Consider the following 72089-nt stretch of genomic DNA (forward strand, 5'->3'; position numbering starts at 1 on the left):
TTATATAGTAAGACATCCAGTTAGGATAAATGTTTGTGTATTAGTTAGGGTTCTCTAGAGAAACAGAATCAACAGGGAACACTTGCAAATATAAAATTTATGAAAGTGTCTCACGTGACCGTAGGAACGCAGAGTCCAAAATCCACAGGGCAGGCTGCGAAGCCAATGATTCCGATGGATGGCCTGGATGAACTCCACAGGAGACGCTCACCAGCCAAAGCAGGAATGGAAACTGTCTCCTCTGAGTCCTCCTTGAAAGGCTTCCCATGATTGCATTTAGCATCACTAATTGCAGAAGACACTCCCCTTTGGCTGATTACAAATGGAATCAGCTGTGGATGTAGCTGACGTGAACATGACCTAATCCTATGAAATGTCCTCATTGCAACAGACAGGCCAGCGCTTGCCCAATCAGATGAACAGGTACCACAACTTGGCCAAGTTGACACCTGTCCCTAACCATGACAGTCCACCCCTTGTCAACTTGGCCTTACTTACCAAATTAAGTATGGTCTAACTTGTCACCTTAGACCATACTTAATTTCCAAATGAAAACAAATAAGCACACATTTTTTCTTTTACCTGACAATACTCAACTGTCCTGCATATAACTGGAAACACATTAAATCTCTCCAGAATAGGGTGCAAATCCTTGGGCAACATTCATTCTTAAACTTGATATCTTGCAACTTAAATAGTATAACATGAACAAAACAGCATTACAGTCCTCGTTTCTGTAACTGATCACGTGGTCGAAGTTCATATTTATCACTACCTTCTTCCACTACCCATTCCATGTTCCCTTTCCCCTCAGCAAGCACTTCAGCTGGCCGTGGTTCTTTGCCTGGTGGGGTGACCCAAACCTTCATTCCTGAAGTCTCAGAGTCATTAGTGGTCCTGCCTGGATTGCGTTGTTGCAGTTTTCCATTGATTTTAATCACAGGGCATGGTAGTACTAATAGACGACCCAGGGGATCTCCTATATTCCAAGAAAACTCTTCTTTACCTCCATTATGTAGTTGCAGTCCTACTTCCTTCTGATAGTCAGGGTCAATTACCCCAGACAATAACATAATCCCCTTCTTGGTGTGTTGATTCAGAGGCATAAGTAGCCCAAAGTGACCAGGTGGCAATCTTAACTTCCAATTCAGTGGTATCACTGTTGTTTCTACTGGAGAAAGCATACCCCATTCTGGAACTAAAACCTGTAGACCAGCAGAACTTAGGGTAGCAGGGACAGGAAGCAAAAATTTTCCTAGTGGATCACTAGGAGTAATAGTGAGTGGCACCACACCCATTTCCACCCCTTGGTTCCTGGACCCATGGATCCTGGCTATGGGAGAAACAGCACCATGCAGCGGACGCTTATTCAGAGCATACACAGCTTCCTGGAGAACATTACTGCAGCCTTTCAAGTTTTTGGCACCTAGTTGGCACCATAATTGAGTTTTCAAAAGGCCATTCCACCATTCTATCAATCCAGCTGCTTCTGGATGATGGGGAACATGGTAAGACCAGAGAATTCCATGAGCATGTGCCCATTCTCGCACTTCATTTGCTGTGAAGTGTGTTCCTCAATCTGAAGCAATGCTATGTGGAATACCATGATGATGGATAAGGCATTCTGTAAGCCCACGGATAGTAGTTTTGGCAGAAGCATTGTGTGCAGGGAAAGCAAACCCATATCCAGAGTATGTGTCTATTCCAGTTAGAACAAATCGTTGCCCCTTCCATGAAGGGAGTGGTCCAATGTAATCAACCTGCCACCATGTAGCTGGCTGGTCACCTCGGGGAATGGTGCCATATCGGGGGCTGAGTGTGGGTCTCTGCTGCTGGCAGATTGGGCACTCAGCAGTGGCTGTAGCCAGGTCAGCCTTGGTGAGTGGAAGTCCATGTTGCTGAGCCCATGCATAACCTCCATCCCTACCACCATGACCACTTTGTTCATGAGCCCATTGGGCAATAACAGGAGTTGCTGGGGAAACAGGCTGACTGTATCCATAGAACGGGTCATCTTATCCACTTGATTATTAAAATCTTCCTCTGCTGAAGTCACCCTCTGGTGTGCATTCACATGGAACATAAATATCTTCATGTTTTTAGCCCACTCAGAAAGGTCTATCCACATACTTCTTCCCCAAACTTCTTTGTCACCAATTTTCCAATTATGGTCTTTCCAAGTCCCTGACCATCCAGCCAAACCATTAGCAACAGCCCATGAGTCAGTATACAAACGCACCTCTGGCCAGTTTTCCTTCCAAGCAAAATGAACAACCAGGTGCACTGCTCGAAGTTCTGCCCACTGGGAGGATTTCCTCTCACCACTGTCCTTCAAGGACACCCCAGAAAGGGGTTGTAATGCTGCAGCTGTCCACTTTCGGGTGGTACCTGCATATCGTGCTGAACCATCTGTAAACCAGGCCCGAGTTTTCTCTTCCTCAGTCAATTCACTGTAAGGAACTCCCCAAGAGGTCATAGCTCTGGTCTGGGAAAGAGAAGGTAATGTGGCAGCAGAGTGGAAACCATGGGCATTTGTGCCACTTCTTCATGTAACTTACTTGTGCCTTCACGACCTGCTCTGGCTCTATCGCGTATATACCATTTCCACTTTACAATAGAGTGCTGCTGTGCACGTCCAACTTTATGGCTTGGTGGGTCAGACAACACCCAACTCATGATAGGCAACTCAGGTCTCATGGTAACTTGGTGGCCCATGGTTAAGCATTCAGTCTCTACTAAGGCCCAGTAGCAGGCCAAAAGCTGTTTCTCAAAAGGAGAGTAGTTATCTGCAGCAGATGGTAAGGCTTTGCTCCAAAATCCTAAAGGTCTGCGTGGTGATTTTCCTATAGGGGCCTGCCAAAGGCTCCAGACAGCATCTCTATTTGCCACTGACACTTCCAGCACCATTGGATCTGCTGGATCATATGGCCCAAGTGGCAGAGCAGCTTGCACAGCAGCCTGGACCTGTCGCAGAGCCTCCTCTTATTCAGGTCCCCACTCAAAATTAGCAGCTTTTCTGGTCACTCGATAAATGGGTCAGAGTAACACACCCAAATGAGGAATATGTTGTTGCCAAAATCCAAAAAGACCAACTAGGCGTTGTGCCTCTTTTTTGGTTGTGGGAGGGGCCAGATGCAGCAATTTATCCTTCACCTTAGAAGGGATATCTCGACATGCCCACTGGACACCTAGAAATTTTACTGAGGTGGAAGGCCCCTGTATTTTTGTTGGATTTATCTCCCATCCTCTGACACGCAAATGCCTTACCAGTAAATCTAGAGTAGTTGCTACTTCTTGATCACTAGGTCCAATCAACATGATATCATCAATATAATGGACCAGTGTGATGTCTTGTGGGAGGGAGAAACGATCAAGCTCTCTGCGAACAAGATTATGACATAGGGCTGGAGAGTTGATATACCCCTGAGGTAGGACAGTGAAAGTATATTGCTGACCTTGCCAGCTGAAAGCAAACTGTTTCTGGTGGTCCTTACTAATAGCTATTGAGAAAAAAGCATTTGCCAGATCAATAGCTGCATACCAGGTACCAGGGGATGTTTTGATTTGCTCAAGCAATGATACTACATCTGGAACAGCAGCTGCAATTGGAGTTACCACCTGGTTGAGTTTACGATAATCCACTGTCATTCTCCAAGACCCATCTGTTTTCTGCACAGGCCAAATAGGAGAGTTGAACGGGAATGTGGTGGGAATCACCACCCCTGCATCTTTCAAGTTCTTAAGAGGGGCAGTAATCTCTGCAATCCCTCCAGGAATACGGTATTGCTTTTGATTTACTATTTTGCTTGGTAGGGGCAGTTCTAGTGGCTTCCACTTGGCCTTTCCCACCATAATAGTCCTCACTGCACGAGTTAGAGAATGAACGTGGGGATTCTGCCAGTTGCTCAGTATGTCTATGCCAATTATACATTCCGAAACTGGGGAAATAACTACAGGATGGGTCCGGGGGCCCACTGGACCCACTGTGAGACGGACCTGAGCTAAAACTCCATTGATCACCTGGCCTCCATAAACCCCGACTCTGACTGGTGGCCCAGAGTGACATTTTGGGTCCCCTGGAATTAATGTCACTTCTGAACCAGTGTCTAACAATCCCCAAAATATCTGATCATTTCCTTTTCTCCAATGCACAGTTACCCTGGTAAAAGGCTGTCGGTCTCCTTGGGGAAGACTTAGAGGAACGTTAATAGTATAAATTTGTGGCAGTCTAACAGGTTTCTCCCCCATAGGGACCTGGCCTCCCCTTCATTCAAGGGGCTCAGGGTCTGTAAACTGTTTCAAGTCTGGAAATTGATTAAGGGGCCGTGACTCCGCGCTTTTGTAATTCAGGTTAGACTTCTGTTCCCTTGACCTAGAACTCTTTTGTTTATACAGCTCCAACAAGAATTTAGTAGACTGCCCTTCTATTGCATTTCTAGGCACCCCATGATTTCCTAGCCAATGCCACAAATCTCTGCATGTCATATAATTTTGATGCCTCCTTTGAGTTTGTTGTCTATTATAATAGCTGTGTCTACCCTGTCTTTGGTGATTAAGTGCTGCCACCTGGCTTCTGCCAACTCGGGATCCTGTTATCCCCATTGTGTTTAAGGATTCCAGCTCAGTGACAGCAGTTCCTACAGTAATATCTGACCTACAGAGAAGTGCAACCACAGAGCTCTTGAGGGATGATGGTGCTAGTCTCACAAACTTATTTCTCACTGTTCTGGTAAAAGGTGCATCCTCCGGACATTCCTGGGGTGTAAGAGCAGGCTTTGCATAATAAATCCACTCTAACATCCCAATCTCTCTAAGCCTCTGGATCCCCTCATCTACATTATACCAGGGCAGTTCTGGCATTTCAACCTCAGGTAATGTTGGCCACCTTTTGATCCATGTTTCAACCAACCACCCAAACAAGCTGTTAACACCTTTTCTAACTGCTCTAGCTATAACATTGAATGCAGAATCTCTGCTTAGTGGGCCCATATCAATAAATTCAGACTGATCCAACCTTATATTCCTCCCACCATTATCCCACACTCTTAAAATCCATTGCCACACATATTCCCCTGATTTCTGTCTATATAAATTGGAAAACTCACAGTTCTTTTGGAGTATAATGTACCTCCTCATGTGTTATACTTTGTACCTCACCTTTAGGGGCCTGTTGGGACTTTAGTCTAGTTATAGGTCTAGAAGAAATGAGGGGTGGTGGGGGTGGGTCATGAAAAGAATTAGAAATATCTTCCAAGGCATTTGCTTCAGGGCTTTCATTTGCAGTTTCATCTGGTGAAACAGGATTAATAACTCTAGGGCTAATCCCTTCAGGAAGAGGTTGGGTGGCCAATTCCTCAAGGCAGGCTGGAGGTGGGGTGGCTATGTCCTCAGAGCAGACTATTATAGGGTTATCAAAAGAAGGCTCAGCATGGTCTAGGGTTTCAACCTCACCCCCAACATCATTATCAATCCATATGTCACCATCCCATTTTTCAGGGTCCCACTCCTTTCCAATCAATGCCCTCACTTTAATGGCAGACACCATGCAAGACTGAGATTTCAGTTTACGTTGTAAAGTTGCTACTCTAACAATAAGATTCTGAGTCTGATTTTCAGAAATCTCAAGTCTACGGCTACAGGAAATAAGATTTTCCTTCAGGATACTCATAGAAACCTCTACATCTTTCAGACGGCGCTTAAAGCTTCTCGTTTGAAGCCTTAAGCCCATCCCTTTCACCCTTTAATGTAGACAGTGTATCTAACAACAACCAACCAACATCTCTATAACTCTTATTTCTACAAAATTCTGTAAAGGTGTCAAAAACGTTATCCCCCAGAGTCTGGCTTCGCACAAGCGAAGCATTAGGAGAATCGAATGATGATATTTTGACTATCTCCTTTGCCAACTCAGTCCATGGATTGGGAGTGTCATTCTGATTATGGGAATCAGAGTCCTTAGTGTCTCTGAGTCCAGTCAGAGTAGAAAACCATTCATAAAAACCCATTTTTAAGATTCTGTTTCTTAAGAGCCACTCCTGGTACCAAGATGTATTAGTTAGGGTTCTCTAGAGAAACAGAATCAACAGGGAACACTTGCAAATATAAAATTTATGAAAGTGTCTCATGTGACCGTAGGAATGCAGAGTCCAAAATCCACAGGGCAGGCTGCGAAGCCGATGACTCCGATGGATGGCCTGGATGAACTAAATCTGTTCTAGTTTGCTAGCTGCCAGAATGCAATATACCAGAAATGGAATGGCTTTTCAAAAGGGGAATTTAATAAGTTGCTCGTTTACAGTTCTAAGGCTGAGAAAATGTCCCAATTAAAACAAGTCTATAGAAATGTCTAGTCAAAGGCATCCAGAGAAAGATACCTTGGTTCAAGAAGGCCGATGAAGTTCAGGATTTCTCTCTCAAGTGAGAAGGCACATGGCGAACACAGTCAGGGCTTCTCTCTCGGCTGGACAGGCACATGGCGAATACGGTGTCATCTGCTAGCTTGGTCTCCTGGCTTCCTGTTTCATGAAACTCCCCGGGAGGCGTTTTCCTTCTTCATCTCCAAAGGTTGCTGGCTGGTGGACTCTCTGCTTCATGGTGCTGCAGCATTCTCTGCTCTCTCTGAGTCTCTCTGAATCTCCAAAATGTTTCCTCTTTTATAGGACTTCAGAAACTAATCAAGACCCACTCATGGGTGGAGACATGTCATCCCCTAATCCAGTTTAACAACCATTCTTAACTAAATCACATCAACCAGGGAGATGATCTCATTACAGTTTCAAATATACAGTATTGAATAGGGATTATTCTACCTTTTAGAAATGGGATTTATATTAAAACATGGCTTTTCTTAGGGGGCATACTTCCTTTCAAACCAGCACATTCCACCCTCTGGCCCCTAAAAAAGACATGTTTTCAACATATACAAAATACATTAATTTCATAACAACATTAGAAATACTTAAACCTATCAGTAGCAATACAATGAAGTACAAAATTAGAGACAGTATAAAATCTCATCAAGTCAGTTACAGACATGATCTGTCCTAAGGCAAAATTTTCTCTATTTGCTCTGGACTTTTGAAAACTCATAGCAAGTTATTTGCTGCCAACATATAAAGGAGGAACATTCACAGGATACATAGACACATTTCCATAAGGAGGAAGGAACACAGGGGTCACCGGACCCATACAGTTTCGAAAACCTGCAGGGCAAAGTCCATTAGATTTCAAAGTCTGAGACTCATTTATCCTCAAGGCTTTAGAAAGTGGCAGTCCCACCCTTTCCAAATGCCTATGCCTGCCTCTCTCTGAATGCAACCTTGGGGGATATTGGGGAGACCACTTTTCTCTCGGCTCCACCCTCTCCAAGCATTGGGGCTGCACCCAGGCTCTCTGCCATCTCCAGGGCACACGCTCAGCCCCTCCATGTGGTGGCAGCCAGGCTCTCCCCCAACCCCAAGAAACGTGCTTCACCCTCTCCAAGGCCTGAGGCGGCATGACTCTTCCACTGCAATGAGGTGGAAGGCCCATTCTCTGCCTTTGGGGCAAACTCACCCCCTCCACGGGCTTGGGTGGGTCCACTCTCCTGGCCCGAGGCTTCTTGACTTCAGACCTCAGCCTCCATGGTTTTGCCTCTGAAGTTATTTTTCCTCCAATGTGTCCCTTCTCTGAACCCCTCAGTCCAGACTGGCAGCGGCTCTGTTTATACAGGTCCCACAGCACTCTCATTGGCTTTCTATGCAGTAGCCTTGGATCATGCCCATCAGACATAAAGAGTTTCCACAAATCTTTCCTGGATAACTTCATGTCCGATCCTGATTTTCTCTGAAATGACTGGCTGGTTCCACATTTGGCTAAATCCACACACAGGGCACTATACTCTGGAGCCTCCCTTTCTGTAGGCCCAGAATTTTACGGGACCTCAATTTCTGGTTTCTTTTTACTCAAGAGTTCAGTTTTCAGCTTATCTCTTTCCTGTCGCATTTCACTGTAAGCTGCAAGGAGAAACCAGACTGCACTTTCGACATTTAATTTGGAGATCTCTTCTGCTGAATATTCAAGTTCATGGCTTTTAAAATCTACCTTCCAGCCAAAGCCACTAGTCAATTTTGCCAGATTATCTGCCATTTTAAAACAAGGATCACCTTCCTTCCAGTTTACAATAACACGTGCCTCATTTCTGTCTAAGGCCTCATCAGAGGTATCTTTAGAGTCCACATTTCTCCCAACAGTCTCTCCAAAGCATTCTAGGCCTTCTCTATCAAGCTTCTCACAACTCTTCCAGAATCTTTCCCATATCCATTTAAAAAGCCGTTCCAACATGTTTGGTATTTGCAAACTGCAGCAGCAGCACCCCACTCTCTGGTACCAAAATCTGTTCTAGTTTGCTAGCTGCTGGAATGCAATATACCAGAAACGGAATGGCATTTAGCAAGGGGAATTTAATGAGTTGCTAGTTTACAGTTCTAAGGCCAAGAAAATGTCCCAATTAAAACAAGTCTAAAGAAATGTCCAATCAAAGGCATCTAGGGAAAGATACCTTGGTTCAAGAAGGCCGATGAAGTTCAGGGTTTCTCTCTCAAGTGAGAAGGCACATGACGAACACAGTCAGGGCTTCTCTCTCTCAGCTGGAAGGGCACATGGTGAACATGGCATCATCTGCTAGCTTTCTCTCCTGGTTTCCTATTTCATGAAGCTCCCCGGGAGGTGTCTTCCTTCTTCATCTCCAAAGGTCGCTGGCTGGTGGACTCTCTGCTTTGTAGTGTTGCTCTCTCTGAATATCTCATTCTCCAAAATGTTTCCTCTTTTATAGGACTTCAGAAACTAATCAAGACCCACTCAAATGGGTGGAGACATGTCATCCTCTAATCCAGTTTAACAACCATTCTTAACTAAATCACATCAACCAGGGAGATGATCTCATCACAGTTTCAAATATACAGTATTGAATAGAGATTATTCTACCTTTAAGAAATGAGATTTATATTAAAACATGACTTTTCTTAGGGGGCATACTTCCTTTCAAACCAGCACAGTTTGCTTTTCTAATAAATCCCTGTATTTTTTTTTCAGACTCTGGACTGTTATGTTTTGTTATGTTCACCTCTCTGGGCATAATGAGCCCATTTAGTTGGAGAAGTGTTTCCTTAAAGAGCAGTCCAGGCCTGTGATGTCTCTAGTCTCCAAGAGAGTGCACAACTCACACTTATTTGAATCAAACCTAGTTCCCTATAGGATACAAAACACTTTACATCATATACAGTCCTTTCCTCAGAGGCCCATCCAAACACGTAATGAAGGATGAAGGAGGCATCGATAAACTGAAGGATTTTCGTAAAACTACTTACTGTAAGTGTGACAGAGTTGGATGGGAGTAGGTGAGGGTAAAGTACTCTGAAAAATCGCTATGGCATCTACTCTGTTTCATCTCACTCATGCCGAAGTTATTTCTGCAAATGAAATTATTTGGTGAAGCCAAGGATTTCCTTTCATAAGGTATGTGACTATTAAGGAATTGAAAAATGGGGGTGTCATTAGGCAGAGACTTCGGGAGGGGGAGTGGATCTGTCCAATCACTGTACATCCCCTTACCAGTATATATCAGTTTACTCTGATCCTTGGCACATCAATTAACTCTCAATCTGTCTTTTTTCTGTATTTTTTTTTCCATAAACGCAATACACACACTTGATGCCTAAGTTCTTAGACAGCAAAAAGCATGCCATAAAATAGAAAATGTTAGGGGGCTTCTTATGGAATAAAGGGGAAATGGAAATTAGTGTCAAAGTGATGTCATGACTTAAAAACTTTGTTGGTACAGGTGCCTGACAGGCATCCTTGACACACTCTACAATGACAGCAAGAAAGCAAAAATAATGTGACAATGGCTTTCTATAGGACTTATGAAGAATGACTGCATGGGGCTGCACTCCATATGCGGAGCTCAAGTAGAAGATGCATTTCCTCTCTAAGACATAAATATTTATGAGGTTTATTGATTATCATGTCATGCGTAATATATGTGCTTAGCAGTATATTTAAGGGTCAATTGGAGTCACTGGGACACATACGAGAGAGCAGCAGCATCAACAAGCAGGACAGGAGATACATTGTTACATTCTTTGTCAATTCTTACTGCTCCAAGCACACCCTGTCTTTTGAAGAAAAATAAATCAGTATAAATTCAGAATAAATTCTCACAGACTCTACCAGCTCAGGAGGGTTTTCCAGACAATGTTAATTAAAAATATTCAAAGAACAATAATATTCATTTTGTGTAAACCCTTTCAGTAGCCCTCTTCTTTAAGAATTTTGTAAATGTGTTATTTGGCAATGATCTGGTTTATTGACAGTTTATTCACTGTGTGCATGATGCCATGTAATTTTAGAGCTGGAAGAAACCGTAGCGATCAGTTAGTTCAACTCCTTCAAGGTTAAGGGATTACTCAATAGCCTAGAGCTAACTAGTTGTAGACCTGGTTCTGTAGGGCTAACAACTTTACGCCAAGTTAAATCAGGATTGCATTTGGCTGCAAGTATAGTATTGTGTGCCCAGAGGTCTAGGTGGTTGGTTCTGGACTGCTCTGTGGATAGATCATCCATGTCACTGAGGAGTTAGGCCCCTTCCCAGCACACGAGCACGTGGCTTTGGGCCTTGTGATGTAACCATGACTGCCGTATCTCTAGATATTGAATTGACAGTGAATCACTCCTTGGCAGAGTTCAGTCATGTGGCCCCCTCTAGCTGCAACTGACACTTAACTTTACAGTTTCATAGTAGACACAGTAAATTAGAAGGGGGTTGAAAATGAAGGTTGGAACAGCCAATCCATAGTGTTCGCCACACTGGCAAGTAGAGTCATATGAACTTTTATTCATTCACTGAACAAAAATTTAGTAAACCTTCAATGTCCCAATCACTGAGATACATGAAAGGTCTTGGATTCACATGATACAGCCTTGTCGAGTTGGCAGGTAGCGGGGAAATAGTCAACAATAACAACAGTGTGGTAATTGATCTCGGAAGTAGGGACAGATTGTTACTGATCTACAAAGAGGAGGCAAGAGAAGCGTTGCTAGAGGCCCGGCAGCAGGGCGGCAGGAGGTCCTGGAAGTGACTGGCCTCTGAACAGCAGCCTAGTTATTTTCATCTCTCTAAAACTCTCCTGTGGAAATGGAGATAATAATCAAATCCACCACATCCACGTGCGTCAAATGTAATGAGATAAAAACAACATGAATGATCTAATGGGGCACTCCACAGTGCCTGACATTTGGTAAGCATTCAAAAAAAAATTGTAACTGCACCAACTAAATGAAGGATCAACACACTTTTCCCGTAAAGGGCCTGATAGCAAATTACAGCCTTTGTGGACCATGCAGTCGCTGTTGCAACTACTCAACTCTGCTATTATAAAAAGTCAGCTACAGTCAATGCATGAATATATTTGCAAGGCTGTATTCCAATAAAACTTTATTTACCAAAAAAGAAGGTGGGCCTGATTTGGCACGTACTATGCCAGAAACATAACTCGAAGTAATTTAAAGTATTATATTTGGGAGATTACTTTTCTACTTGCAGTAGAAAATGTGCTTTGCTTTTAAAGTTAGGACAAGTGCGTATATTCATATGAGTGTGTTTTGGCATACACCTGGACCACACCTGTGAACACAGAATCTCTTAGATGTTTTCCCTTTTAGATTTGTGTCTCAGGACAAGCAAGGGCTTAGCAGCAAACCACTAGGTTAAGTGAGTCTGGCTTTTTTTTTTTTTTTTAATTAAAAAAAGAATTAACAAAGCAATTAGAAATCATTCCAATCTACATGTACAATCAGTAATTCTTAATAACATCACATAGTTGCATATTCATCATTTCTTAGTACATTTGCATCGATTTAGAAAAAGAAATAAAAAGACAACAGAATAAGAATTAAAACAATAATAGAAAGAAAAAAAAACAAAAACAAAAAACCTATACCTCACATGCAGCTTCATTCAGTGTTTTAACATAATTGCATTACAATTGGGTAGTATTGTGCTGTCCATTTCTGAGTTTTTATATCCAGTCCCGTTGTACAGTCTGTATCCCTTCATCTCCAATTATCCCTTCTCTTTTTTCTTTTTTTTTTTTAATTAACGGAAAAAAAGAAATTAACCCAACATTTAGAGATCATACCATTCTACACATGCAATCATTAATTCTTAACATCATCACATAGATGCATGATCATCATTTCTTAGTACATTTGCATTGGTTTAGAAGAACTAGCAACATAACCGAAAAAGATATAGAATGTTAATATAGAGAAAAAAATAAAAGTAATAATAGTAAAATCAAAACAAAACAAAACAAAACAAAACAAAAACCTATAGCTCAGATGCAGCTTCATTCAGTGTTTTAACATGATTACTTTACAATTAAGTATTATTGTGCTGTCCATTTTTGAGTTTTTGTATCTAGTCCTGTTGCACAGTCTGTATCCCTTCAGCTTCAATTACCCATTGTCTTACCCTGTTTCTAACTCCTGCTGAACTCTGTTACCAATGACATATTTCAAGTTTATTCTCGAATGACCGTTCACATCAGTGGGACCATACAGTATTTGTCCTTTAGTTTTTGGCTGGATTCACTCAGCATAATATTCTCTAGGTCCATCCATGTTATTACATGGTTCATAAGTTTATCTTGTCTTAAAGCTGCATAATATTCCATCATATGTATATACCACAGTTTGTTTAGCCACTCTTCTGTTGATGGAGATTTTGGCTGTTTCCATCTCTTTGCAATTGTAAATAATGCTGCTATAAACATTGGTGTGCAAATGTCAGTTTGTGTCTTTGCCCTTAAGTCCTTTGAGTAGATACCTAGCAATGGTATTGCTGGATCGTATGGCAATTCTATATTCAGCTTTTTGAGGAACCGCCAAACTGCCTTCCACAGTGGTTGCACCCTTTGACATTCCCACCAACAGTGGATAAGTGTGCCTCTTTCTCCGCATCCTCTCCAGCACTTGTCATTTTCTGTTTTGTTGATAATGGCCATTCTGGTGGGTGTGAGATGATATCTCATTGTGGTTTTGATTTGCATTTCTCTAATGGCCAGGGACATTGAGCATCTCTTCATGTGCCTCTTGGCCATCCGTATTTCCTCTTCTGAGAGGTGTCTGTTCAAGTCTTTTTCCCATTTTGTAATTGGGTTGGCTGTCTTTTTGTTGTTGAGATGAACAATCTCTTTATAAATTCTGGATACTAGACCTTTATCTGATATATCATTTCCAAATATTGTCTCCCATTGTGAAGGCTGTCTTTCTACTTTCTTGATGAAGTTCTTTGATGCACAAAAGTGTTTAATTTTGAGGAGTTCCCATTTATTTATTTCCTTCTTCAGTGCTCTTGCTTTAGGTTTAAGGTCCATAAAACCGCCTCCAGTTGTAAGATCCATAAGATATCTCCCAACATTTTCCTCTAACTGTTTTATGGTCTTAGACCTAATGTTTAGATCTTTGATCCATTTTGAGTTAACTTTTGTATAGGGTGTGAGAGATGGGTCTTCTTTCATTCTTTTGCATATGGATATCCAGTTCTCTAGGCACCATTTATTGAAGAGACTGTTCTGTCCCAGGTGAGTTGGCTTGACTGCCTTATCAAAGATCAAATGTCCATAGATGAGAGGGTCTATATCTGAGCACTCTATTCGATTCCATTGGTCGATATATCTATCTTTATGCCAATACCATGCTGTTTTGACCACTGTGGCTTCATAATATGCCTTAAAGTCAGGCAGCGCGAGACCTCCAGCTTCGTTTTTTTTCCTCAAGATGTTTTTAGCAATTCGGGGCACCCTGCCCTTCCAGATAAATTTGCTTATTGGTTTTTCTATTTCTGAAAAATAAGTTGTTGGGATTTTGATTGGTATTGCATTGAATATGTAAATCAGTTTAGGTAGGATTGACATCTTAACTATATTTAGTCTTCCAATCCATGAACACGGTATGCCCTTCCATCTATTTAGGTCTTCTGTGATTTCTTTTAGCAGTTTTTTGTAGTTTTCTTTATCTAGGTTTTTTGTCTCTTTAGTTAAATTTATTCCTAGGTATTTTATTCTTTTAGTTGCAATTGTAAATGGGATTCGTTTCTTGATTTCCCCCTCAGCTTGTTCATTACTAGTGTATAGAAATGCTACAGATTTTTGAATGTTGATCTTGTAACCTGCTACTTTGCTGTACTCATTTATTAGCTCTAGTAGTTTTGTTGTGGATTTTTCCGGGTTTTCGACGTATAGTATCATATCGTCTGCAAACAGTGATAGTTTTACTTCTTCCTTTCCAATTTTGATGCCTTGTATTTCTTTTTCTTGTCTAATTGCTCTGGCTAGAACCTCCAACACAATGTTGAATAATAGTGGTGATAGTGGACATCCTTGTCTTGTTCCTGATCTTAGGGGGAAAGTTTTCAATTTTTCCCCATTGAGGATGATATTAGCTGTGGGTTTTTCATATATTCCCTCTATCATTTTAAGGAAGTTCCCTTGTATTCCTATCTTTTGAAGTGTTTTCAACAGGAAAGGATGTTGAATCTTGTCGAATGCCTTCTCTGCATCAATTGAGATGATCATGTGATTTTTCTGCTTTGATTTGTTGATATGGTGTATTACATGAATTGATTTTCTTATGTTGAACCATCCTTGCATACCTGGGATGAATCCTACTTGGTCATGATGTATAATTCTTTTAATGTGTTGTTGGATACGATTTGCTAGAATTTTATTGAGGATTTTTGCATCTGTATTCATTAGAGAGATTGGTCTGTAGTTTTCTTTTTTTGTAATATCTTTGCCTGGTTTTGGTATGAGGGTGATGTTGGCTTCATAGAATGAATTAGGTAGTTTTCCCTCCACTTCGATTTTTTTGAAGAGTTTGAAGAGAATTGGTACTAATTCTTTCTGGAACGTTTGGTAGAATTCACATGTGAAGCCATCTGGTCCTGGACTTTTCTTTTTAGGAAGCTTTTGAATGACTAATTCAATTTCTTTACTTGTGATTGGTTTGTTGAGGTCATCTATGTCTTCTTGAGTCAAAGTTGGTTGTTCATGTCTTTCCAGGAGCCCGTCCATTTCCTCTAAATTGTTGTATTTATTAGCGTAAAGTTGTTCATAGTATCCTGTTATTACCTCCTTTATTTCTGTGAGGTCAGTAGTTATGTCTCCTCTTCCATTTCTGATCTTATTTATTTGCATCCTCTCTCTTCTTCTTTTTGTCAATCTTGCTAAGGGCCCATCAATCTTATTGATTTTCTCATAGAACCAACTTCTGGCCTTATTGATTTTCTCTATTGTTTTCATGTTTTCAATTTCATTTATTTGTGCTCTAATCTTTGTTATTTCTTTCCTTTTGCTTGCTTTGGGGTTAGCTTGCTGTTCTTTCTCCAGTTCTTCCAAATGGATAGTTAATTCCTGAATTTTTGCCTTTTCTTCTTTTCTGATATAGGCATTTAGAGCAATAAATTTCCCTCTTAGCACTGCCTTTGCTGCGTCCCATAAGTTTTGATATGTTGTGTTTTCATTTTCATTCGCCTCGAGGTATTTGCTAATTTCTCTTGCAATTTCTTCTTTGACCCAGTCGTTGTTTAGGAGTGTGTTGTTGAGACTCCACGTATTTGTGAATTTTCTGGCACTCTGCCTATTATTGATTTCCAACATCATTCCTTTATGGTCCGAGAAAGTGTTGTGTAAGATTTCAATCTTTTTAAATTTGTTAAGACTTGCTTTGTGACCCAGCATATGGTCTATCTTTGAGAATGATCCATGAGCACTTGAGAAAAAGGTGTATCCTGCTGTTGTGGGATGTAATGTCCTATAAATGTCTATTAAGTCTAGTTCATTTATAGTAATATTCAGATTCTCTATTTCTTTGTTGATCCTCTGTCTAGATGTTCTGTCCCTTGATGAGAGTGGTGAGTTGAAGTCTCCAACTATTATGGTATATGAGTCTATTTCCCTTTTCAGTGTTTGCAGTATATTCCTCACGTATTTTGGGGCATTCTGATTCGGTGCGTAAATATTTATGATTGTTATGTCTTCTTGTTTAATTGTTCCTTTTATTAGTATATAGTGTCCTTCTTTGTCTCTTTTAACTGTTTTACATTTGAAGTCTAATTTGTTGGATATTAGTATAGCCACTCCTGCTCTTTTCTGGTTGTTATTTGCATGAAATATCTTTTCCCAACCTTTCACTTTCAACCTATGTTTATCTTTGGGTCTAAGATGTGTTTCCTGTAGACAGCATATAGAAGGATCCTGTTTTTTAATCCATTCTGCCAATCTATGTCTTTTGATTGGGGAATTCAGTCCATTGACATTTAGTGTTATTACTGTTTGGATAATATTTTCCTCTAACATTTTGCCTTTTGTATTATATATATCATATCTGATTTTCCTTCTTTCTACACTCTTTTCCATATCTCTCTCTTCTGTCTTTTTGTATCTGACTCTAGTGCTCCCTTTAGTATTTCTTGCAGAGCTGGTCTCTTGGTCACAAATTCTTTCAGTGACTTTTTGTCTGAGAATGTTTTAATTTCTCCCTCATTTTTGAAGGATAATTTTGCTGGATATAGGAGTCTTGGTTGGCAGTTTTTCTCTTTTAGTATTTTAAATATATCATCCCACTTCTTCTAGCTTCCATGGTTTCTGCTGAGAAATCTACACAAAGTCTTATTGGGTTTCCCTTGTATGTAATGGATTGTTTTTCTCTTGCTGCTTTCAAGATCTTCTCTTTCTCTTTGACCTCTGACATTCTAACTAGTAAGTGTCTTGGAGAACACCTATTTGTGTCTAATCTCTTTGGGGTGCGCTGCACTTCTTGGATCTGTAATTTTAGGTCTTTCATAAGAGTTGGGAAATTTTCAGTGATAATTTCTTCCATTAGTTTTTCTCCTCCTTTTCCCTTCTCTTCTCCTTCTGGGATACCCACAACACGTATATTTGTGCGGTTCATATTGTCCTTGAGTTCCCTGATACCCTGTTCAAATTTTTCCATTCTTTTCCCTATAGTTTCTGTTTCTTTTTGGAATTCAGATGTTCCATCCTCCAAATCACTAATTCTATCTTCTGTCTCTTTAAATCTATCATTGTAGCTATCCATTATTTTTTCTATGTTTGCTACTTTATCCTTCACTTCCATAAGTTCTGCGATTTGTTTTTTCAGTTTTTCTATTTCTTCTTTATGTTCAGCCCATGTCCTCTTCATGTCCTCCCTCAATTTATCGATTTCATTTTTGAAGAGGTTTTCCATTTCTGTTCGTATATTCAGCATTAGTTGTCTCAGCTCTTGTGTCTCATTTGAGCTATTGGTTTGTTCCTTTGACTGAGCCATATTCTCAATCTTTTGAGCGTGGACAGTTATCTTCTGCTGCTGGCGTCTGGGCATTTATTCAGATTTCTCTTGGTGTTGGACCCAGCAAGGTTGTAATATTTTTCTGTGAAATCTCTGGGTTCTGTTTTTCTTATCCTGCCCAGTAGGTGGCGCTCGTGGCACACGTTTGTCTGCGGGTCCCACCAGTAAAAGGTGCTGTGGGACCTTAAACTTTGGAAAACTCTCGCCGTCCTGGGGGTTCGCTAGCCGAAGCGGCTTGAGCCGGCCGGGGTCCGAACGCAGGGAGGGTTGCTGGTCGCCGCAGCCAGGGAAAGAGCCCGTCCGAATTTCCTAGTCGGCCCTGGGCAACAAGCGTGGCGGGAGGGCGCCAGCGGCAGCGGCCCGCCCGAGAGAGTGCACGTTCCCCGGGAGTCACGGGTTTGGAAGGGGCCTCCCCCACCCGTCACCGTTCTCCGCGGCCTGGGGGTTTCCGATCCAATTCTCTCAGTTGGTCCGGGGGCTGCGCGTGGTGTGGGCGCCAGCCGCGGCGGTTTCAGGGGACCGCCTCTCCAATTCTCCCAGCCGGCCCGGGAAGGGGGAAGGGAGTAACTCCGGCCGCTTGCCACCCCGCCCGGTAAGGCCCGCGCGCCTTGGCGATCTCACCCGAGCTGCTTCTCTCAGCCAGCCAGCTGTTCCAGGATGGGGTACGCTGTCTTTTTTATCTCTGTTGTGGCTTTGGGCGCTTTCTGTATCGTTTCTACTCCCCTAGTAGGTGTCCTGGAGAAGAAACTAAGATCCGCGCGTCTTACTAAGCCGCCATCTTCCAGTGAGTCTGGCTTTTTTACAGTCACAGTTTTGTATTCGCTCTTACAGTAAAACCTAGACCCTGCCTCAAAGTCTCAAAAACTAGAAGGGTGGGAGGTGAAGTGGGACAAGGATTACAAAAAGGGCAATTTGCATTTAAGTTTGTTTTAACTGAATACCAGGCACTATACTAGACACTAGCAAACTGAAAGAGTAAGATGCAGTCCCCGCCTGCAAGAAGAACTATAGGGATTGTTCGCAAGGAACACAGCAACATGTTTTGATCTCAAGAGATGATTTAGACTTTCCTCAAGAGTATCTGGATAAAAGCGGCGACGATTTCACTACCCTTTTGATGACAAAGGTTGAAGGAGGCTTTTAGTGGTGGGCTATTATTTCCTCAGAATTCAAAAGTGGCCTGTTCAATTTTCAATCTCATAACTCCATAGTCCTTTTCCTTCAATTAGCAAAATAAATCATCGGAGAACAGGAGTTGACAACCGAAAATTTCAAAGTTGTACAGTTCATCTCTTTTTTTTCCAGAAGGGAACCTTGACATATTGTTCTCACGAGTTTTAAGCTTCTCTCCCCAAATGCTTGCCAACATTGTTTCTGGAAAGACTAAAGAATTGTGGAGACAGTAAGATTGTGGGGAGAGACCTTGAGATAGAATCTTATTATCTTGGGAGACAAGTAGCCTAGGGATTCGCCTTGTATTCTTTTATATAGAAATAAAACACCGGCTTGTGCTTGCAAGCAGCCTAGATGCTCTGGTCCCTTTTCCTTTTGATGTATATTTGTATATGAAAGCTTCATTTTCCTTGTTCCAGTGGTTGAGGGAGTTTGGTCTTTTTAGTATAAAGCATCTTCTCTTTTATTTCCTTTATTGAAACAGATATTTATCCTATGGGGAATTGTCCATATTTGTTTATGGGCTCTCCTTTCACTATTCTCTAAAATACATCTCCTGGTTTCATCTTTTTTTCTTTCTTTTCCCAGAAGTCCACATGGCATGCTTCCAATTTTATTTATCCTCTCTAGTTAATTGACAGCCACATAAGTGCAAGTAAGGTGAGGTATTATTGTGAGAGATTTCTCTTTGCCTCTTTAATTAGGCTGTTGTTCACAGGTGCATACAGTTACAACAAAATTAATTGATAGCTTTATGTCACACTTCTTAAGCCCATAGCTATTTGATGTTTGCAAACACAACTATTATATTTGTTTTATCTTGCATATAGGGAGTGTTTCTCATTTCCTTCCAACAGAAGTTAGGACAGATTGTTCTAAATACTACCAAATCTATCGAAACGGCAAAGATAATTTTCCTAAGAAGGAAGCAAAGTGAAATGTTTATTTATGGAACATTTTATCACCACTCAGATGTACAATGAGAAGCTCTTTATATTTCTGTATGCACAGCAAGTTTCCTGAATGTCGAAAATCATTGCTTCCCAAACCAAATAGCTTCCTGCAAAGGCTGTGTGTTTATCTTTCAATGATACTGAGGAGTTACATACACTTACAGCAGGCAACTGGCATTTCCTGGTATTAAATTTTATTAGTAGTCATTTTTCCCTTTTTTTCTGCATCTTTTCTGAGTACCAAATAAGCAAGTTCCCCTTCCCAGTTCATAGTGGGGTTTCCCCCCAAGGAGAAATATAAGCAGATGTACTGCTATTATGCCTCCAGCGTGATAGAAGGAACAGGGGGTTAGATTTGGAAGACATCTCAGTTTCACTGCCCCTTACATAGGCAACTTCGTGGAAGGATTTAAATGCAGCCTCTGAGTGAGACTGCCTGAATTTGAGCCTAGATCTTTTACTTATTACCTGTGTGTTCTGGGCAGGTTACTTAATATTTCTGTTCTTTGACTTACCCAAGGGTGGACGGCAATAATTAAGTACCTCAAAGAAATGTGGTGACAATTCAATGAGTTAATGCAGGTTACGTCTCACAATGGCATGTGTGGAGTAAGTTGTAGCAATTAGACTATGTGATTTAAGCAATCTGTTTACATGCTTTCAATCACGGTTTTCTCACTGCAAATTGACACTAACTGAATTGTTATTTGGATTAAATGTTACAGGCATATCAATAATTCAATTTTCAGTATTAAAAGGACTCCCCAACTTTTGGACCTCTTTTCATGATCTGTTTTCAAGAATGCAACACTATTTAACAATATTGTGGATTTCTAGTCATGTTTCTTATTTCTACTCCCCACCAGTTTTCCCACCTGTGTTGAACACTCTAATATGGCAGGTGGTGAAAAGGTACAGACAAAGGACTAAGGACTTGAGCAAGAGTGAAGGTGCTCTGTTCTAAAAGGTTCAATTGCCCCAAAGACCCTGTTTAGTATCAAATTGTTTGTTCCACTGCCACTTAAAAGACATTTTAATCCTTTTGTTTAAAAAATCCAGAGAAGACAACATAAAGATATATATTTAACTCTTAAGAGAAATTCTACTAGCACACTTGAACTAGTGACACATTTGGATAAACTGTATTATCTGATTAGCAGATTTTCACTTGTAGAGAAGAGCAGAGTGGTGAGGGAATAAAATTCTGAACACAAGGATGAGAGTAGGGATAGCGGGTTTTGTTGATTACACCTTTAAGAGTGTTTATCTCTGTCCCCTATAGCTGGGTGAGTGCCCCGCAGCAGGTTTGATCAGGCAGGCAGCTGCTTGACACGTCCAGAAGTGAATATAGACAAAGATCAGCATAAACTCATATTTGAGACAGAAGCAAAAAGGTAATACTAGAGACACTAAATCTGTCATTAAATCTAAGGAATGAATTTAGGGCCCAGAGTGGAAGATGAAATCTGAAAGGTCAGGAGCTAGATAAACTCAGGAGTGGAGTTAGAGATAAGGAATAGGGCAAAAGAGAAAGGCAAGAAGACATAGAACTTTGCTTGAAAACAAAGCTGGTTGATGCATAGAGCACCCTTCTCTCGGTGCTGTCTGCAGAATGTGTGAATGTGTCTGCCCCAGCAAAAAGTTACAGGATGAATGTTCATAAAAGTGAGATCACAGATAGTTTGCTTTTGTAAATTTTGCATTCAGTACAATTAATTTTTCCTTCTTGATTTTGACTCTGGATTTGTGAATTTCTGGGAGAAAATGAGAGGTTTAACGCAGATGCCACCCCATTTGCAAGTACAGATTAAGTAAGAAGTGGAACTTTGGATACACCAAAATTAAATGACTTCACTGCTGGCCAAGACTCAAGACAGGTAGCTACAGGAACCAGGACTTGGTACAGGCTGGCAACAGATTATTAACATAAATCTGCACTGACGTTCAATTTGGAACCTGAGACCAGTTAGTTCTATGCACACATTCAATCCTTATCTTCTAAAGCCTGCCCAGATAGGGGAACCACCTCTCACCCCAGCACTAATCTTGCCAAATTCCCATCCCCACTCTGATGTGCTCTCCCTCATCTGTACTTATTACCCTTACCAATCCCTTCGTGGTTAGCTCTGGAAATCTCCTATAGCCTAAAGATCTTTTCAAAACTCTTTTCCCATTTTCTTCCATAACATAAAACTTGCCTGTGTTCTGGGCCATTCTACATGTTACAGGGTCCTTGCAGCCTTGTATGGACTTCCCAGCACTCAGAAATAGTGTTTAATTCTAAGGCAGTTAATTCATTGTGTCCTTCTGTACGCTATATCCTGTCATCTTGAGCAGTTTCAATACGCCTACATAGCAAAACCAACAGCAAAGCCTCAGTGCTTATTGACCCTCAGTTCCACCCCATGTCAATAACCCAGACCTGTAACCACTTTTTGAAACTTGACCACATGGAGGATGGTTCCATTTCTGAAATCCTGAGTTCTTTTGTTTATTTCATATATACTCAGGAAAACTATTTTACTTGAAATTTTATTACTTAAATGATATCATATTACAACAGCACATTAAGCAGAATAGGATAAAAGAGAGATGAGGGAATTGAATGAGAGCGTAAATTAAGAAGAAAATAAAAGGCAAGTAGCAAAATTAGTACACAAGACTGCGTACCAAAAATTTCTCATTGCTAGAGGTGGGTGGTTTTTCAAAACAAAGGGAAATTTGATCACAGTTCCTGTGAGGGAAACACAATTCCTGTAAAGGAAATACAGAGTTATGTGATCTCCTTTATGTGTGATAAAAGTGAAAATGTCCTTAATATCCCCAGGGTTAGCCCTGCTAATGACTGTTGTTTGTTATAATGTTTTTTTCTTATGTCCCAAAATGATGTCTGTGCCATTCTCCTGAGAAAATGTAGTAAAAGTAATCTTTATTATCCCAAAACAATGTGTTAAAATATGCAGTTTATCTGACCCCAGTTAAAGTTAAAGTACCTGGAATAATCTGAAGATCATATATCCTTCATGAATAATATTTCTTGAAGTGAATTCTTTAGAAGATGTGAACACTAGAGTGTTCTAGTTTAATATTGTTCAAAAACCAAAAGAAGTAGTATATGAGAATTCTATGCTGTAATTTTAAAGTGGAATTATATACATGACACTTGACTAAAACAGAATAGACTTGAAATACTTTATTATTATTATTTTTTGAAAATTAGCCATGCCGCCTTTGCTTGGAGATGAGCCAAGGGAGTGACTGTAAAAGGAGGTGATATTTTCTCAAAAAATATTTCGTCTCTGTTTCAACAAATAGACACATAGCTCAGAAGATTTCCAAGAAGGCACTTACCAAACCCTCCACATGGCTTTAAAACAGCTCACAAAAATTGTCTATAAAACCTCTCATTTGAGGCAGTATTACTCCTGGTGAACCTTCAAGATAGATTAATTGGAAAATTTTCTACTGTTAAGTAGAATTGTTGGATATAAGCCAATTACTTTGGAGGACATCTGCCAAAACTTATGATTTAAGTTTCGAGTTGTTTATCTTGAGACACTATTTCCGACAATAATTAAAACCTAGGATCATTTATGTGTTGAGGTCATTTCTAATACCTGACAATGAAAGCATTTCATCAATGTGGAAAAGAAGACTCTTTTTTTCCTATTCTCAATAGAAGGATGGCCTGTAGATAGTTCATCCAAAATAGCTTCAAGACTTAATATACAAAGAATAGGATCCAAAACATATTGCTGGTTTTATCTCATTTGAAAATATTTTTCTTATCTCCCAAGAGACCAGGCCTACAGTCTTTTATACCTGAGGAATACTGAGATGTACAAAGTAAACAGTTCTACCTTGAGCTTCTACAGCTTACCTTGCTCACTGACTCAAAGACCATGGAAATGTTTGTAAAAATTGCAAACAATCTTAGGCCATCCCAGCTCTCAACATTGCAGGCTACAAATATTCTATCAGCGTTTCCACCATGTATGACAGCAGCAGTGCCTTGCAAAGCATATGACATATAGTAGGTGTTGAATAAAAATTAGACTCTATGATACATTCTGAATTAAAGAATCTGAAGTTCATTTATTCTGTGTAAAATATTACCTTGAGAAAATTAGATTTGTAATTTATCAAAGAGAACATTTACAAAGAATTTAGAAGGAATTCAACATGAACTGTTTTTTTTTTTTATTTCAGAGGAATAGGGAATTGAATGATAGTCCTTCAAAAACAAAACAAATTATAAACTAGGCAGATTATACACCTGCAATATCTACATGAGCTATTAACCTACAGAGTAAATCAAGGCAGATACAATGTCAATGATGACTACTTATCAGTGAGTATGTACCTTTTGATTCTGGCTTATTTAACTCAACATAATATCTTCAAAGTGTATCCATGTTGCCTCATGTATCAAAATTTCATTCCTGTTTATGGCTGAAATATATTCCATTGTATATATATATCACACTTTATTTATCTATTAATTGGTTGTGGACACTTGCTTTCTTACATCATTTGGCAGCTGTGAATAATGCCACTATGAACATTGCTGTGCAAATATCTGTTTGAGTTCCTGCTTTCAGATTTTGGACTATGTACCTAAAAGATAGCTGGGTTATATGGTAATTCTATACTTAGCATTTTCTCCTGAACCACCAAACCACTTACATTTCTCATGAACCACTTCTACAATGTCTGCACCACTTTATATTCCCACCAACAATGAATGGGTGCTCCTAATTCTCTGCATCTTCTCTAATTGTTTTTAATAGTAGATATTCCACTGTGTCTGAAATGGTATCTCATTGTGGCTTTGATTTGCATTTCCTTAATACTAATGATTTTCACGTTTTTCACAAGCATTTTGACTATTTGCATATCTTTTTTTAAGAAATGTCGATTCAACTCTTCGGGAATATCCTAAATGGATTTGTGCTGGTTTGAAAGGATTATATGCCCTTGAAAAGCCATGTTTTAATCCTGATCCATCTCATGGAGGCAGCTGTTTCTTTTAATCCTTATTCAGTATTGTAAGTTGGAGGCTTGATTAGATTATCTCCATGGAGATGTGACATGCCCAATTGTGGATATTAACCTCTGATTAGAGGAAGATGTGTCTCCACCCATTCCAGGTAGCTCTTGATTACTTTACTGTAATCCTTTAAAAGAGGAAATGTTTTGGAAAAAACTGAGATCCAAAAGAACCACGAGAGCCCACGCAACCAGAGACCTTTGGAGATGAAGAAAGAAAATGCCCCTGGGGGAGGTCCTTGAAACAAGAAGGCTGGAGAGGAAGCTAGCAGATGTCACCATGTTTGCCATGTGCCTTCCCAGTTGAGAGAGAAACTCTGAACATCATTGGCCTTTCTTGGTTACCTTGGAGGTAACCTTTTCTTGATGCCTTAATTTGGACAGTTTTCCAGACTTGCTTTAATTGGGATATCTCATGGCCTTAGGACTTCAACTTGCAACTTAATAAATTCCCCATTTTAAAAAATGTTCCATTTCTGGTATATCACACTCTGGCTGCTTGCAAACTAGAACAGGTTGTTTGTCTTTTTATTGTTGAATTATATGATTTCTTTATATATTCCTGATATAAAACCTTATTGAATATGTGGTTTTCAAGTATTTTCTCCCATTGAATAGGTTGTCTTTTAACATTTCTGATAAACTCCTTTGAGGAACAAAAGTTTAAATTTTTATTAGGACTCATGCTTCTGTTTTTTCTTTTGGTACTTGTGCTTTGGATACAAAAATCTAAAAACTGTTGCATAGCACAGGTCCTAAAGATGCTTCCCTATGTCTTCTTCTGGGAGTTTTATATTCTGGTTCTTATAAATAGTTCTATTCATTTTGACTTTTGTATAAGGCATGAAGCAAGGTTCCACCTTTATCATTTTGCACATGGACTTCCAGTTTTCCCAGAATCATTTGTTGAAAAGGCTGTTCTTTTCCCCTTGAGTGGACATGGCACCCTTGTCAAAAATCACTTAGCCATAAACATGAGGGCTGATATCTGAACTCTCAATTCAACTCCATTAGTCTATATGTCTGTCCTTGTGCAGTACCATACTGTTTTAATTGCCAGAGCTTTGTAATGTGTTAAGATCAGTGTTTTAATTTGCTAAAGTTGCCAAAAAATGCAAATATATCAGAAATGAACTGACTTTTAACAGTGGGAATTTATTTGCATACAAGTTTACAGTTCTGAGGCCATGAAAATGTCCAAATCAAGGCATCATCAAGATGGTACCTGGACTCTGAAGACAGGCTGCTGGTGATCCTCAGATCCTCTATCACATGGCAGGGCACATGGTAGGTTTGCCGGTCTCTCCCTTCTCCCAGGGTTTCACTGGGTTCTACTTCTACCTTCTCTGTCTGTTGCTTCCTTTCTCAGAATCTGTGTCATTTTCTCTATGTGTTTCTCTGAATTCCATCTCTAATAAAGGTCTCCAATAAGAAGATTAACACCCACCTGAGGCACACTTTGACTTAACCTAATTGAAAAGTCCTAGACACAATTGGTCTGCACCCACAGGAATGAATTACCTTTAAGAACATGGTCTTCTTTGAGGTCCATAAAACCTCTAAACCATCACATTCCACCCTCTGGATGCCCAGAAGACATGTTCTTTCTATAGGCAAAACATATTCATTCCATCACAATATCAAAAAAAGTCTTAAATCATTTCAGTAACAATATTAAGTAAAAATCTCATCAAAATCAGTTATAGGTGTGGTCTGTCCTGGGGCAAAATTCTCCTCTGACTAAAACTTAGAAAAAGTTATCTTCTTCTCATATTTAAATAAGGAAGAGTCATAGAGTAAACAATCTTATTTTACCATATGGAGAAATTGGAAGGAAAACAGGGGTCAAATGTTTCAGAACCTTGCAGAGCAAACCTCATCAAATTTCAAAGCCTGAGAGTCATCTATAGCATGATATCTTGTTCTCAGGGCCTGATGGAAGGCATCCCCACCCCTTCCATAAAAATTTCCAAGTGCTTATGCAGCAGTTATGCTCTCTTCAAACACCGGGGTGAAGATTCCAACATCTCCAAGCATTGGGGTGATGGTTGGACCCTTGGCCTCATTTTCCTCTATCATCAGGGTGATGGCCAGACTCTGGAATATCTGGGACACAGGCTCAATCCCCTCAGAATAGTGGAGTAGTGGCCAGACTCTACTCAATCCCAGGGAATATGCTCCACACTCTTTGAAGCCTGGGGAGGCAACACTCTTCCTGAACAATGGGGTGGCCAAGCTCTCTTCAATACCCCAGGCATCTGAGAATCCTGGAGTGGTAACACTCTTCCTGGACAGTGGGGCAGAAAGCCCACTTCTGCAATCTTTGGAGCTACTCACTGTTTCTACATACATGGGTAGATAGATCCATTCTCCTGGCCCACGATGTCTTTACTACAGAGCTCAGCTTCCATGGTTCTGCCTTTGAAGTCATTTTTCCTTCAATCTGTCCCTTTTCTGTTCCTTTTAGTCTGGGCCAGCAGTGGTTCCATTCATATAAATCTAGCAAAAAAAAAAAAAAAAAACTTGTTGGTTTTTCATACAGTACACAGGGGGTCCAAATGTCAGACAATAGGGCTTTCCTTGTGGAAATTTCTGAATAATAGCATTTCCAATCCTAACTTTTACTGAATTCGCAATAGCAGCATTTCCAATCCTGACTTGTACTGAAATGGCTGGTTGGCTCCATACTCAGTTAACTTCTCACATGGGGCACTATTCTCTGGGGACTTGCATTCTGGAAGCTCAGAATTTTCCAACAATTATGGTTACTTTGTACCCAAGATATCAATTCTCAGTTTATTCCTTTCCTCTTGCATTTTACTATAAACTGAAAGGAGAAGCCAGGTTTCACTTTCTACATTTAGTATGAACATCTCATCAGCTAAATATCCAAGTTCATCACTTTCAAATACTGCCTTCCATTCAACATCAGGACTCAATTTTGCCAAATTCTCTGCCACTTTAAAACAAAGATCACCTTTTTTCCAACTGGCAATGAAATATTCATTATTTCTGTCTCAGTCCTCCTTGGAAGTACCTTTAGCATCCATATTTCTACTAACAGTCTCTTCAAAGCAACCTAGGCCTTTTCTATCAAACACCTCACAATTCTTTCAGAATATTCCCCTTACCCATGTATAAAGCCATCCCAACATTTTTTTGTATTTACAATCTCAATATCATACTCCTCTGGCATCAAAATCTGTTTTAGCTTGCTAAAGTAGCCACAATGCAATATACCAGAAATATACTATTTTAAACATTTTTTATTATGAAATATAACATATGTGCAGAAAAATGATAAATGTTTAGTAAGAAGTCATAGAGCAAATTTCAAAGTACAGTAATGGTTACAGTCTTCTACAATTTCAGGTATTTCCTTCTAACTGTTTTAATGCACTAGAGGTTGACAAGCAACCAATATAATGATTCAGTAGTCACAATCATTTGTTAAATCCTACCTTCTCTGTTACACCTCGTCCATCTGATTTTATTCTTCTCCAAAACTTCAGGGATATTTGAACAATGACTGTACTAACTTCTTCATGTTGAAAAGGGTCATCGACATTATGAGGTGGGAGAATGCAACTAGGTGATGTTCTTAGAGAGAATGGTGTCTCTGGGTTTCAGGGTTTATCTGGTATAGAAACAATCTGGAGGTTTTAAGTTTCTGAAAAATAAACTTAGTGAGTAAAACTTTTATAGAGTCTCAGATAGGGCCCTGTGTATTCTTTAGGGTTTTCAGGAACACTGTTGGTTGGAATTTGGCATATCATGGCAATTTGCAATATATAGTTAAAGCGTACATAAGCGTAATCTCCAGAATAGCCTCTTAACTCTATTTGAAATTTGTTCGCCACTGATAACTTATTTTGTTACATGTATTTTTCCCCTTCTGGTCAAGAAGGCATTGTCTATCCCATAATGTCAGGACTAGGCTCATACCTGGGAGTCATGTCCCATGTTGCCAGGGAGACTTACACCCCTGGAAGTCATGCCCATGTAAAGAGGGGGGGACAGAAAGAGGATCATGTGTTTACCTGCTAAATTGGACTTAGAAAGAGGCCAATCTGAGAAACAAAAGAGGTTCTATGGAAGTGACTTTTAGGCATAATTATAGGTAAGCTTAGCGTCTCTGTTACAGAAATGAGTTTCATAAAAGCAAGTCTCAAGGTCAAGAGCTTGACTCAATCTTGGAGTTTGTTCATATGAAACTTAACCCCTCAAAGGATAGGCTAAGCCTACTTAAAATTAGGCCTAAGAGTCACCCCTAAGAGAACCTCTTTTGTTGCTCAGATGTGGCCTCTCTCTCTCAGCCAACATGACAAGTAAACTCACTGCACTCTCCCTCTCTACATGGGACATGACTCCCAGGGGTGTGGACCTTCCTGGCAATGTGGGATAGAAATCCTAGAATGAGCTGGGACTCAGCATCAAGGGATAGAGAAAATCTTCTTGACCTAAAGGGGGGAGAGCAAAATGAGACAAAATAAAGTGTCAATGGCTGAGAGATTCCAAACAGAGTCAAGAGGTTATCCTGGAGGTTATTCTTCTGCATTATATAGATACCACCTTTTAAGTTAAGGTGTAATGGAGAGGCTGGAGGGAACTGCCTGAAAATATAGAATTGTGTTCCAGGAACCATGTTTCTTGAAGATGATTGTATAATGATATAGCTTTGGCAATGTGACTGTGTGATTGTGAAAACCTTGTGTCTGATGCTCCTTTTTATCTACTTTATCAATAGATGAGTAAAACAGATGGGTTAATAATAAATAAATAATGGGGGAACAAATGTTAAAATAAATTTATTAGATTGAAATGCTAATGATCAATGAAAGGGAGGGGTAAGGGATATGGTACGTATGAATTTTTTTTCTGTTTTCTCTTATTTCTTTTTCTGAATTGGTGCAAATGTTCTAAGAAATGATCATGATAATGAATATACAACTATGTGATGATATTGTGAGTTATTGATTATATATCAAGGATGGCATGATCATATGGTAAGAATGTTTGTGTTTGTATGTTGTTATGTTTAATAAATAAATAAATAAAAATTTTAAAAATCGAGGGCTTGGTCTATAACTTGGGATAGATTTTTAACAATGGGAATTTATTAGCTTACAAGCTAATAGGTCCAAGACTATGAAAATGTCCAAATCAAGGCAACATCAAAATGATACCTGGTTAGGCTGTCAAAAATCCTCAGCTGCTCTGTCACATGGCAGGGAACATTGTGGTCTGCTAGCCTCTCCCTTCTCTCCCAGATTGCATTGCTTTCACGTTCTGGCTTTTCCATTTGCGGCTTCTTTCTCAGCTTCTGTGTGTTTTTCTCTGAATTCACTGTGTTTCTCTGACTTTCATCTCTAATAAAAGACTCCAGTAAAAGGATTAAGAGCCACTTTGGGCATGCCTCAACTGAAATAGCCTAATCAAAAGATCCCACCTACAATGGGTCTGCACCCACAGGAATGGATTAGCTTCAAGAACAAGATATCTCTTGGGTTTCATAAAATCTCCAAACCATCACATTTGGGAAGCATGAGTCCTCTAACTTTGTTCTCTTTTTTTCCAAGATGGCTTCAGCTATTTGGGACCCCTTGCCCTTCCACATAAATTTGATGGTTGGCTTTTCCATTTTTCAAAAAAAAAAGATGTTGGAATTTTGATTGGAATTGAATCTGTAAATCACTTTGAGCAGAATTGACAGGTTAAAAGTATTCAGTCTTTTGACCCATAAACACAGAATGTCTTTCCAGTTATTTAGATCTTCTTTGATTTCTTTTAGCAATATTTTTAGTTTTTTTGTGTACAAGTTATATGCAACCTTAGATTTATTCCTAGATATTTCATTCTTTTCATTGCTATTGTAAGTGGAATCTTTTCTTGCTTTCTTTTTCAGATTTTTCATTACAAGTGTCTAGAAGCATTACTGATTTTTGTGTGCTGACCTTGAACCCTGCCACTTTGCTGAATTTATTTATTTATTCCAGAGACTTTGCTGTGGATTTTTAAAATGATTTCCTATATATAATATCATGTTATCTGAAAGTGGGAAAATTTTTACTTCTACCTTTCTTATTTTGATACTGCTTGTTTCTTTCTCTTGCCTAATTGCTGTAGCTAGAACTTCCAGCAGAATCACACTGAAGAATAACAGTGGTGACATTGGGCATCTCTGTCTTGTTCCTGATCATAGAGGGAGAGCTGTCAGTGTTTCACCATTGAGTATGTTAGCTATGAGATTTTCATAGTTGCCCTTTATCACCTTAAGGAAGTTTCCTTCTGTTCTTAGTTTTCTAAGTTTTTTTTTTTTTTTCCAAGAGTGGGTACTGGATTTTGTCAAATGCCTTTTCTTCATCAATTGATTTTCCTTTTTGTTAATTGATGTATTATATTTATTGATTTTCTTATGTTGGCCTCCCTTGCATATGTGGAATGAAACCCACTTGCTTATGATGTATAATACTTTGGATTTTTTAGTCTATACTCATAAAAAGATATTCAAATTTAAACTCATAGGAGATATTGGTCTGTAGCTTTCTTTTCTTATGGCATCTTTATCTGGCTTTGGTATGAGAGCAATATTAGTCTCATAGAATGAATTAGGAAATGTTCCCTCATCTTAAATTTTTTGGAAAACTTGGGCAGAATAGGTGTTCATTCTTTTGGGAATGTTGGTGAAATTAACCTGTGAAGATATCTGGTCCTGATCTTTTCTTCTGGGAGAGGTTTTTGATTACTAACTCAATTTCTACCAGTTATTGGTTTGTTGAAATCTTCTATTCCTACTTGAGTCAATGTTGGTAGTTTGTATGTTTCTAGGGATTTGTAATTTCATGAAACTTGTCCAGTTTGATGGCTATAATTGTTGATAATATCCTCTTACAGTCTTTTATTGTTGTTGTTTCTGTGGGGTCAGTAGTAATGTCCCCATTTTCATTTTTTATTTTAGTTATCTGTGCCCTCTCTTTTGTTTCTTTGTCAGTCTACCTAAAGGTTTGTTGATTTTATTGATCTTTTCCAAGAATCAGCTTTTTTGTGTGTGGATTCTATTGTTTTTTATAGAATTATCTATCTCAATTATCTCTTCTTTAATCTTTCCTATCTCCTTCCTTCTGCTTGTTTTGCATTCAGTTTGTCCCTTTTTTTCTAGGTCCTCTAGTTTTGAGGTAAAGAATCTAGTTTGAGATCTTTCTTCTTATTTAGGTAATAATTTAGAGCTATAGATTTCCCTCTCAGCACTGCCTTTGCTGCATCCCATATATTTTGATATATTTTCATTTTCCTTTGCCTCATGATATTTCCTAATTTCCCTGTGATTTTTACTTTGACCCATAGATTGTTTAAGAGTACATTGTCTAATTTTCACGTATTTGTGAATTTTACATTTCTACCTCTGTTATTGATTTCTAGCTTCATTCCATCATGGTCAGAGAAGATACATTTTATGAAGTCAGTACTTTTAATCTATTGAGACTTTTCATGTGACTTAATGTTGGGCTTATCCTGGAGAATGATCCGAGCACACTAGAGGAGAACATGCATTCTGCTGCTGTTGGGTGAAGTATTCTATGTGTGTTAACTGGTGTCGTGTATCATTCAAGTTTCTATTTCCTTATGATCTTCTATCCATTGTTGAAAGTGGTGTATTCATATCTAAAATTGTCTATTCCTCCATTTAAGGCTACCAATATATGCTTCATATATTTGGGGGAACTGTTGTTAGATGCATATATATTTATAATTGTTTTGTCTTTTAGTTGAATTGACCCATTTATCAGTAAAGTCACCCTCTGTGTGCCTCATTACAGTTTTTGACTTAAAATCTATTTTATCTGATATTAACATAGCTACTCTAGCTCTATTTTGGTTACTATTTGCATGGTATATTTTTCCAACCTTTCAATATCAACCTACTTATGTGTTCGAATTTACAGTGAGTCTCTTATAAACAGCATATAGTTAGATCATGTTTTTTTTTAATCTATTACATCAATCTCAGTGTTTTGACTGGGGAGTTTAATCCATTTACATTGAAATTTATTATTGATGACATGGGTCTTTCTTTTGCTATTTTGCGATAATGTGTATGTAATTTCTTATGCTTTTGACCCTCAATTCTTCCATTAACGACTACTTGCATATTTATTTGGCTTTTGGTGTTGGACCATTTTAAGACCTTTCTCATATCTTTCTAAGTATAGTTTTTGTTGTTTTTCTTTATGTAGTTGAAACCATCTAGGGAATTTTTCATTTCAGTTATTGTGTTCTTCAACACTAATATTTCTCTGGGGGTCATCCCATATTGTTCACTCATTATTTTTCTCATATCTTTTAGTTCTTTCTCTGTTTTTCCTTTATTTCCTCAAGCATATTGAGAATCATTATTTTAAAGTCAGTGTCTAGTAAGTTCAAAATCTGATCCTTTTCATTGATGAATTTTGGATTTTTATCTTGCTCTTTTGGATAGATTATCATTTCGTGTTTCTTTGTCTTGCAATTTTTTGTTGCACACTGTGAGTTAATTCTGGGACTTAGACTCTGGGCCATTCCTTAAGTTTGTATCTAGTAATGATATGACAGAGATTTTCTTGATTGCCAGGAAATAATCAAAACAAACACACCAAGGCTTTTTAAGCACTTTTCACCTTCTTTGCAAATTGGCTCTACTTTGACTGATAATCTCCTTCAGAGTTTAGCCCTCTTATCAGCCTGTCTGTCTAAGGTAAATGGAAAATACAGGATTATTTCTGTTTTATCTGGGCCTGTGAAGGAGCTGGAGCTGGGGAGCCTGCTACTGCTCCCAAGTCTGTGCTCACTAGAATCCCCAGGAATTCCCTGTTTATGTTCTATCATAGTTTGAGTGAACACCCCCTCTACTTCCTTTGGAATTAACTCCGTCCCTCCTGGATGCTCTTTGGAGTGACTTAATGCAGGTAGACTTTTTCCCAAGCCATCTCAACTTAATTATTTCTTTCAATGTCCCAGCTGGCTGCAAGCAGCTTCTCTGCCCTTAGGATGACCTTTGGGAAGGCAAACCTGAGACACGTTCAGACATTCTCTCAGACTTCCACCCACGAGATTGGCACTTGCATACGTGCCCCTCACAATGCACATAAGGTCTTACTCTGCTTCTTCTGGAACAGGGCCAGGAGCCTCCATAGGTAGCACAAGCTGGCTTCACTCTGTGTTCTGAATCGGGTGGTAGAAGGGCCAGCGAGGGTACCAGGAGCTTCTTTCCTGGCTTATGAATCTCAGTTTTCTTCATTCAACACTTTTCCAGTTAATGCAGCCCTTTAACTCTCTTCTGTAGTTTTGAGGAAGGTTACTGTCTTTAAGATTCTCCTGCTGTTTTTGCCCCAGCAAGATTAGAACAATTGCTTCCCTCAGAGCCATCCTCCAGTGATCTGAAGTAGCTGTTCAAAGGCAGAAATCTGCAATCAGACCGCACATCCAAGAAGTTTGGAGGCCTAGCTCTTTGCATCCCAATCTGGCACCAGCAAGCTGAGCTGGAAAGCTAATCTATACTGCTGCTGGCCACAAGGCTGGAGGGAGTAGTTGCTGCAGGGAGGGTGAAGCTGCTTCTGATCTTTATCTCAAATTACCAGTTTCTTCTTCCTGCTCCTTCCTGGGTGCTGCAGAGTATTTCCCTAGACTTTGGAGTTTCAAAGGGTTGATTCAGATAGTTTCTGCCTGTTCAACAGTTGTTTTAGTGGAGAGATTGATTCCCGAAGCTTCCTACTCTGCCAGCTTCCCACTCTGATGCTCTCTTGAAATTTTTGCTAAAAAGAAATTTATTTTAAAAATAATATTTTATTATTTAAATGTTATTATACTATTATAAATAATATTTTATTAAAGTAATGAATAATTATTATTTAAACTTTGAACTTTTGTATGTGAAATCCAATAAGATGATGGAGCAGGTAAATGAGAAGAGGAGATATGGACAATATGTATGCTCATGATTCCTTGTGGTCCCATTCCATGACACCCCTGAAACATGAAATTCTGGTGGACCAATGATGTGTGGAAGTTCAGTGAAACTCAAGGTACAAGGTAAACAAGTGTGTTGTATCTACAACTGACCAAATGGGGGCATTGGAGACTCCAAGAGGCCACACTTTCTGTTTGTATCAGAACTTGCTCCAAGTGCAGCAAAAGGCGATGGCATTCTAATAAACACAAAAGACTCTGTCTATCCCTTCTAATTCATACTACTTTTTTGTACTGGCCAATCATTTATATTAAAAATAATGACATGGAAAGAAAGGGAAAGTAAGGGCAATCCATAGTTCCTTTTACATTAGTGCTTTCTTACTCATCATAAGCCAAAGGTAGAAAATGTGCATATATATAAAAAAATGAATCAAAACCAATAAGCTAGCTTCATGCAGCTTTTCCACTCTTGATAACAAACAAAATGCACGTATGAGTTACGAAATACAAACTAAAATTTCTGTGCTTTAGCATACAAGTTACATGCTTTTCTGTTTGCATTTGAAACTGGCATTTTACAATACAAAGATAAGTGGTAAAATTCATGCTGATAATTTAATACTTTATTTTGTCTTTACTTAAAACATTGCATAGCAAATAAAAAGCATCATAAGTCATATGTGAGACCACAGAATAAAAGGAAAGGTTTCATAATTTTAACATCAGATTTTTTTTCCTGCTTTTCGAACAATAGGCTTGCACTTCCATATTACATTAGATAGGCAAATTAATTATCTGGCCCTGACTATGAGTATATCAATACATCCATTCCCATATACTTAAATTTCTAAATAAATAATCTAGGTGAACCAATCTTTTACCTATAAATATGAAAGACTGGAATAGAATTCATTCTGAGAACCATGTCATTCTGAAAATTAGTAATAGTCATTCATGGATAGGAGAAATGACATCACCCTTCCTTTTAAGAGTTGTAATATAAATTTATTTTACACAAAATTTGCCTTTTTGTATTTATTCCCTATCAAAATATGTGATTAATTTATGTTTTGATGATTATAGGAAAGGTAATGGTGATTCAAGCCAGAAGTCTTTTTTAAAAAAAACTGAGAGATTATTGTCACAAAAATTAAAAAGTTATAATATTTTCAATTCATAGATATTTATGTTACAGAGAAGTATGATAGAACATACTAATCAACAAAAGAATCTTTGATCTTAAAATACCTCATATTTTGGGAAATATCACATTATGGAAAACAGTAGTTTATAACTAAAACACTCATGGTTTCACAGTTTCCATAGGTCAGGTATCTGGTTGTGGCCTAGCTGGGTCTTTCAGGTTCAATATCTCAAAAGCTTGTATCAGTGCATCAGCAATTTCTTCTGCTGCTGAAGGCTCTACTTGGGCAATATCCATGTCTACGCTTGCCCCTGGTGGTTGGCAAGGTTCAGTTCCTGGTGGGTTCTTGGACTAAAGGCTTTAGTTATTCACTGGTTGCTGGAGGGAGGGCTCCTTCAGCTCCTGGCCATTTTGGTCTCTCCATAGGGCAGAGTGTTCTTCCCTCGGAATGAGGAGAGATAAGAAAGGGTTTCCAAGATGGAAACCACTGTCTTTTTGTAATCTAATCTCAGATGTGGCATCCCCTCACTGTATTCTCTTCATTAGATATCAGTCAACTAGATCCAATCTACACCTGGGGGTGGGAAATACATAAGAATATCAATACCAAGAGGTAGGGATCACTGAAGAATTTCTTAGAGACTTTCTTCCACAACTGGATTTACGAAATAATTTTTTAAAGAGTCTTAGTTAAAATAAGACAACCACAAGTTCAAACATTTCTATTTCCATTCCATTTTTCTCAATCCCTGGTCTCATTAAGTAAGAGTCATCCTAATGATAGGAGACATAACAATAAAACAAAACTATTAAACTATCCAAGGAATGGGGACCTTCTCATTTATAAATTCGGTCTATAAATTTTAAAAGTCATGAAAAAAATGTTATGATATGAAATATTACAAAATTTTGTAAATGTTCTAAAACTCATAAAACATAACTATACACTTGCCTATTAAAAAAAGATACAACCCTGATTTTTACATATATGTGTTAGTGTGTGTGTGTGTGTGTGCGTGTGTAGTAGTAGCAGTAGTAGACTGCATTGTGAGTTCTTGAAACAGACGTCCACCCAGAACCTGTGAATATGACCTTATTTGGAAAAAGTCTTTGTGGATGTCATTCAGTTAAGCCTCTCAAGATGACTCTTCTTTTTTTTTCACAATCACGCAGTCACATTATAAAAGCGATATCTTTATACAGTCAAGATGACTCATTTTTTATTTGGTATGTGCCCCTTTAAGAAAAAGGCAGAGGGAGATTTGAGACATGGAGACACAGAGAGAAGGTCATGTGAAGCTGGAGTAGAGATTGGAGTGATGTGTCTATAAGTCAAAGAATGTCAAGGATTGCCAGCAGTCACCAGAAGCTAGGAGAGAGGCATGGAAGAGAACCTCCAAAAAGAAACAGCCTTACTGACTGCTTGATTTTGAACTTCTGACCTTCAAAACTGTGAGAGTTTTAATTTCTGTTGTTTTTAAGCCACGAAGTTTGTGGTAGTTTGTTAAGGCAGTTCCAGGAAGCTAATATGTGTGCGTGTATACATGTACATGCAAACATGCATATATATATGTATATATACATATATACACACACACATCAGGGGAAGATGTGGAGGAGGGGAAAGGAAAAATAGTGGAGTTGAGAAGAATGGATCTTGAATTCAGCTGCCGGCATGACATGCATTCATAGAGAAATAATCAGCAATAAGCATTCTATTTCTTAGTTTGGGGATGAAAGATATAGACATGACAGAAATAATTTAGCCACCATATGTCTATAATTCCCAATGTTTCTAATGCTAATTAAGGCTATGTAGAACACTTAATCATGATTTTAGTGAAATTTTTAGCATAATAGAAGAAAACTCCATTTCTTTTGGTCAGTGTTAAATACTCTAATAACCCTTCAGTGATAAAATTATAGATATTTAGTTGCTTCTCCTTTTTTGTCTAAACCCTTTAAATCATTTCTGAGCCATTTTTTTTTTTTTTTTTTTTTAAAGGAAAGACAGAGAGAAGGAAGGAAGGATAGAAGGAAGGAAGGAAGGAAGAAAGGGAAACATTTTTTAAACATTTTCTTGTTTTATTGTATTCTGTTTCTCCGTTTTTGTTACATGGGCTGGGGCCGGGAATCGAACCGAGGTCCTCCGGCATAGCAGGCAAGCACTTTGCCCGCTGAGCCACCGCGGCCCGCCCTTCTGAGCCATTTTTAATTTTGTTTGGAGGTGAATTCTTTCTAGTTTCTATTTTGAAGTACAAGTCCTCAGGGAAAGACCCCCCCCACATACACACACCCATGCACAAAGTGAATTTGTATATGTAAATCCTCAGGGGATCATGCACACATATATATGTTTCTATTTCTGCCTTGCATGTCTAGATGGTTCATCATTAAACAAACAGGGAAGATCTAATCCAGTATATTTCTCTGTGTCATGTCATATCATGACCTGTAGCTGAATTCAAAATCCGTTCTTCCCAATTCCATCACCTTTGCTGCCTTTTTCCTGTCTCTGCTCCTTTCCCTGTCCTCCTGTCACCATCGGCTCTACTCTCTTCTGGGTGGCATCTTAATTCTGAACCCGTGAAGTGAAAGATATGGAGAACCACAGATCTAGGGACTCCACATTTACTTCCAACAAGATTTCTGTGCACTTTTGGATTTGCTTTCCCCTTTTCGTAACTGACTTTTACTGTATCTGCCATCAAGTGGTAGGTTCTAAAACTACAACATGACATGGGGAAGTCACATTTGACTTTATGATATACATATGTAGGGTCCATATTAGATAGCATATATTACTGACAAATAAGTGGAATGCAAGCTAGAGTGCTGAAAGAGTAATGAGTAGATACTAAGTTTGGGTTATTATTAGAAAAGAAGAACATTGCACTGTGCTTCTGTTAATGCTTGCATTCAAAAAAGTGTTTTACATAAAGATTTCTATGATTTCAATTCAATTTTGCAATTGAATTGAAGTCTCAATAAAGATTTTAATTTTCTAAAACCTGCAATTTCAGTAGAAAACATTAACGGGATTTACCTTCATGAATAGAAGTATAAACATAAGTATAATGCATATATTTTTGATGTCTTTTTTTCCTTTAGATACTAGCTAGCTTTAGATCGTTAAGTAATATACAAAATGATAACCATATACTTAAGAAAGAATCCAAAAAAAGAGTATTGCTTTAATTCTACAAGGAATATCTATTTTGTGAGGTTAAAATAGGGACAATTTTATTAACTGAAAACTTCAAAAAATCACTTTAAATTATATCACCTGTACAATAAGACCGATTTTTTCAAAGCATCATAGCTATGTATAGAGTTGCAGAGAATAGGAAATTAACCTTCCCTGACCCCACATATATATATATATATATATACCCACACATATTTTGTTAGTACATGACTATTTAATTCTATTTCAGGAAGTATGTCAAGCAGCACAGTCACTTAAGATATCGTACAATAGCATAACCTACCACATAAACTTATTTCTAAGTACATTTTAGCATAGGCACATCTACTTCAATATTGGTTATATGGCAGTTTTAGTCTTCTGTGAAAAGATGAGGGTTTAAATTGATGCTGAGACTCAGATACATGAAAATTACACTAGATTAAGGCTCACAAGGCCTTACGTTAAGCTGTCATTACCAGCTTTAGGACCTTTTTAGAGCTTTAGTTTCCTTGTCTGTAAAATGGGAATGACTCGTGTCTGCTTATTGCAATCCTGCTCAATTAAGCACTCATTAGAGGAACCGCTCCTCGGCATGCAGGCTGTGTGCCGGCAGCACTATGTTGAAGCCCGCAGCTGTGGTTCCTTCCCTCACCCAGATACCCTAATGAGGGATCCAGGCGATTAAACTCATGATCACGGTACTGTTGTGAGAATTATGGGTATGAAAGCACAGAACATTACACAATTGGGAAAGTTCAGTATTTGGGGAATGACAACAGGGAAAAAGTAAAGGAGGGAAAACACGTCTTACCTGAATCCAGAGGAGAAGATCAACCACTGGATTCATTGAATTGTTTCCTGTCAACCCATTGGTGAGGATTATGTTATCAGTCTCCATATCCTGGCTTGTTGTGACTATCTCCCTCTTACTTGAATAAGAAAACTTTCTAGAATGGGACAAAGAAAAAAATGCAGCAGAGAAATTGGAAAATATTTTCATTATGATTGAATCCAAGATTGTCAGAGGAAACATAAGTTTACACTGTTCCTACTTTCTTCAACATTTGTTTCTCACTCATTCAGCTGCTTCTCAGCCCTCAGAGCTGTGACACTTCAGAGTTCAATTGCCCAGTTTTGTGCTCTGAAGAACCCTTTAAAATTCTTTCCCGTGATCACATTTTCCTCTGTCATTTAACTCTTGCCGAGTAATAAAACTCCCTGAAGCCATTGGAGTGTGTTGGGCAAGGAAATCATTATCAGTTAAATGGTAATAATGATGGTTAATAATAACAAATATCCGCACATTTGTGCAATAATTTTTTCCTTTCGATCATAATTGTAAATTTTATTCTCTGGTAAATGACACCATATCCAAACAGCATCAAATCAGCCTTTAATATTTAACATATAATTCAGGAAGAATTCCTTCTATAGGTTTGGGTTCCAGCTGCCTATTTGCTGGCAAATAACCTTTTCTTAAGGTTCAATTTCGTCTTCTGTACAATGGGAGTTTTGATACCTTTTTCAGAGCTGTTGCAATGAATAAATGAAAAAGTATATATAAAAGCATTTTGTATATAGTAAAGTGCTATTTAAATCCAAGATACTGTTGCCCTGCAGACATCCTGTCCTCTACTTGTTAATACCTGGACAACTCCCACATTCTTTCTTCATCTTGTCAACATGAGTACACCAGTGTAAACTTTGAGATCAAGTGTTTAAGAAAGAATGTTTAAATAGGGTTGAAATGTATGCCCATTGTTTTCAACTTCACTGAGAAAATTGAAGCAATAAAAAGGAAACTTACCTGGATTTTATCACATTTACCACTATTATGGATTGAATTGTGTCCCTCCCAAAAGATATGCTCAAATTTTAGCTCCTGGTCTCATGACTGTGATCTTATTTGGAAATAAGGACTTTGAAAAGATTATTAGTTAAAATGAGCCTGTGCCGGTTTGAAAAGGATTATGTACCCCGGAAAAACCATGTTGTAATCCTGATTCAACCTTGTGGGAGCAGACTTTTTTTAATCCTAATTCAATATTATAGGGAAGAAATTTTGATTAAATTATCTCCACAAAGATGTGACCTGCCCAACTGTGGGTGTGGCCTTTGATTAGATGGATTGTGACTCCACCCTTTCCAGGTATGTCTTGATTGGTTTACTGGCATCCTTTAAAAGAGGAAACATTCTGGAGAGAGTCAGAAATGACTGAGCTGACAGAAATTTAAGAGCAGAGCTGACACAGATGCTAACACTTGGAGAACAGAGAGACAGATGTTTGGAGATACTTTGAGCCTAGCAGATGTCGCCATGAGATGTTAAGCACGCCAGAACATGGAGAGGACCAAGGGGAGCCAAAAGATGAAAGCCAGCCCTGGAGAAGCAAAATGAGGAACCCCCTGCAGAACAGAAGCTGAAAGGTAAAAGAGCCCAGGGGCAAGGGACCAGCAGAAGTCAGCCATGTGATTTCTTAGCTGACTGACATGTTCTCTACCCATCAACTTTCCTTGAATTAAGGTATCTTTTACTGGATGCCTTAGTTTGGACATTTTTGTAGGCTTAGAACTGCAAACTTGTAACTTACTAAATTCCCCTTTTTATAAGCCATTGCAGTTCTGGTATATCACATTTTAGCAGCATTTTAGAAATTAAAACAAGGCCAAATTGCATTAGTGTGGACCTCAATCCAATATGACTGATGTCCTTATAAGGTAAGAAAATTTGGACACACATATTGAGAAAGAGAGAGAGAGAGAGAGTGCACCATGTGACCTCAGCAGAAATGAATTGTGCTGCTACAAGCCAAGAATTTCCATGGTTAGCCAGCTACCCACCAGAAACCAGAAGAGTGGCATGAACCAGATTCTCTCATTTAAGAAGAAGCATAGCCCAGGCAACACCTTGATTTTGTGTCTTCTAGTCTCCAGAAATGTGAAACAATAAATGTCTGATATTTTAAGGCTTCCAGCTTGTGGTACTTTGTTAGAGCATCCCCAGAAAATTAAGATGCACCCACCCCAACATCTGTGCCTGTTCACTCTACTTTTATGCTTGAAACCACAAACAAAGCTAATCCTTATTTCTGTTTTAAGTCAGCCTCACCATTTGTGCCTCAATCCCACCTCTTCTCATATTCTCAAGGACACCACTCTTAGGAATTCTTCCTCTCTTCTACATCATCAATGTTCGTTCTCTATGGGATCATTCCTCTTAGCAACAAGTATCTTATTATGAGTTCTCTCATTTAAAAAAAAATACTTTTCTCTTGATCTTTTTAACCCTCAGAAGCCATCTCATTTTTCTGTCCCATTTTGAGGTAACACTCTTTGAAAAAGTTGTCTATTTTTGTTATCTACAATCTCTCTCCTCACATTTTTTCTCAAATGTACTCCAGTCTTTCATCTCAAACTCTCTAGTGAAACTGCTCTGGCTATAGTCCATGTTACTAAATTAAGTGGTCAATTCTCAGCCCTCATCTTCCTGAACTGTTAACATTTGGCACAACTGATAGCTCCTTTTTTCCTAATGCACCATCTTCCTTTGGCTTTTCATTCAATGAACTGATTTTCCTCTCCCCTTCTTCTAATTTCCTGCCTTTTTTCACCTTCCTTTGTCAGTTCCTTGCTTTCATCAGAATTCTCAAGGGTGGAGAGCTTCAGAGTAAAGTTATATGAACTCATCTCTTCTCTATCTACACATATATTTTTGGCATCTCCAGTCTCATGGCTTCAAATGTCACATAAATCAAATATTTCCCCATTTCTATTTCAATTCCATGTCTCTCTCCTAAGCTCCAGACTAAAAACCAAACCGTCTTCTTGATCTCTCTGCTGGGCTATATAACAGGCATCTCAAACTCCACAGTTCCAATTCTGAACTTCTTATCACCCGTCGCCCCAAAATCTACTCCATTAGCAGCCTAAACCATCTTGGGTGATGGCAACTCCATCATTCCAGTTGCTCAGATAAAAAATCTGGGAGTTAGCCTTATCCCCACTCACTCTCGTGCATTACTTCCCACGAATCAGGAAATCCTGTCAGCTCTATTTTCAAATGTTCTGGAATTTAGCCACTTTTGGCACCTCTTCCACTAACCATCTTAGTTTGAGTCATCATCATTTCTTGCCTGATTTGTCACAAATCTCTTACCTGGTGTCAATTCTTTTACCCTTAATCTCCTACAATGATTTCCCAATACAGAAGCCAGAGTGATCCTGTAAAATATGTCGACACATCACTCCCACCCTTAGATCTCCATAATGGCTCCTCAGTTCTTACAATGGCCACGTTCCTGATGATGACCCAGGAAGCTCTATGTGTTCTGATTTCCTAACTCCTCTGTTAACTCATCTCTGAACCTACCTTGCTGATGCTGTTCCAGCCACACTGGCTTCCTTGCAGTTTCTTGGTCATGCCAGGCAGAATCAGGTGAACTTTTTGCCTCCTTCAATCTTTGCTTGATTATCCCCACGTTGAAGAATTCCATGCTGGAATCACTCCTACAACTACCCAATCTCTTTAACTTCTACTTCCTGTTACTTTACCTTGTAACATACAACATAAATAATGTACTTACTATGGTTATTTTTTATTGACTGTTTCTTCTGTTAGAATGTAAACATGATGTGGGGCAGAAAATCTTTGTTTTCTTCACTGTTGTATCCTAAAGCACGTAGAACAGTGACTGGGAGATCATAAATACTCAATAAATACTTTTGAAAAGAAGGAGAGAAGGGAAGGAAGGAAGGACCTGTGATGAAAATGCATCCTGTTTATTAAATGGACTTTTAACAGTTTTTCCCAGCTACTCAATTGTTACTTCTTTTAAGGACAGAGACTTTTTCATCTGTGTCCCCCTGAGTAAAGGATGGAATAAAATGAGACATGCAGGACTGTGAATGTTGATTGCTAATTACGTAACTGCTCTTAACTTCACTCACTATGTAGTTGCTCCTAAGAATTTGGGTATTATATCAACACAGCCTTGAAGGAACTAAATCCATACATAGTCAAATAACACTATAGGACACATTTGTTATGCAAAAGAAATACAGCATTGAATATACTTGGGCATCTTTCATGCTTATAAGATATTAGATTTATCTTTAAGATTTTTCATCAATATTAATAATGCAATTCAATATTGATAGATAAAATTTTACACATAATTTTAATATAATCATTAATTTTTACAGATCTCTTATCTTAATGACCTTGGAAAATTTGCTTTTCATTGTTATTGGACAAAATATTATAACGCAAAATATTATGTTATATGTCAGGTTAGCTTTCGATTAAGGCTAATATTACTGAAATAACTACATCTGCTTTCCTCTCACTGTGATGTTTATCACCTAATAAAAATGCTAAAGTTACCAAGGAAAGATGTTTAATTTGTTCTCACTGCTCAGTTGTATGCTACATCCTATTTTGTAGTAAATGGCATAATGTCCCAAGTGGGCTGCCATACTGTCAGATACATTATTTATACATAACATTACTGGTTAATCAATGAACAACAAATGCAGTAGCCTTTTTCTTTTCTTCTCTATTTTTAAAGAAATAGCAAGATGAAGGCATTTAGAAAAACTCCTAATTATCTGATATTAAATATTTTTGTAATTATTTTAGAAATTGAAGTCTACAAATATGAACATAATAATTAAACCACATGCCCTAATGCATTCCAATGAGGAAGAACAATTAACTAATCAAATCTAAATATGGCTGCTTCTTTTTCTAGCAAAGCATGGAGAAAACATCTTTTATTATGAGCTCCAAATGACTAAATAAATGTTTTCCTCCAAAGGGATGTATAGAACTCATTTTAGAAAATATGTTTTAAAAGACTTTAATAGTCCGTTTAGAATCATAAATTGTGTATCAAACTGTGTGATGTGACAGCAAATAAAGAAGTGATTCATATACATGGATAAAATATTATCAAATTGTTAACTGATAGTTTGGTAAGGAATCAAAATGTGCTCAATTTCAATTTGTATATAAACAAACCTTTAATACCACCCTTGCATTTTGAAATAAGTAAGGCACAATTGGGAAAAGTTTTCCTGGGTGTAGTCATTCACTCTCTTCTACCAGAAATAGTATTCTAAAGTAAAAGATTTTTGGTGGGGAAAGTTATAATAGGTTGTTTAGCTTTTTTTCTATTTTTGCTTTAATTTCTCTATTCGTGGAAGGATAAAGATGAAATGAATCACAATCTCTTAATTACATTAAATGAAAATTAATACGAATAATTTATTCAATTAGAGAAAAAGACATAATCTGTAGTGTTTAAGCTATATGGTAACCAACATATAAACAGATAGCTGGATTTTCATAGAACAGGCAGCCCCTTAATCTAATGAGCCCTTAAATGTCTAACTCCCAAGGGGAAGCCATATTCCATAATAGCACATTTGAAAATGGACAAAAAACAAAGGCAGACATACACTATCATTGACAATCAGCATTTATGGGGCTCCTATAAAGTGCAGGGCATTGAAATTGTATATATACATCCCCTTCAATGTAAGTCTTTCCTGATTTAGACAGACATGGTTCTCAAAATATATGATAATATTTTTTCTGAGGATTATAATAGCATTTAGAAGCCCATACTGAAAAAAGAGAGAGAGAGAAAGAAAGAAGGAGGGAGGGAGGGAGAAAGAAGAGAAAGAAAAGAAAAGAAAAAAGGATGGCTTAATTTTACTTCAGTTTATTTTGTTGTATTCTTATTAATAAAAGTTTTAGATCGATACCAAATATTCTGCTCAGTTCCAATGATTGAATATGCATACATTATGTGCATACAAAAATAGTGATAATCTAAGTTGATACAATAGTTCATTTTGCATTAGTGTCCTAGATGGGACAATGTTAAGAAGCAATTTAAATGAAATTCATTTAAATGTCAGCTCTCATGCTTGCGATTTTTCTATAATTGGTTATTTAATTAAAATAATTCTCATAGTCATTAATTTAGACTAAAACTTGCTGTGCACTGACATGTTTTAATTACATGGTATTAACAAAATTGATATGCTTTAAAAAAGCATGGTTAAATTTTAAACAAGAATAAATTAGAAATCTCATAGATCATCCTACTTAGTGTATTTATGAGAAAGTCGGTCATTTTAAATGTTTGCTGCAAACAAAGTCCCACAATTATTGTGCATACATTTCAGTTTATACCCCATATCCTTTAAAGAAATCTGCTATATCACAGGGCCCCCATTCTTCAATGTTTTTAACAATGCATGAAGTAAACTAAATATTAATACAAAATCACAAAATGACCCCTGGATTAATGAAAATATAAGATACAGAAGTTTGTGGAGTCTATAGAAAAATAATATAATTTCATACATAAGATGATAACTTCTAAATTAAAAAGATTAAAAAAATAAATGGTTTCATTATAGCCATTGTATGATCCTCCCTGCAGAGAAAAAAGAAATAGGTATATTGGTTCAGCACTTTAAAAAAAAAGAAAATTAGTTTTTACATTACATTTGTGAGGTTACATTTGTGACCAGTCACATCCTCATTTCATTCTTTGTCGAAGGACTAGATAAATATTTTACCCTTTTCAAATCGCAATTACAATCTTTGTCAGGAGTATGAGAAATCAGAATTTTAGTGTTTTCTATGAATTAGAGGACTTCTATATTGCTTTGACCTTTTTAATATTCTGTAATTTAATTGGATGGACAGTCTACTTTTGCCCAGGATTGCCAGTCTTTCTATTTAACAAACTTACTGACACAAAGCACCATTTTAAATGGTTGCAATGCCTTTGCTTCCTGAGGAGGAGCTTTTGGAATGTTGAAACACTGTTTTGCCAACTAATATTTCCTCATTTTCTTTTGGTCCATAGATTTTTTTAAAGGTTCTTGTGTGGTCAAGCTGGGTATCATCACTTCATTTGTGTTCTGAAATGTTGCAGAATCATGTTTCTAATCAGTTTCTTCACACTAGCTCAGCTTAAAATTATTCCAGGGCCATGGATGGCATGCCCCATAGTATGATACTCCAAGATGTCTCTTTTCCTGACTTGTTCTGAGGGTTTTTCTAGTGTGTCATTTAAACACTAGAAAAGCCCATTTCCTTACACTTTATTTCTACCTGTATCCCTATGTCTATGCTTTTAAACTAGGCACATGCGGGGTACATCTGCTATTTTGAGCCGTTTCCACAATCAGGTGGTCCTGAAGACATGGGAGGGAAAAAATAGTGATTATTTGTCATTTTGGGGGTTTGTCATTTAAGTTCTATTTAAATTCATCTAAGGAGAAAAATCGCTTGCAGAACCCATTCTGATTTCCCTCATCATTCTTGCCTTCTCTTTCTCATTCTAATCAATATATGTTTCTGTCATGTAAATGAAATAATAAGAGTGGAAGAGGAAAGGATTGTTTTGGTTTTCATTAGAGACATTTGAAGATTAAAGAGATGAGAGTGGGGTTTTCCCCCCTCCTCTCCATATTTCATTACATTTATTGTGAAGTATATTGATTCACTTTTCAATATGATGAAAAATACCAAATTAATACTATAAGAAGGCAAAGCAGTTAATTCAATGATATATATTTAAATTGCTCCTGGCATTTAGTAGTTTTTCAATAAATACTTTCAAATGAAAGTGAATAACCAAATATGATGATAATGAGCACAAAATTCCAGTTGGGTTTTTTGACAGAAATGGGAGAATGCAATCATGTCCTAAGGACAGAGATTAGCAGATGTAGAGAGGAGTTCTAAGGAACTTTAATCTCCATATATCCATTTAGTCAAGGGAGTCTGATTCTGAGAGAAGATGCTGTAATCCAGATGTGCTGATTCACTGCTCAAACCTTTTGAGCCCCATACCTTTTTCTGGTTTCCTAACCTTGCTATTAAAATATAAGAAATTCACCTATTTAATCTGCCTTGTAATTTGAGCTTTTTAGCACAACTGGATGTTTTAAAGTTTGGCATGTGAATCATTTTAGTAGTTCCTTACCCTAAAATATGCAATATATTCATTTGTAGTGAGGGCCAGGAATGAGATGAATTTTCATCTTGCCAAAATCTCTTGAAGAGCAAAATTCATGAGAGGCAGAGAGGTGGCATGGAAGCAGCAGAAAATGGTATCCTGGCTTTTACATCTCTCAGGTCTATGACATTTGGCAAGTTATTTCTTTCTGTTGGTTAGCTGATGGCTGGTTAGGTGATGGCGGGGGGTAGGTGGCCGTACTGAGTCAGTCACACAGACACAGACACAGAGCACACAGCACACGACTCAGGAAACGATCCTCAGGAGTGAGTGGAAGACGTTCGCTTTATTGAAGAAGTGCACAGGCTTATATAGGTTGGGAGTATGCAGGAACACGTGTCGGATGGGGATTGGTGGCCGTTGTTGCTAGGGCGGAGGGCAGATTTCTGGGATTGGTCATCATTGTTGCCTTGCATCAGCCACGGCAGCCAGGTGAGCGATATTTTATGGCTTCTCCAACACTTTCAGCATTTCCACATCTTCAAAATTGTTATGCCTCTAATGAGGCCTACCTTTTAGGGTCAGTAACTTATTACTATTATTACTCTGATTTTCCATCACTTTTTTTTCCTTATCTGCTTTACTGTTGATCCTCTGTAAGAGGAAGGTAACCGAGCATTTGCTGTCCAATAACATGGGCAGTGTTCCCACAAATCTGGATTCCGCAAATCCAGATATGCCTCTTGGTACTGTCATAGTTGATGACTCACCTGTGTAAGCCATGATTAAGCACATTATTTGGAAACCTCCCCATATATGAGAGAAAGCATATTTGTTCCAAACTAGAAAATTTCACTTAAACCCATGTATCCATCATTTTGACTAGTTAGAGGTGATGAATGGATACGAGACTATTGACACACAGCATTGAGAACCATTCAGAAGAAAGCTAAACAAAGACATGCATGAGGAATAACAATGAATCATCTAAAATGAACAAAGTATCTGCATAAATATTTTAAGGGGATTTTTCTTTCTCAAGTCCAGGAATTCACACACAAAAGACACACAATATTAATTAGCCAGATGTATAGATTTGCTGTTGTAAGGATAACAAAAAAAAAATGTACCCATCCTTATCCAATTTTCCTGCAGCAAAAAGATACTCTGAATTTAAAGAAAATTAATGTTAAATCTTCATGCTGTATCACCTTTTACAGTAGGGGCCAATCTATTACCAAATGGAATCTTTAATAGTTGGAATCATATTGTAACTTGCTGTGCAGAATCATCTGTACACTTACTGCAATGTAAATAATTCTTCCCAATTTATGCTTTGTAAAAAACGATTTTAATATGTCTTCATAAAAGATATCCAAGAGTCTGCCGATTTTCATCTCCCTGTTCAGTGTTCTTTGTTTACCTTCCTTTCTTCTTCCCTTTTATGAATGGTGCAGGGTGGAGAAGCAGAGTACCCTTGATAATGATAGGACTATAGGAAACAATTAACCTCAGTGTCTTCTCACAAGTTCTTGGTATCTTCAACCAATCAAAGGGGAGCTGGGGTCAGGAACTGCAAGATTCAAGGATGCTGTCTAGTCCTACTTATGTAGTAATATAAATTCAATATCTTATGTAACTGATTTCTTAAACGATGGGGGATATCCATAAAACACAGAGCTTCCAGAATGGACCCAAATGACAGTCTAAAGGAAAAAAAAAAAAAGGATAAGAACAGATGGTTCACAGAAAAGGTTTACAATATATAATAAAAAGAAATGCTCAATATCATTAGTGATCTGAGAACATTATATTAATATTTAAATGTTGTTTAATATTAAAATTTAAATGTAAAAGATTAATATCTAAATATTAAAATGTTGAAATTATAGGTTTCATTCAGACTAGCAAAAGCTAGAATAATTCTGCAAATTGCTTACAATTATTTGATGGAATGTCTATTTCTCCTGTTGCTTATAGTTCAGGTGCTGGTTATTACTTGTCTGAGATTTCATAATAGCCTTTTAACTGATCTCTATGCTTCCCTACTTAACCTTCTCAAACCCATGCTGTACTCTACTACCACATCATATCAGTTGCAAATTAAGAAACTTTCAATTATCCTCTATGACTCAAAAGTTCCAAATTAAATAATTCAGTGAGATCATAAGAAAAGGAGGCCAGAAACAAGGATATTGTTTGTGAAAGAAAACAATAAATAAATAAACAATAAATTTTGTGAAACTTGGGATACCATCAGAGTTGCTTCTGGGCCAAGTGACCGGTTATGGCCAGAATTGAGACAGAAGCTATTTTTGGTACCTCTTCAGAGAATACACCACTCTTCTGTCACTCAACGTTGGTCACTGGGGAGCATCTCGGGACAGGCAGTATCCTCAGTATGAGCACTGGCTGCCTCACAATGGGCACCATCAGCAAGGGAGAAATTAAACCCTTTCAGAGAGCAGACATAAACACGTTAGAGCCCAAACAAGAGAACAGAGCCCATGGAGTACTCCTGGCTTATAGGCTGGTGTGTAAGCACAGGGGGCGATGTCTATTGAGGAAGTCCCAGTAATAACCGAGGGACATTTTTTTTTTCTGGAAGACAATTTGAAATGCACTGAAGTTCAGTTATTATGCAGGTTAAGGAATTTGATCCATTTCAATTGGCACTATGCATTCATGGGTGTTTTGGCACAACTTTTGAGACAGTGTTCCTCTTGACCCAGGATTTTTAGAATTTAGATGCACTCCTCTAAGACTGAGATGTATGACTTTATCTACATTCTTTGAATAATTTTACAAATTGCATTAAAATCATTTGATGTAATGTCTACTTCTCCTGCTGCTTTAATTCAGGTGCTGGTTATTACTTGTCTGAGATTTCATAATAGCCTTTTAACTAATCTCTATGCTTCCCTACTTAACCTTCTCAAGTCCATGCTGTACTTTACTACCACACCATATCAGTCCCAAATTAAAAACCTTTCAATTATCCTCTATGGCCCAAAAGTTCCAAATTAAATAATTTCTATGATATGGGCTTTACTGCCTTTAACACCTGATCTGCGGTACTTCCCAGAAATGCCCCCTGGCACCCCAGCCACATAAACCATTTCCTGAACAACCAATGCCCTTTCATTCACTTGCACATTCTCTTCCCACTGCATGGAACACCATTTTTTTCTTCTTGTTTCATTTACTCTTACCAATCCTTCAGACATATTCTCACAGTGATTTTTCTTTACCAAGTATTTTCTGGGACCCATCAGGAAGAACTTGTTACTACTCAGTATTGTGGTCCCATAATAATTTGTCCACATCCCCATATTGAATCCATCACTCAGTCTTATAATTATTTGATTGCATGTTTCTTCCATTATATCATGAACTCCTTGAAGGCATATCATCTGATTCTGACCTCTATTTAAAACCATCTTCCAAATAGGAGGCATTTAATGACTTTTAATTATGTAAACAAATGACTCATACTTTAAAAAATGAACTCCTCATCAAGTCCTATTATTTCTACAGGAAAAGTTTTTCTCAATTTGCTCAGTTTCTTTCCATCCCAACCACCAGTATCACAGATTAGAACTTCATCAGCTAGCCTCAGGATTATTTCTGTGGCTGGTACTTTTGTCTTCCCTCCATCAGAAGTGTTTTAGAAAGGGAAACTATTTGAGATTTGTGGTTTCAGAAAAATAAACCTGGTGGCTATATAGAAATTGCACTGAGGCTGATGAAGAAGGGAGAAAGTAAGACAGTCCAATTTCCAGCAGCTGCCAGAGTCATTTTTCTAAAGCCCACAATTCTGCTCACTTAACTTCCCTTTTTAAAACACTTCTAATGGAAAACCATGAGCTAAGCATGCACTTCAACACATTCTTTCACTCTCAGGGGCCTGCTGAGGTTAGTAAATTCACATAGTAAGGAGGAAATTAGTTTCAAATTGGATCCAGCATGAGGTTTTGGCAATGACCTTGTTTGAAGTTTGCATTGAATCAGCAGACATGATCCAGTCAAATTCCCTTTCCTGCTGCCCCTACACTTCTCAAGACATAAGGGGAGACAAAGAGGCCTTCTACCTTCAGGTGCATTCAGTAAGATACTGACACTCTATTATTTTTTGAGCCCATTGATTAGGACCAATAACTATTCAGCAGTCAGTTTTGTTCAAGGAGGTGAGCCTGTTGAACAGAACTGATCCAAATCAGCTCAGGCAGAAGACTTAGCTAAGACCACCATGGCATTTTGCCCTGAAAAATGTTCTCCTCAGTTGAGGGGCCCTACTGGCTAAGCCAGTTCTAACAAACACACTGGCACTAGAAGCTGTCACAGTCCACTTCCCCCTACAACCGTCTGCTTCAGTTTAGGGAAACTAATCATCTTGCTCATTCACCTCCAGCATGCAGGGGAAGAGATTTGTCTTTATTGGGCGCTCTGATGGTGACCAGTGCTCAGAAAGCCCACCAGGAAGACCCACAAACCTCACAGGAACTAAGGGAACATACCACTGTTAATGACATTGTTAATCATCATGAGAGTTAGCACTAGTTGAGGGCTCACTATGTCCCAAGCACTGGCTAAGGGTTCTAAAATATACTATTCATTTAAACATCATGATTCCTTTATGTATTTGGTACTATTATCATGTCCATTTTACAAATGAAGGAACAGAGGTACAGAGAGATAAGTATATTACCCAGTGTTCTAGTTTGAAAGCTGCTGGAATACAATATACCAGAAACAGAACAGCTTTTAAAAAGGGGGAATTTATTAAGTTGCAAGTTTACATTTCAAAGGCTGTGAAAATTCCCAGTTAAAGCAAGTCTATAAAAATGTCCAAATTTAGGCACCAACAAGAGGTTACCTTCACTCAAGAAAGGCTGATGAAGTTCAGGTTTCCCTCTCAACAGGAAAGGTACATGGTGAGCATGGCAATGTCTGCAAGCTTTCTCTCCAGGCTTCTTGTTTCATGAACCTCCCCCAGGGGCGTTTTCCTTCTTCATCTCCAAAGGTCTCTGGCTGCGTGGGCTTTCTTGGCTCTCGCGGCTCTTGTGGCTCTGCTACTCTCTAGGTGTTTCCAAAATGTTTCCTCTTTTAAGGGATTCCAGTAAACTAATCAAGATCCACCTGGAATGGGTAGAGTCACATGTCCCTTCAATCAAAGGTTAATACCCACATTTGGGTGAGTCACATCTCCATGGTATAATCTGTGCTAGTTTGAAAGGATGTATGTCCCCCAGAAAAGCCATGTTTTAATCCTAATCCCATTTTGTAAAGGCAGCCATTTCTTCTAATCCCTATTCCGAATTGTGCATTTGAAACTGTAATTAGATCATCTCCCTGGAGATGTGATGTAAGCGAGAGTGGTTGTTAAGCTGGATTAGGTGATGACATGTCTCCACCCATTTGGGTGGATCTTGATTAGTTTCTGAAATCCTATAAAAGAGGAAACATTTTGGAGAATAGGAGATTCAGAGAGCAGAGAAGAACGACACAGCCATGAGAAGCAGAGAGCTCACAAGCCAGTCACCTTTGGAGATGAAGAAGGAAAATGTCTCCCGGGGAGCTTCATGAAACAGGAAGCCAGGAGAGAAAGCTAGCAGATGATGCTGTGTTCGCCATGTGCCCTTCCAGTCGAGAGAAAAACTGACTGTGTTCGCCATGTGCCTTCTCACTTGAGAGAGAAACCCTGAACTTCATCGGCCTTCTTGAACCAAGGTATCTTTCCCTGGATGCCTAAAATTGGACATTTCTATAGACTTGTTTAATTGAGACATTTTCTTGGCCTTAGAACTGTAAACTAGCAACTTATTAAATTCCCTTTTTAAAAGCCATTTCATTTCTGGTATATTGCATTCCGGCAGCTAGCGAACTAGACATAATCTAATCAAAATTTCCAACCTACAGTGCTGAATAGGGATTAGAAGAAACGGCTGTCGCCACAGATGGATCAGAATTAAAATATGGCTTTTCTAGGGTAAATAATCCTTTCAAGCCAGGACACCCAGGTAATAAGTGATACAGTTGGGATACCCCCACAAAATATGACTAAGAGCCTGCACTTTTAACCATCTCTGCCGACAATTGCATACCTACATTTGTAATGATGATCACACAGTAACAGCACATAAGGTATACGACGGAAGTCAGCAACATGAAAGAGAGGGTTTAATTTGCACAATCAGATCAAGTATCACCCACTGAAAGTCAAGGAGGAGGTAGAATAGAACTTGAAATGTGCAGTCTCAGTGATATTTGAGAGATTGTGGCATTAACCAGTTAGATTGCATGAAGGCCACCATATAAGGGGACAAATGATGAAGCAGAAAGAAAAGGCTTTCTAGAATCAAAACCTCAAAAATAAATCCCTTGGTGGAATGAGAGAATAGTTGAATAAATGTGGCCCTAGAATCAGTGATCTTAAAATCCAACATGAGAAATCATACCAGAGTGTACAGTAAAAAGACAATGAGCAGAAAAGTATGAGAGAAAAGATAAACAGCTAATAAATAAATTAGACACACAAGAAAGAAAGGAAGGTTTGAACAGAAAATTATTTCCTTGAACTGAAAGAACATGTGATACTTCATATATAAAAAGCTCAATAAGTGTAGGCCAGTATTTTGAAAAATGCATATTTTAAAAAATATTAAGGAAGTACTCCAACCAATTGAAAATTGTACCATGACAAAATTTTCAAGGCAGAAGAAAACAAACAGAAGAAAAATTATTTAAAAATCTTGCTGAGCAATGAATCATTTTAAACTGAAAAATTTGTGATAATGTATGAAGGTATAATGCAATAGCTTATGAAAGGATCTTGAAATATAATTACCTGATACAAGAAAAAATTAACAATAATCTGCTTCTCAAAATTTCAACACGTCTTCATGAGAGGACAAGAGGAACATGTTAGTATGCTAAACTTTTATCTTAAAAGAAATGAAGACTTAGTTATTTAATTCATAATATTAATAAGCACAAGTTCAAATAAGTTAAACACATAAGCACAAACTCAATACATAGAATTAAGAAGAAGAACTGCTAGATTTCTAGGGAAAAAAAACATTAAATGAAGCCAGCAAAATCAAGAAATGAAAATAAATACGTACACACACACACATACAACTTATTTGGTTAATTCAGTACATTTGTCTGACTCTACCTTCAAATATATCCTTGAATTAGTTAGGATTCTCCAAAGAAATAGAAACAATGGGATATATTTATATCTACAGATACATCTATGTCTACATCTATATATGTAAACATTAAGAGATTTAATAGGCATTTGGGTTATATGATTGTGGAGATGGAAATTCCAAATTCCATAACGCAGGTAGCAATTTGGGAACTCCCCTGAAGGTGAGGTTGAATTTCCTAGAAGCTGGCCAACTGAAGGAGAGGCAGAAATTCTTTTTTCTGATCTCTGAAGTTCTCAGTTCTAGCTTTAAGACCTCCAATTGATTGTGTTGAGAAAATTCCCTTCATTGTTGAAGGCAATCTCCTTTGTTGATTGTAGAATGCATTAATCTATAGATCCAATCAACTGGCTATGGATGTAAATCCATCTACAAAATGCCCTCATGGTAACAATCAGTACAGAGCTTATTTGATCAAAGAAGTGGGTACCATAGCCTAGCCAAACTGACACATGAAATGAAACATCATGATCCTTAATTAGACCACTTCTCACCATCTCTACTGTTATTGCCTAGTCAGAGCACTATCTTTCTCTCTGGAAATACTGCAATATCCCCTTAGTTTACCTCTGTGTTTCCACTCACTGTGCACTAAAATGTATGCTCCACATATCAAGTGGAATAATCCTTCTAATATTTGAATCTGACATGTTCTTCTGTGCAATACCCTCCAGTGGTGTTCCATCACAGTGGAAATCCAGTGTCCTTATCTTGCCTTATGATATCCCACTGCCAAACTGAGCTCCTCTGCTCAATCTACATCACATCAGCTTTCTGTTCCCTCAGGATACCCCACTTCAGAGTCCCTGCTGTTTCCTCTGCCTGAAACGCTCCTGCTAGGGCCATCTACTGGATCCAAACCTCCACTTCAGTCAGCTCCCTACTCACATCTCACCCACATCAGAAGGATCTTTCCTGACCCCCATCCAAAATATAATATCTCATCACTGTCTATCCCTTTACCCTGCTTTATTTTTATAACACTTCTATTATATAATATATATGCATTACATTTTCTTTCTTTATTGTCCCACCCTCAAACAAATAAGATAAGCTCCTGGAGGATAAGAATATCTGTTTTGTTCACTGCTGTATTCCTGATATTTAGAAGAGCACCTGGAACTTAATAAATGTGAATCAACATTATTAGATACCAATAAATATGAATGAACAATATGTAAATCCATAAGAAGAAACAACTACCCCAAAGCAAAAATAAATTAACAAAGAACACGAAAAAGCCATAAATATATGAAATTACACTTACCTTCACTAACAATGAAATTGTTGAGTTAATCAAAAAATATTTTATAGTCATATAGTAAAGATTTTAAAGACTGTTAATATATGCAAAACAAGATATAGGCAATGTAAAATATGTCTTTTTAAGATTAATTTTTCATGGTCTACCAATATTTCTTTGATCCAAAAAATCCATCTATGGGATATTTTCCTATTGAAATATGGTCACAATTCTCTAAATACAAAGATGTGAAAATATTTTGCCACATTGTTTATGAAAGTGAAAGATAAACTATGCTAATTCTATTTTGTAAATGGAGACAAAATATAGGCAAAGACAGATCCAGAGATATCGATAGGTTTTTCATAATAGAAAGAAAAATATGAACTTGCCACTCTATCTTTAAAATGTGGGATTCCTACTTCAGATATTTTTGCCATGCTTGAAATTTTACAATAATTTTTAAAAATTCTATGATCAGCGAGGACAAATAAAAGGTATAACCATAATTTTAAAATAATTTGTGGCCTGGTTTTTTCAGCTCTGAAGACTTCACAGGACCTCTATTGTCTCTTCACATCTTAATATACTCCTGAATTCAATGTGGTGGCATTTCTGTCAGGTGTTTCATCTATGTCCTTTAGTGGGATTACTCTACAGATTTCCTTTTTTTTCTGGTCCTGTGCTAGTTCAGTTTGGATTAACACTGTTGCATTTATCTCATAAAATGGACTTTCTAAATCAAGCCCCGTGCTGCATTCAATGTATGACCTAATCACTCGATACCCGTTTAGAAAAAGAGAAAAAGTATCATTTTCTCACACCTCTATGACTTGTTCATTTCCTTCCCTCTGCCTGGGTAGCCCTTTCCTGTCTTATTTCCTTCCTCAACTCAACTATCTTTTGAGACCCAGATTAAATGTCACCTCCCCCAGAAATTGTCTTATTCCTTTCATTTTATAAAGAATGTTATCACTAACTCATTTCACACGGAACGTTATCATCCCACAGCATTTATCACCTTGTAGCGTTAGTTGCTTGTCTGCGTGTTTGTCTAATGATTTGACTGGAGATTGCTTTTCATTCACTTTTGCCTCTCCAGCCGCTGGGACGGTGCCTGGATCATCCAAGTTTTTCAACCTCAACAAATATCATTTGAATAAGGCAAAGAAGCCCAGAGCCACCCGAGAGAGTTCAGGAGTTAAAGTAAAAGTTCACCATCTCCTTGCTCCTCCTTTTGAATGGTTATTTAATCTTCCAGACTGATAAGGTCAACAGCTACTGTGTTATAACAAAAGAGAGAGGTGAAGTTTAATGCCACATCCCCCTCAGCCCTCCCATGCCTAGAAACCTAGAGAGCTTTCACCGTCCCTGCTGAAGCATGTTAAGTGTCCTTCATCTTTCAGTTGCTCCGAGTTACATACCATCTTGCAGTTGCCAACTGTTTTTTCTTCTGGTTGCCCTTTTCCAAGGGAAGAACACTTTATGACTCTTGACTGTGCGTGCCTCCACTTGTTCCTCAAAAGCAAGCGCTACTTGGAGCCTACCCAGGGTGAATGAATGTATAAGCAAAATTAATGCATCATCATTGTCACAATTAATATAGGATCTGAACGAGATCCTGGATCTCCCTCCGTTTCTCAGCACCTTCATTGGTTTTGCTGGTTGTCGTTTTTGAGTTTCTGCATGATTTCTCTTATTCTTAGTTGTCACTTTTCCACATCTCAAAGTGTGAAGTAGGAGTATCTGAACTAAAGTGCAAATGTACCGAGGACGTTCTGAAGTGCTTTTGTTGTTTGTTCACTAAATAGTAATGAAGAGTGGTTTTGCTATTCACCTAAGGAATGGGAGAAGAGTTGTGGATTAGAAACATGATATCTGGCTGAATGTTTTGATCCATAGGACTCCTAAGGATTGAACTATAATGCCTATGGAGAAGGTGGTCCTTGCAGAAGAAAATGCTTTGGTATGGAGCTCTATGAAACACGGGGAAACACAAAAGCTGCTTTGTGCCCAGAGACTTCACACCACATGGCGTGTACAACAAGACCAATGCAGACAGAGCGCGTCTTTGGTGCTTGTTTTGTTTGTAGCTTTGGGGATGACAAGAACCTGCCTGCACCTTTGGCACAACCCTCAGCTCCAAACATCCAAAGTATCATACAAGCGCCTTTAATTTTACTTCTTGAAATAATGCTTTATTTTAAAAGATGCCTCCTTGTTGTGAAATTACTGGGAAATGCAGAAAAGTAAAATGAAGAAAAGTCACAATGCCTCTTAATTTCATGACATATTCCAAGATATACCTATATACTTACATGATTTTTATTTCATATATGATTTTGATTTGCCTTTCCACTTAACATCAAATCTTGCTTTTTCAAGATTTGATGAAAATCTTGCCTTCTCTATAAAATTTTTCCTAAGTATTTCCCCACCTCCCACCTAGATGGAGTCGCTGAAACTATTTTTGTCCCTCAGTTGTTCTCAGTAGTTCTTCTATCAAAAAATGCATAATGATTTAGTCAGGCAATTTATTTATGTGTCTTCCTCTTACAGACTAGATGTACTTTCAATGCAAGTACCTGGCCCAGTGTCTGGTACATATTAGACTTTTATTAAGTTAGTTAAATAAATACATAAATAAATAATTATAATTATTTTAGCCACAAGATAAATATCTCTTTGTAGACACTATAATAATAGCTTGATGATATTCTATTGTATGAACATAACATAAATAATTCATTATTCCCCATTTATAAGAATACTTATGTTATATCAAATTACTATGCAGATAACATTGACAGGGATATTTTTATGTGTTAATTTACAGCTTTTTACAGTTTCTGATTGTATAATGGAAGAAGAATCACTGGATTAAAAGACATAACTATTATCCATGGCAGAACTATTTTCAAGAAGCATCTGTATCAATTGCATTCCTAGCAATGCATGAGTTTCAATTTTATTTCCTCCAATACTAATTTATTTTACAGATATAAATGTATATATAAGATGTTATACATATATACATGTTAATCTGATTATAATTTAATGTGTATGCACACATTTATAAATGATGTTTTTATTGCATGCAGGTACATATGTTAAGAAAAGTCATATTATTTTGACTTTCATTTTTGATTGAATTTCTAAGCTACCAAACCTTGGAAACTATTGCTCATTTTCAAACAGTATCAATTTTGAAGGTGGCAGCATTAAACAAAACCAAGTATATATAAAACTATTCAAGAATGCTGTTGTGTTTCCGATATGTGCTAATATGAACATAACTAAATAATAAAAGCCAAAGCACAAGTAAGTTGTATGCTGTCACCCAATCAGCATACCTGTCCCTTTCCTCCTTAGGCCCTGTCAGCCGCAGTACAATGTCCTAATTTCCACTTGTAATACATATTTAGCCCCTTTTGTTGTGGTTTGTTGTTTGCCAGGCTTGGTTCACTAAGTTATTTTCATGTGATGAACTATTTGGAATTTCTGAAGCATATTTTCTCCCTGCTGTTTAGAGAATATTCATTTTTTCTCACTGTTTGATTGCCATGGTGGCAGTGTGGTATCTGGAAGAGCAAGGGCTTGAATTTTATTTCATTTTATTTTAGTGAGTGGAAATGAAATGACAATTTCAGCATGACATTGGGCATTAGTCTTTTTCTTAAAAGCTGTGGATTGTCATTAACTGACAAAATATTCTACTGCCAAGATCTTGCAAGTATTGTATTTGTTGTCTGATGCCAAACATCCTCTTTAAATGCTAATGAACAAAGTATGGCTTGCATTCTGTTCTTGATAGATTATGCCTATACCTTCTGTGGTCAACAGAAGGGGAATTCCTGGCCCATATGATTTCCATTCTGGCACATTACACCTCCTTAGTGCTTACAAGCCAGTTAGCATTTAGATATATGACTCAATCTTATTCTTACTCCGAATAGAACAGCCAGAGCTTAGCTGCCTCCCCTAAACTTGAAGAGGCCAAACGCTAAGGCAAACACAGTAACTTTCTATCTTATATCTAAACTTCCTCTGGCTGATCCTAAGAACCAGATTTCAGAAAGTCTTGACTACGCTGATAGCTAGTCTGGCTTTTCCTCTGCAAGCATTTTGGAGGCATCAAAGCATTTCAAGAGATGTGGTGATGTGATTTGGTAGAAGATTTTGCGGGGAGAGGGGATGAAAAGAGTGTGAAGCAAAAGCTTCCTGACCATAGGCTGCCCCTGTATCCTGCTCATGCATTAGCCGGCCCGGTGGGATGGGACGATGCCGTCAGCATCTGCCCATCAGGGCTAGGCCACTTTGAGTTTGAATAAGAATTATCTGCTTTAGGTGCATTCATATTACAATTAAACCTCTTTAAATTTCTGTTTTATCTTTTATTTTCACCTGTAAAATGACTGTAATCATAGCTTCTAAGATTCAAATTGGTAAACACCATTGCATGAGGTAGTGAACTAAACCTTGTAACATAATACCCGGCATGTGTTAAGTTTTCAAAATCTGTATTAGTTTTCTATGCCTGCATAACAAATTACCATAAATTTAGCAGCTTAAAGCAACATACTCTTTTTTTATTTTATTTATTTTGCATAGGCAGGCACTGGGAATCAAACCCGGGTCTGCGGCATGGCAGGTGAGAATGCTGTCTGCTGACCCACCGTCACACCAGCCAAAGTGACATACTTTTTATCACACAGTTTCCATTGGTTGGGGCTCAGCTGAACTGGGTTTTCTGCAGTGGGTCTCAAAAGGCTGCAATCAAGGTGTTGGCTGCGCTCCTTTCTGGAGATCAGGATCCACTTCCAAGCTCACATGTTGGTAGAATTCAGTTCCTTGCAATTGTAGGACTGAGGCCCCTTTCCTTGCTGGCTGACAGTTTCTGGAAGCTGCACGCAGTTTCTTGCTACATGGCCCACTCAGATCTTCTCACATCATGGCAGCTTACTTTTTCAAGACCAGTAACAGAATCTTTCTTTCCAGTCTGGTAGACAGAATCCTATATAATTTAACATAATTAAGGGACTGACACTTCTATCCCCTTTGCAATATTCTATCAGCTAGATGCAAGTTATAGGTCCTGTCCACACTCAAGGGAAGGGGATCATCCAGTACATCAGACACTGGGGGTCATCTTAGAATTCTGACTACCACAATAGATGTGTTAGCTTCTGTTAGTCATTTTTGCTGATGTTATAAGACACAGAAACCCAATTTGACCTAGATTATGCAAAGTAACATTTCAAGAGGGGTGGGATGGGGTTCATTGAAAGTATTTTGGAATCACTTGCAGGATTCGAGAAAGAACTGCTAGAATTCAGGTGAAAGCAATGACTTCAGGAACCTGAACAGGGGACCACATGTCTCAGGAAACATAATGCATAATATCTCGGCTCCTAGAGGACAGTTCCCTTATGTGCTTGCTTTGTGTCTTTCTCAGTGTTGGATTCACCCTCTTCTGTTCCTCCATGAAATCCTGGGACCACCTGCTTTAAAGTTTACAGGCTTTCATCTTCTCTCTCAGGGTTTCAGACCCTTTACCACTATTTCCAGTAGAAATATGCTTGTAAAGAACTCCAACAGGTTTGCTTTGATTGTGTGATATTCAGAGACCAAGAACTCTGGCCATGTAGTTGGGGAATCACCATGACCAAACCAAGGTAACGTGCCCACCCTTAGGTTGGGAGGAGATATATCAATTCCCAGAAAGGGCAGCTGGATGCCTGGTTGAGAAATCTGTTTCTCAATAAAATGTTATGATAATTTTCAAGCCTAAAGGAAAGTTGAAAGAATTATGCACTGGACACTCATATACCATCTCCTAAGTGCCTTAAATGTTTGCATTTTGCTATGCTTGTTTTATTGTCTAACTATCTGTAAATCCATTTTATTCTTGATCCATTTCAAAGTATGTTGTAGAACTCAGTAAATGTGTTTCTAAACACTTCAGCATGAATCTCAATTAGAATTTGTTAGAGTAAGTTTGAAGTTAAGGTCAGAGCATAAGCAGTCCTTCTCTTGGATAAACCTAAAAGGATATGCTTTAATGGATACTTATTTCTCACTAACTTGGTTACCATTTTCCTGAATGTATGTGACACAAGATTATAGATGTCTTTGGCATTTTATTAAAATGGAGAATTTGTTTGAATACAGTAAATATGTTCAAATAATATTAGGAATAAAGAGGAAATAATATGGTAAACACTGACTATTGTTGGAAGTGCTACCACCATCCACATCTCTCTATAACCCCTATTTGTCCAGATGGTTGCCAGTCAAAAGCCTCTTTCAATTCTCCACTCCCACAATTCCCTCTGTCTCCCTTCTTTCCAACTCTATTGTTCTATTGCTTTCCAACTCTCTCTCAGGTAACTCCCTTCAATTAACTAATCTTTAAAATGCCACTAGAGTAATATTTCTAAATGCAGATCTGGTTTTGTCACTCCCTAAAACTTGATACTTTTCTTTTGCCTGTAAGAGAAAGACCAACATCTTAATATGGTAGACAGAGTCCAGTAAAGACCAAGTATTTTTTAAATGTTCTGGTTAATGTCCTTATTAACTGTATAGATTGCTTATAACATTCACATTTTGGCTATTGCCAATGGGTTACTTTTAATATGCATCGATCTTGATTATTTCCAGTGAACAAATGTCTTGAGTTGGCCCTGAGGTGCTTTGGGGCAGGCTGATATTACTATACATCTTGGAGTGTTGTTATGAAATGATACACTTACTAGAATAATAAATAAATATTTCCTGAGTTAAGCCACTTCAATAGGGTTTATTTGTTACTCCATCTAACATATTATAAATGATACACAGTGCCAAAGGACAACATGGCTTTTCTGCCTGCAGTATTTTTATGGAAATTGCCTAAGACACATGTTGGGAAAAAAGTGTTTCATAATGGCCCTGTGCTATTTAATCTAAAACTGATGAAAGTGTTAACTGATCAAGGAATGACAATAGGAAATGTATCCTATCAGAATTCTATCCCACATATAGGCATATATATGCTAAATAGGCCTTTATAAAATGCTATATATAAGGAAAGTTGCTTTTTTTGTGAAATTGAATTCCGTACTTATATATTGGAGTGCCTTAATTAGAGAGAATGACTATTAAATTGTCACTATTAAACAGGATTGCATTTTATTTAGCTACAACTAAATGTGTTAACTTCTAACTAATAGGTCTACTTCTCACATTTACAACACAAATTCTGAATTTTGTAAAGGATGGGAACTTGAATTAGCATAAGCTTCATGATGCATTGTTATATGAAACATGTTTTGGATTTTCATAAGCTTTACATATATAGACTTATTTTTAAACAAAGTTAATCAAATCCACTAGATAGTCAAGATTATTTACAAGATACCATGCACAATTCCTAGAGAATTATATTCAGAATTTTGATCATTTAAAATATCATTTAGATGTTGAAAATAAATGATTTAGATTTAATAGAAAAATATTTATGTGCCTCCAAATAATTTGTTATTGTAAGAACTTTTTCATGACTCTAATTATCTGTCTTTCCTAATACACTGTACAATGAAATCGAATTTTCATATTTTTCAATAGAAAAGAAGATAGCACTTTATTAATGAAATTGAAATGCTTGGTATGTTCACAAATCAGAGGAAAAAACATAAAATGCATGCATAATTTTAAAAAAATCAATTGATATGGATTTCTCTGACAATCAAAGGTGTAGCATGAATACTTTATTGTCTAAACTTGAAGATGCCGCAAAACTGAGGCACCACATTGTCGTGGAAACAGCACGGGTTTTAAATCAGAAAAATCCCAGTCTTGAAGATCCGTAGAATTCATGAACTTGGACAGCTATTTACCCCTTGGAATCCCAGTTTCCATATTAAAAGCAGAGTCAAACAACCTACCAGGTATGGCTTGATGTGGATTGACTCACATTCCCTGTTGTAGACAAGTTCTTGGTCATCTTGCTCTGCATTTTGGTGGGTGTGGACCCATTATAAATAAGAGTCCTTCTGGTTGTTATCACTTAAGGCTTTGGCCCAACTAAATGAGTTGGGCATTAATCTGGATTGTTGGAGTCTTTATAAACAGAGTGAAAGTCAGATGGGGAGGAGCCACAGGGAGCACTCAGAACCCAGAAGTCCGCAGAACCCAGAGGATAGAGGAGAAGACATTACTATGTACATTGCCCTGTAACAGAAAAGCCAAGGTTCAAGGATTACCAGCAGCCAACCTCAAAACGCACCATCCTCTGGGAGAAAGCATCACTTTGCTGATGCCATGATTTTGGGTGTCTGGCTTCAAAACCATGAGCCAATAAATTCCCGTTCTTTAAGCCAACTCATTGTATGGTGTATGTTTTAGCAGCTGGGCTATTGGAAAGACTAAAAGTTCCAATGTATCTAAAACATCTCACAAACTCCTAAGCACATAGCAGGTCAATAAAAAAATATATATCATTCCCTTTGTTTCTTGTAAAGAAATGAAAAGCAGAAGTTGTCTTTGAAAAGGACTAATGGTTGGACCTATACCATGGCAAAATATAGGCAGATTCAGACTTGGGTGCATACAGATGTCAAACATAGACTCTTGTATGTATTTTGACATCATGTGACAATGTAGGGATGCTAGAACAAGAGAGACATGTTCTGGACCTACAGCTCTCACCAGCTAGCTTTGTAACTTTGAGAAAAGGGGTAGGCTTCACCAGCCCTCAGTTTTTTCAATGAGAAAACTAGAGAATGAAGGTATTGTGAATGAGGTTCACCTTCCAGCAGTAAAATTCCTTTTTTGCTTGTTTTTCCCTATGTCAGAAGAAAATTCTAGGCGATCTGAGTAACTGGAAAAGTTTATTTTCTTAGATACCAGTTTATTTTCCTTTTCCAGCTTCCTCTTTCAATAAGCTCCTTACTCCAATGTGAACTAAATAAGTAATGCTCATTCTCACCTCACAAACTTCTTCCTCTGTTGTTCTTCAGTCCCTTTATTGAATTTCTGACATCTCAAATTCACAAAAGCATTGCTTTTCAAAATACCTCTACAGAGATCACAGCAAAGCTGATATTTTCAAGACAAGGGAACAAATTATATTTATTTCTTCGATTGCTAACTCTTCCAACTGGTTCCTGTAACACATGGTACCTGCTACCTAGACCTGGGTATTAACTGTGGACCAGGTACAAACTTTTAAAATGCAAACCTCCACATAGGCCTCCTTATGCATATCAAGTGAGACAAAGTATTGGATGATAATAAGTGTATTATTTCTATAGTGAAAAAAAGGTTAATTTGAAAGTCATTTCTCCATTCAAGAAGAACAATTTTCTCTGGTCTTCTGACTATTTATAGAAAGACCTTTACATGTGCAAACTAATTAATAAATGGGATCAATTTCAAGGTATTTTTTCTGGTTCATCACCACTTAATCATTCAATTTAAAAAACATTTTAAAGGCCAAGTCTAAAATAGATTTGCACCCACGCCCCCAGTGTGAATTTTTCATTCTTTACAACATGCAGTAGGTACTGTATAATGACCTTTTCTCTGTTTGGAACAGGGATTAGAATAATACATTTGACCCTTTACAGTCACCTGGGAGAGATGTTAGTCTCCATGTTCAATAAACTGAAATATGTCTCAAGTGTCCCAAGGTTAAGGCCATGACTTTAAACTATTTAACACAGAGTACCATACTGATTCACTTAGACTTTCAGGCTTTTAAAAAAATGATTGGACTGAATTAAACATACTTTATCAGAACAATTTCTTTTCTCCATACAATTAAAGCAAATATTTTACATTGCAAATAAAGGAAGTTAACCTAGATGCGTTGTGCATTATGATAAAATTTATAGCTGCATAAATAGCAGTGTAAACTTACAGAAAGACTAGTAATTATAGTGCCATTGATGGTCTTTGTTGCTTTAATTCTGAGGCAGCCAGAATGATTAAACTGAATCTTAATCGACTTCTCCATTAAAAATGCTGGCAGAGGAGCTCCTTTAACCTTTCCCATTGATTGAACACAACAATCACCATTCAATTATAATGCAAAAGGACATTTGTTATAATGTAGAAAAGATGCATGAGCCATTTCCTTTTACTCAAGACAATCAATGAGATGACTCCTACTTCTGCAAAGGTGAGAATGCTCTACCTGGGAATCTGATAAAGTCAAAACCAAACAGAAACCTCCCCAGTGGACAGAGGTGCAGGAGTGTACTGATAAAACTAATTTGGAACAGATTCATTAAGAAGAAATGTATTTTCTATTTTCTATTACTATTTCCAATAGCCACATCTAGCCTTGATATATTGTTTTTCTTCCTAGGATTTCAAAGTACTTAAATTACCATGATCAAAGGTTTAATAGTGAATTAATGAGCGTGATTACTAGGTCTTTTATATGTGTTCTCAGTGCATGTTTAATAATACCAATCAAGGCAATACTGGTAATTGGAGAAGAGAATATTTGACTAGGAAGGAGCCTCAAGTTAAGCTGATTTGTTTATGGTCAGACAGATTATTGGAGCAAACCCTGTGCGAAGATCCAAATCAATCGATTCCCCATTCAACACTTGTTGCATCTTGTCACTGCTGAAGTATTTTTCATTTTTCATATCACTTCTTACCTGGTTTTATATTTGTATGGAGTGCTAAGTTTCCATACTTACAGCACGTGACCTACTACACATAACCAACTATGCAAGCACAGCTGCATTGCTCCATTTACATTGTGGAGGTAAATTAAAAATGGCCACAGACTCTTTGCTATTACTCCTCTTGAGAGAAGGCATGTAATCCCTCCCCTTTATCTGGGCTAATTTAGCAACATTGACCAATAGCAAGTGCTGTTCTGGGGCTTCAGATGCTAGGGCATAAGAAGCCCTGCATTTTCTGCTCATGCTTCTTAGAATGCTCGCAGTGGGGGAAGCCAATTGCCATACATGAAGTCTGACTACCTTGAGACCACCATGCTATAAGGAAGCTGAAGCCATCCCTATGAAGAGGCTGGGGACAGAAAGAGAAGCCCAGTCACCTCCCAAACCAAGACTGAGACCTGTGAGTGACAAAGGCATCTTGCAAATTCCAGGCCCAGGAGACTTGATGTGGAAAAAAACCAAAGAAACCAGTTGACAACCAGAACCAAGTCCACTGGAACCGCAATAGCCATCGCAGCCATTTGAGCCTTCCTATCTCCAGGTATCCAGGGCACCAGGTATCCAGGAGCAGGAGAGAGTCATTCCTGCAGTGCTTTGCCCTAATTCCTCACCCATGAAACTCACAGAACAATAAAATGGGCATTGTTTTATGCCACTAAAGTTTTCGTGTAGTTTATTATGAAGCAATAAATAACAGAAATCCATCTAATCTATCAACACCATCATTGTCATCTCTCTATCTCTATAACGAGCTAATGCAGAATTATCTAATGGAGTTCATGAGCCTCAATTTCAAACAGCTGTCAATGCATATAGAAGTGTAAGGAAGTATAAGGGCTATGCTGTGTTATATTTGATATCTTTGAAGCCTGCACTAAAAGTTCAGTGCATTTAGTTATTTAGGAGAACATTTACAACTCTTTTCTTTAAGTACTTCCCTTATGTGTCCAGTTACTAAAAGTAAAAGATTATTAAAAACATGATAATGATTTTGCATTCATTTAAGCAATTGCTTGTACTTAGCCAGCTTCAAATCTGCAGATTGCCTCTTATAAAAGTCAGCTGGAATGTTCAACTGGTAGCAATTAGGATATTTTTAAAGTAAATCAGAGTCTAATGAAACAGTAACAGTACAGAAATTATAAGGTTGTCAAAAACCAAACATTGTTTCCTCTACAAAAACCTATATTTGCAATATTTCCAAATTAAGAGCAATCAAGTTTCAAATTTTAGGACCCAAAAGATAAATTAAAATTAAAATGATTTTAAAAAGTAGCAATGAAGTTTATAAGAAACACGTAAGTTACTAGGTTGAAATCATCTTACTACATTTCCAAATCATAAAATTTTTTGTAAGAGAAAATCATTTGATATTGAAAGAAAACCTAGAATGTCTCAGCATAAAAAAAAAAGACTGATTTGACTATAATAGCCAGTTTATTCTGAGAATTACTTTATGCATGAGTCAGTTTTAGGATTTGTGTTTGCCAACCAAAGCCCTTCCCTAGGGTATGTCCATGTGTCTCTTTAAAGCCTGGCTCCATTATCTTATTTGTAAGGGGAAGAAAACTTGCCGTGATTCATAATTTTGCATTTAAGATTAAAATATTTACTCTTAGGAAATGTTTGCTGAAGCCGCCTACTTGTTATTGAAAATTGTAACATTTCCTGTATAATTCTCTACAAATGTGACTTTTGTTGGTTTATTTGTTTTCATAATTACATATTCATACTGTACCTTATTATTAGTTTTCCAAGTCATAGGGAATACATACGCTCCGCATGTGTCTTTCAGGAGATAAAATATTAGGAAAGGAACGCCCAATTCCGCTCTCACGTCACGTCACAGCTCCCAAATAGGTGGGAACGTTCGAACACGAGTTCATAGAAGGAATAGCTCGGCTGGGACAGTCAGGCTAGATTACGGGCCTCATCAGACTCTGGGTGGATTTGGCACCTCGTAGGGCAGGCTCCGTGCACAAGGACTTCGTGGCAGTTCCCGACGGTGAATAGGAAAGGAAGTGATAAATTGTTTCCTGTGGGCTGAAAGATTTTTCCCCAAGCTTAGGAGGCATAGCCAGTTGTCTCCTAAAGAGGGTCTGATTTTAGCACTCCTGCAGCAGAAAACTTTGAAGAGTGAATGAACAAGATTTAAAACCTTTCCAAAGCCCTCAGTGGCGGAGGTCTCGCCTGCTATGCCGGAGACCTGGGTTCGATCCCCAGTGCCTGCCTATGCAAAAATAAATAAATAAATACATAAAACAAAGCCTTTCCAAAGTCAATCTACTTGCATCATTTTCCACTGATGATGGCTGTGGGGGGAAGGTGGGGCCATTCTATGACAGCTCTGTGCCTTTGGTCTCCCACTAGTACTGACTTGCTTTTGCAATATATCCTAGACCTGAGGTCCTGACTATACCCACTCACCATGTGCCTCTCTCTGCTGAAAGAATACAGAGGTGAGAGCAGAAGGGATTTAAATTAGGCTTCAGTCAAAAAAAAAAATCTTTTGAACTATCAAAGAAAAGATTGTTTTAGAAATATATTGGCATCTCTTTCTCTGAAGTAGTTTGTTGATGTTCATTCTTTTCTGAGTGAGTTTAAGTGACTCAGAGAGCAAGTATTTCATCGCTTGCCACAGACACACAAAAATAAATCCCAACCAGACAAAAGACAAAGAGTCTTCCTTGAAATGCAAGTGACTAACCTGGCCCAGAAAGCAGGCCTCAGAGTTTTGGAATCTGACTCCAAACATTTGTGACAGCTTAAAGATAATTTTAGAAAACAATTATACTTCAAATTTACATCGTTTTGTTTGCTTGTTTGCTTGCTTTGGTTCATTTTGCTAGTTTTCCTAGAGTCGAACTTTCTTATACATAGTTTTAATTTCCTGATACAGTATGTGCTGGTTTCAAAGGATGTATGTCCCCTAGAAAAGCCATGTTTTAATCTAAATCCCATTTCATAAAGGCAGAATAAACCCTATTCAATATGGTATGTTTGAAACTGTAATCAGACCATCTCCCTGGAGATGTGATTTAATCGAGAGGGGTTGTTAAGCTGAATTAGGTGACGACATGTCTCCACCCATTTGGGTGGGTCTTGATTAGTTTCTGAAGTCCTATAAAAGAGGAAACATTTTGGAGAATGAAAGAGATTCGGGGAGAGCAGAGAACTCTGCAGCACCACAAAGCAGAGAGTCTACGAGCCAGTAACCTTTGGCGATAAAGAAGGAAAACATCTCCCAGGGAGCTTCATGAAACAGGAAGCCAGGAGAGAAAGCTAGCAGGTGACGCTGTGTTCACCATGTGTCTTTCCAGCTGAGCGAGAGAAGCCCTGACTGTGTTCGCCATGTGCCTTCTCACCTGAGAGGGAAATCCTGAACTTCATCGGCCTTCTTGAACCAAAGTATCTTTTCCTGGATGGATGCCTTTGATTAGACATTTCTATAGACTTGCTTTAATTGGGACATTTTCTTGGCCTTAGAACTGTAAACTAGCAACTCATTAAATTCCCCTTTTTAAAAGCCATTCCATTTCTGGTATATTATTGCATTCTGGCAGCTAGCACACTAGAACACAGTACTAAGAATATTTGAAAGCTGTGAAGTCCTGAATCTAAGAGGGTTGAACGGACTTACATCATGCATTTATACAGTCATTCATTAAACTAACATTTATTAGGTCAGAAAGGGTTCAGTCTGGGAATGACATTAACACTGCAGTTGAAATAGTTCAGAGTACAAAAGGAACATATCACATGGAGAGGAAAAAGTAGAAAACCTATACTTGAGATCAGAGAAGGCTTCTCATGAGAAGTGACTTAGGGAATGAGTAGGCAATTCCTGAGAATGAGATAGAACTACATCAAGTGTAGAAGTTTGCTAAGTGAGTTGCTAAAGTTTTGGGGGGAGGCAAGAGGTCAGTTGGAGAACAAGGAAAGGACAAGAGTCTTATTTTGTCAAATGAATTGGGAAGGTTTACATATTTTTCCATTCCACAAAACATTTTAAACACGTAATAGTTAAATTTTTCATGAAAATTTGAAAGAACTTGTCTATAAATTCATCTGAGATGAACTTTTCAAAAGTGCAAATAAGAGGAAGTGGCCGGACCTGCTGAAGTAGTGTTTAATGGCAGAGACTCAGGAAGACAGAGGAATATTGGAGTTCAAGCCCTTGTTACAAATATATATTTATTATCATAACTGATGTATAATTCTACATTCTTGAGTTATTTTATATTTTACTCTGTGTTTCTTTTCTCTTAGAAAATGTATATTATGTTCTCTCAGTATTTTCTCTGAGCAATAAAACGTGGCTAGAAGGTATACACTCTTCATGCTTTGTGCGCTTTTTAACACGATAAAAATAAGTAAGGAAAAGCTTTTAAAAAGGAGTATTCAAACAGAATTCGGACATTACAAGAATCACTTAAGACATAAAGGAGTTGGACTGTGCTTGGACTGTATTGCTCTTTCCAGATAATGTCTTTTATGACCCTTATTTAATATTTGCATTTCTCACCCTGTCATTAGTACCACTGAGTGATTCATACAATAAAATAATAAATCATTAAGTTATATAATGATTTATATGTAACAATTAGTGCTGGGGGAACAAAAAAGACAAATAGCATTATTTTAAGGGAAATGAAGAGGCCAAGGAAGAATGAGGACAGGTTATAGTGTTAAGTATGCTGGTCAGAATAAGCATAATTGGGAAGGTGACATTTGAGCAAAGACTTGAAAGAAGCAAAGGAATTAGTCAAAGGGTTTCTGGAGGAAGATCATTCTAAGGCCAGGGAATAGAGCAAAGGCCCTGAGGTGGAAACCTACCTGGCATGTTCAAGAACTAGAAAGAGGGCCGGTATGGCTGGAATATAGGGAATGAGGAAATAGTAGAGATGATGTAAGAAAAAGAATTAGAGGAGATCTGGTCAGACATGTGGGGCCTTGTATGTTATTGTAAGTATGTTTCCTCTCAGAGCAATTTGAAGCCATTGCAGGTTTTCAACAAAAGCATGGCATGATTTGACCTGTTTTAATGGGTTCATTCCAGTTGTCACATTGTAGGCACACTGGAAGGAGTCAATGTAGAAACAGGAGAGTTACACAGAC

This window comes from Tamandua tetradactyla, chromosome 4 (genome assembly GCF_023851605.1).
Source record: "Tamandua tetradactyla isolate mTamTet1 chromosome 4, mTamTet1.pri, whole genome shotgun sequence".
Lineage (NCBI taxonomy): Eukaryota > Metazoa > Chordata > Mammalia > Pilosa > Myrmecophagidae > Tamandua > Tamandua tetradactyla.